Here is a 72,089-nt window from a genome sequence, read left to right on the forward strand (position 1 = left end):
TTATTTATTATATATATTTATGAATACATAATAATAAAAATATTTAAAAATATAGACAAGTAAAATTAAAACAATAAAAATACAACTAGAACGATATATTTAAAAGCAGTAAAATAAATGAAAACATTTAAAATAAATGACTAAATTATAGTAAAAGTAAAATTAAAAACCTAATTCATAATTAATCAAAATTATAGGGATTATTCATGCTATTTCTTTATTTTATTTATTTAGTGACTAAAATAAAACTATATAAAATTCGGATATTAGATTAAAATAAATTAAAAATATAAACTCAGGATTAAAATATTATTTATTAAAATTAAGGGACTAAATATGTTATTTATCCTAAATATTTATAAATACGGTTAAGGGTTAAAATATAAAAAAATAAAATTTAGAGACCAAATTGAAAGGATTATAAATTTGATTTAGTGACTAAAATATAAGAATTACAAGTTAGGATGGCTGCGGAAAGGGTTTAACCTTTACCAAATTACACAGATACCCCTCATCAAAACGGCGTCGTTTTGATGAGGGTATTAATACCCAAACGGCCGGCCTCCCTTGGGCTATTGTTTCATTTGTCTGGTTTTGCTTCTCTCTCTACAGAGAGAGAAGCTCTCATTTTCCTTCATCGAAGAAGAGAATCGGTCTCCGTTTCCGGCGACGATCGCCGCCGTCGGCCCCGTCTCCGGTGGCCGGAGATTACCAAACTACCCCAAATTAAAGATATCAACTCCTAAAGGCCAAATCCAACCTTCTTTTACCCTAAATCCCCTTAGATCGACATAGATCTAAGGTTTTTTTACCTTTGACTCTCGACTTTCCGATGGTACGAGGAGGCTCTGATGACTGCAGTTTCCTCGGTAAGTTTCTCTCTTCCCTTCTCTTTCGATATTTGACTGTTGGGTTGTTCTGTGTTGGCTTGCTGTGGCCCCTCTTTGTTTTTGTCTCTCCGTTTTTCTCCTATTCTTCCTTCCTCTTTTCTTTTTTCAGGTTTGGTGGTGGCTTTTTATAGCCACCACAGTGCTCGGATCGGACCAGTCCCAAGAGGGAAGCTTTGGTGAGTCACCATAGCTATGGTGGTGACTCACCATAGGGCTTCAACGTGTGTGGCTTCATGGCAACGGCGGGCTTAGACATCTGGAAGTGGAGGTGTCGGCAGTGTGACATGGGGCAGAGTGGAGGTTTCTGGCGAGGCGGCTGGAAGCTAGGGTTTGGGCCGGTTTGTAGTTATTATTATTATATTATTATTATTTATTTATTATTATTTTTTAATAATAATAATAATATATATAATAATATATATAATAATTATAATTATAATAATAATAATAATAAACAAATAAATAAAATGGGTAAAAAAATTAGTATCTTCAGCTGCCCCTCTTTGCTCATTCTTGTGTTAACAAGAATAGGGCAAAGATGAAAAGATAATAAAATTTTTTATCCATTTGGTTTCACTTGATTATGCATGGAGATGTTGAATAACTTCTTCTCTTTCTTTCAAATGAGTTCTTCTCATTATGAACTTTCCGTTGGGGATGATGTTGACCTCTTTCTTTCTTTTTTGTGATAGAGTCATTCAAAAGGTTGAATAAGCTCTTGATGAGTTCTTCTCATTATGAACTTCTTCTTCCTTCTTCAGATGAGTTCTTTTCATTATGAACTTTTTCTGGAAAGGCTGATCCATCAATTGATGAATTCAGGTAAAAGGTTGAACAAATTCTCATTATGAACTTCTTCTTCCTTCTTCAGATGAGTTATTCTCATTATGAACTTTCTCTGGCAAAGCTAATCCATCAAGTGATGGATTCAGGCAAAAGGTTGAACAAATTCTTCTCATTATGAATTTCTTCTTCCTTCTTCAGATGAGTTCTTTTCATTATGAACTTTCTCTGGCAAAGCTAATCTATCAAGTGATGGATTCAGGCAAAAGGTTGAACAAATTCTTCTCATTATGAATTTCTTCTTCCTTCTTCAGATGAGTTCTTCTTATTATGAACTTTCTCTGGCAAAGCTAATCCATCAAGTGATGGATTCAGGCAAAAGGTTGAACAAATTCTTCTTATGAACTTCTTCTTCCTTCTTCAGATGAGTTCTTCTCATTATGAACTTTCTCTGGCAAAGCTAATCCATCAAGTGATGGATTCAGGCAAAAGGTTGAACAAATTCTTCTCATTATGAATTTCTTCTTCCTTCTTCAGAGGAGTTCTTCTTATTATGAACTTTCTCTGGCAAAGCTAATCCATCAAGTGATGGATTCAGGCAAAAGGTTGAACAAATTCTTCTTATGAACTTCTTCTTCCTTCTTCAGATGAGTTCTTCTCATTATGAACTTTCTCTGGCAAAGCTAATCCATCAAGTGATGGATTCAGGCAAAAGGTTGAACAAATTTTTCTTATGAACTTCTTCTTCCTTCTTCAGATGAGTTCTTCTTATTATGAACTTTCTCTGGCAAAGCTAATCCATCAAGTGATGGATTCAGGCAAAAGGTTGAACAAATTCTTCTTATGAACTTCTTCTTCCTTCTTCAGATGAGTTCTTCTTATTATGAACTTTCTCTGGCAAAGCTAATCCATCAAGTGATGGATTCAGGCAAAAGGTTGAACAAATTCTTCTTATGAACTTCTTCTTCCTTCTTCAGATGAGTTCTTCTCATTATGAACTTTCTCTGGCAAAGCTAATCCATCAAGTGATGGATTCAGGAAAAAGGTTGAACAAATTCTTCTTATGAACTTCTTCTTCCTTCTTCAGATGAGTTCTTCTCATTATGAACTTTCTCTGGCAAAGCTAATCCATCAAGTGATAGATTTGAACAAAAGGTTGGACAAATTCTTCTCATTATGAATTTTTTCTTCCTTCTTCAGATGAGTTCTTCTCATTATGAACTCGAACTGGTACTGTTGATCCATTGAATGATGGATTTAAGTCTTTTCTAAAATCTTTGAAATTCCTATCAAAATTCAACATGGATAAAATGAATGAAAATGCACATATTTTTGCAAATGCCTAAATATGATGCATGAATGTTGATGCAATCTTCATTTGACTTCAAAATGGTGAACTTGGTTTTCCTCCACTTCATCATTTATTGTCAGGGTCGCCTTTGGATATCAGTGTAGCAATTTATGCTATCAAGCTTGCATTTTTGAAGAACCATCTGATCAACTTGTATCTTTATGTCTTCTTTGCTTCATGAAAGTCTCAGAAGAATTGTTTCATTTGTGGAACTCTTGCCGTAGTCAGAACTATGACTTTGATGCCCCATTTTGTTTTGGATAAAACCAACTTTCTTTGCTTGGAGTTGTGTAGAAATCTGATAAAGCTTTCATCTTTGAAAAGAGAATCTGTCATCTTTAAAAAGGGAATCTATCATCTTTAAAGAGAGAATCTATCATCTTTGAAGAATGTAGATGTAGATATGTTTGACTCAGCAGGGATTAATTAGGAGAGTAGAGTCTGTTCTGATTTGACTCTTGAAACACATCATAAGGAGAATTTATCTCAATTCCTTTCATGTCTCCATATTTAATTGGTTCCCGAACAAAGCAACTTGGACCATATAATATGTCTCCATATTTAACTAGTTTCTTGTGGTTAAAATTTCAGCTCTCCATCTGTGGAAAGAAATCTTCATCATATCTCATCTTATAGTCTTGAAGTTGAAGAAGACAAACTTCATCTTGGATCAAAAAATGGAAAACCATATGATAACAATATTGGTTCAACACCATAATCACTGGTTCGTAAAACATTTGACAACATATTCATCATCTCATGTGGCTTCTGCTTGGATTGCTGGTCAAGAAAATTCTTTGCACAGTGTTTAAAACTTTTGTATGATGTCACAAGACCATTTGAGAACAAAACTCCATGGGGATTCAAGTGTGATGTTGGTATGACCAAAAGTTGGTCAATTTCTCAAGATATGCTAGTGTTGAATTGAATAGGAGACACTAATTGATCTTGATATCATCTCGGGCAAAGACAAATGTGATACTGATCACGTTTTCTTCTATAATGATCTTTGTAGGAAGTAGAAACACTTCAACTATATGATCAATGTACAGAAAGATATTCGTGGAATTATTGCTGCTGGGGATGAAACAATCATGATAAAACCAAAATAGATGAAAACTCAGTTTATCTTGGCTAGCAATGATGATCCCAAATAACAACTGGAATAACAGTAATATAAGTGAGAGTCGAGTCTCCCTTTTTCAATGTCATCAAGCAAGCAAAAATTGATGTGAAAAACAGCTTCATAATCTCAATAGTATGGTTGAAACTATTTGCTAGGAATCTCAAAGAAATATGAAATTATCACCGTCACACAGAAGGCCAAATTCAATGCTGAGATCTTAAGGAACTGAACCCTGGATCGAGTGGTCTGTCTGGGGATCATCTTTATTCATGCAACCGTAATGTAGTTTATCAAAGAACACACTGTCATGTGACACATGGTTAAGAAGATTGGGTATTTGAAAACATACTTGCTGAGTAAACATTTGTTCAATAACATGATCATAATGTAACTGCCTGATGAACGAAGCAATTTTGTATAGTCAGCTCGACTGTCCTTGTTTCATCATTTTCATTCTTCATATCTTTCTGTCTCATTGGAAATATTTTCTTAAATCAATGATCTTTAACACAGGATGATATGGGCCTTCAGCATACCCCAACATGGGCTAATACAAGCGTGCAAAATGCATCGACATTCTTGATTCTGATTGAAATGGGCTTTTATCATGCACCAACATTTGCTTCTTGTTAATCTGAGCCTTCAAAATGCCCCAACATTTGCTGATACAGATGCTAAAAGTAGGCTTAGTCATTACTTCTTGTTGAGATGAGCCTTCAAAATGCCCCACATGGATCTGTCTGAAGGAACCTTTAAAATGCCCCAACATTTGTTGATATAGATGTTAAAAGTGTTCTCAACATTATTTCTCTCTGAGATGAGCCTCCAAGAATGCCCAAATATTCATATTGCTGTGAGCCTTCAAAATGCCCCAAGATTCTATTTCTGATTGGAATGGGCCTTCACGATGTCCCACATGGATCTGTCTGAACTGGGCTTTCGAGATGCCCTATATAAAACATTTCTGTCTGAAATGGGCTTTCGAGATGCCCCAATATTTGCTGATGCAGATTCACTCTCAATGTCTGTTTGACTTGAATATCATGATCCCCACGAGGTCTAATTTTGACAATACACTGTTGTAGGTACTTGTGGCTTTATTCGTGCCTCAAATCTGTTTATCTTGAATGCTCTCATTCTGGTGTCACTAAACAGTAGTGTTGTCAAGTAACTGGAGGAATTCTCTTCTTGTTGTCAAAGAATTAATAAGTGCTCAATCATTCTGAAAGAAACGTCTGAAATATGTGTCTTCTGAATGAGGTGACCATTTTCTGTATCTGGAGGGATTTAGTCAGATAGTGAAGTAAAAATAGCTTGCTAATCCCAGGCTGACACAGTGGCTTATCATCTTTCAGTGAAGGCCATCTTTGAAATATATTTTTCTGTGGGAGAGAAACCAATTTATACAAACAGTAATCTGATGCAATGGCAAGACTACATATACAATGATACAAGTTCATCAAAAATCCGCACACATGCAACATGTTGATCCTGATAACAACTCATCTGATTATGAAGCGATCTTTCAGGATGATTTCACAGATATTGATAGTTCTTCTGATATCGAGGAAATCATGAATTCTGATTCTGATGAGGAGAGTAAACTGTTATACTTGACAAAAATGGGATTCTCAGAGGTTGAGGCTTCAATAACCATGGAGAGATGTGGTTCAGATTCATCAATTACAGAATTGACAGATTTTATATGTGCTGATCAAATGGCTAAGGTTACTGATGCACTTCTTATGGTAGAAGATAGGAAGTCATTATGCAATGATCCCAATTACAAGCAAAGGCGAAACTTGGGCTATGATTTGTGGAAAAGGAAGAAGCAGAGGAAGCTTGAAAAGAAGCTTCTTAATGAAGATGATCATGCAGTTCATCTTTCAATTCCAATGATTGATTTTGGAGTTCATACCGAATCAGATCAGATAACTCAAAGAACACTTCCAGAAGATGTTATGAACACATTCCTCTAAAATTCAATGATTGGTTTTACCAAACCAGATCAGATAACTCAAAGAACACTTCCAGAAGATGTTATGAACACATTCCTCTCAAATTCAATGATTGGTTTTTATCAAACCAGATCAGATAACTCAAAGAACACTTCCAGAAGATGCTATGAGCACATTATTCTTCCAAATTCAATGATTGGTTTTACCAAACCAGATCAGATAACTCAAAGAACACTTCCAGAAGATGCTATGAGCACATTATTCTTCCAAATTCAATGATTGGTTTTACCAAACCAGATCAGATAACTCAAAGAACACTTCCAGAAGATGCTATGAGCACATTGCATTTATTCCAGTTAAGGTTTGGACTGGGATATCACAGTACTTATTAGATGTAAAGCCATAATTTGTAGATTCGAAACATTTTCATGCTACTACACTGACAATGACTATATTCATAATTCTGCCAATTAAGAACAAATTTTCTCTTTATTCTGCTTCTTCCATGTGCTGATGCTTTTCCATTGACAAAGAAATGATGGCCTTCTTTTGAGTGTCCAGAAATATGTTCTTAATGAGTGCTGAAAATGGAATCTAGTATGGGTTGGAAAGAATAAAGTTGCTCCACTTGAACCTGATGAGGTGGAAATGCTTCTAGGTTTCCCTAAAAACCATACACGAGGATTTGTATAGAGACATGTTCCATGGTGGTATCAATGTCCTGTCTTTTTTCTCTGGGATCAATGATGCAGAAGTTGCATTTTACTGTCTTGGCATACTTTTGAAAACAGATGTGCAAGAACTGAATGATGATCGGTTGGAGCAATTGATGAGTAGTTTTGTCGAATTCGACCTTGTTGTAAGTGGCATCCAGCGTAACCTTACTGGAAGAAATAAACATCATCATGATGAACTAGAAGATTTTTGTTAGTGCATTTTCTTGCAATGATTGCTACAACAAACTGTCTCTTCTGCTGCTTCAATATATCCCACTCTTTTCGAATTATGGAACGGTTTAGTTGACAGTAAAATTTGTCATCTTCAACTTTTGGAATCCTGTAACCAATGTTACCCTATATAAAAGGCCTATAAGGGTAGATTCTGTTCCAATGTCTTATTCTGTGCCATAAGTCCTCAAATTCAAATTCAGTAATCTTCTGAAGGACATAATGAATATCATCTTGACAAAGAAAATGATCAGCATAGAGGAAGTAGCAATAATGTATCAAGACTTGAGCCAGCATCACGGTATAACCAGAGTGCAGGTAGTGACTTGTTCATGGCTTTATGATGTAATCTTCTAGAGAACATGAATTGATGGTTGGGGAAAATAATCTTTCTGATGATGCTTATCACCCTCAGCATGAGATAAACGATAATCTTTCTTGATGAGCTGCTAATAATGTCATAGGAGAGTGTCACAAGTTCAATTCTCCAGACTTTCTGGCTTCTTGGACCACTTGCCTTCAAAAATGTGAAGTGCTTCATTATTCTGGCCTCGTTCATTCTTTTTCTACAACAGATGTAGAATAAGCAACAATTGCTTCAAAGACCTTCCTCATTTAAGGCTGTCCTGTTTGAAAATGTTTTTTCTCATTTCTTTAATGAAGAATGAAAGAATTTTGCAAAGTATTACCCCTTTCAAGTTCACAATATAATCAAACCATAAACAATAAGTTTAATGAATATCCAATAAATCAACTACACTTTTAAATCATTCAAAAATCATAGTCCTATGGCAAGTGTCAAAATTATTGACTGATTTGAGGTGTAGGTTGATTTTGGTAAAGTAGGTTCTTTCAAGTTGATTCAGTATGTCGCTTCGGCTTCCACTATCTTGAAGAAAAGGTTGTTATGCTCATCTTGTAAAGATGCTTCTCATTTCCAAAATCTCAGGAACGTCTTTGGGATGTGCGGTGCTTCTTTTAAGAGCTTAAAATTGTCTCTTATGTCGTTGTTGCACCATTCAATATTAGAGCCGCCTTTTCAGGTTTTCAACTCAAATCCTCATTTGGTTCTAAGATGTTATTTAAAAATTTACATCTTGAACCCCCTTTTATCATTTTTCATATCATGTATTAAAGATTTTAAAAACCAATTTTTGCAAATAAAAATCAATCTTGAGAGGCGGAATGAATTCTAAAGATATTCTCTTTTACTTAGAAATCCATGTATGATTAAAATGGACTTTTCAGGTACGTAATGTAGGTCATGGCTTATGGTTACGAAAGAAAGGGATAAAAAAGGCCCAAATAAGTGTTTAAGGGTAATCAAACCAAGGATCAATTCATTCTGATGCCATCAATCTTGCCTTGCTTAACTTGGATCTGCTTTGTTGGAGATTTTTCCATCATCTAGATCCCTCTAGACTGCCAAATTTTGGATTCATTTCCATTTTCTAATATCTTCAGCATTTCTTGCTCTTCTTGTTTGTACTTGATCAACCTTGTAACTTGAGGCTCAATAATTCACCCATCTTGATTTAATTTTTTTCTTTTTCTTTTTTGTTTTTTTTTCTATTTCTTTCCTTTCTTTTTCTTTTTCCTCTTTTTTCTTTTTTCCTTTCTTTGCTGGATTTTTTTTCTTTCTTTGCTGGATGAGTATAATACTTCAATTGCTTTGAGCATCTCCTTTTCCTTTTGCATTTTGGAGGTTTTCCATTATTCTTGATTGGATTGATCTTCAAGCACTCTGTATTTGACATACTTTATAGTTCAAAATTTTCATGACTTCATGGAAACTTGTCTTCGTAATAAAAATGTATTAACAATCTTTATTCTTGTGAGCAAATATCCTTCACCTTGCCCCTAATGTGGAGGGTGATCCTTGGTTAGGGTTGAATCAGAAGAAAAATCATTCAGGCTCAAGTGGGGACAACAAAGGATATATATATATATTAAAGGATAAATGAAACAATGCCGTTCGTCATCTCATACACAGAAACCTTTGTAAAAAGAGGTATCTCCAGGGGGATGAATATTCAAGATTAATTTTACTTACATGAAAAATGTAATTAATGCATGATATATTTATTTCAATCAATCACTTTCCCCTTCTTCTTTGAGTATGCCCTAATCACTCAAAATTATCATCAATGAGTTGGTCCATGATGCCTCATCTCGTCTCTTCTTGCAGTAAAATTCACGGATAATTGAAAGTTTGGTTCTTTTGAGGTCTTTTGGTTTATGATGGTTTTGTGTTTGGAAGGATAAATGTGTGACTCTTAAAGTCATGTATATGGTGGAAGGGATAATATCATAAACCAACCAACTCTATCCGAGAAGGTAAACATCTAGAGTTGATGTCTCAAAAACAAGTAGAGACATTTCTTCAGAATCTCAGATAAATGTAGTGTCAGGATTTGGTTTTGGTAAGGGTCGAGTAATTGACATTGGATGGGATATTGAAGATATAATTTTACCACTTGCCAATAGATCTATAACTCTTGAAAAATTAAAAGAATATTTAATCTACTTGATACTCAATAATCTCAAGATTAAAATTTGACTCCTTGCTCATAACCATAAAAGAAACACATATTTATTTATTGCACAAAAGGCAGAGAAATGAACAAAAAACATATTCAAACAAGATGCTGAAAATATAAAGTACTACAGTGGTAGATAACACTTCCACTTGTTTATGCATCATTACTCCTCTATTATTGGGTGTGTACTTGGCCCAGGATTTTTATCCTTATTTTCCCCCCATTCCTTGATCGTTTCTTATGTCAAGACTCCCTTGTCGACGAGCGTCTCTATTTCCTTTAACAGTGACCAACAATTCCCTGTTGAATGTCCAGATACTCCCAAGTAAAAATTACAGAAGATATTTTGATCATAGCAATGGGCATAAGGCTTTGGTGACACCTTCACCAATCTTGGTGTAATGTATTGACCTTTAACCAAATGAGGGTACAAGTCTGAGATAAATTCTTGAAACACCTTCAGAGTTTTTCTCGCTCGCGAGGCTATCACTTTCTTTGACCGTTCTGAACGAATGAATGCTCTCATGTTATCGAGGGGGTTCTGAATGCTCATTTCAGCTATAACTGGGGTAATATTAACCAGATTTCTTAAGTTTTCCTTTGCCTTACTGGTTTTCGGAAAATCTGATACATGTATCTGAGGTGTCTTCTAGGTTATATTTACCTCATTCTTTCTTAGACCTATAGGCCAATCTCGAATTACATCCATGGGAGCCTTTTGATTTCTTTTCCCATTTTCTTTGCAGGATTTGGTCACATTAGTCTCTGTTGAAGCAACAATTTCTGAACATTGAACCTTCACCCCTTTTTTTACCTTATATTTTTGAATTGTTTGCTCTAAAGGATCTTGGAAATTTCCCTCAAGGTTACCAGGAACCTTAGCTGAACAATTTGAAATTTCAGTCTGATTTTTCCAAGGAACCTCCTTATAGGTCCAATTCTCATTTGGAGGCCACTGTGGTGGAACAAGTCATGGAGTAGTTAATCTGGCTGAGAGCATTTTTGAATGCAGTTTTTCACTCGAACAATGGAAGGGAGGAAATTGAAAACCCTGCACATTCTTTTTCTTCTTGACCACTTTATAAGGTTTGACACCATGTTTAACTGAATAAGACCTCATTATATTAACTTCAGCTTCTTTCTCGACGTTAGTATCGTCAGAGTCGCTTATCTTGCCATTCTTGATAGGTATTTCGATCATTTCTCCAATCATGTCGATGTCAGAGAAATTATTAGTGACAGCCCCTATCATGTGATTAATATAGGGAAATTTTAATGTACTGATGAAAAAAGTAGTGAACTCCCTTTCAGTCAATGGTGGATGCACTTGAAAAGCGACGCCATTCCATCGTTGTGAATACTGTCGAAAACTTTCATTGCACTTTATATTCATGTTTTGCAACATTGTTCGATCAGGGGCCATATCAGCCATATGATTGTATTGACCCAAAAAGGCTTGAGATAAGTCCCTCCAAGAACGTATTTGAGTACGTTTTAGCGGATTATACCTTTTTGATACAGACCCGGATAAACTGTCTTGGAAATAGTGGATCAACAATTTTTCATTCTCTACATAGCCAGTCATACGACGACAATACATAGTGATATGATATGAAGGGCATGTGGTCCCATTATACTTCTCAAAATCTGGAACCTTGAACTTTGGTGGAATAACCAGGCCAGGGACCAAACTTAGTTCTTTGGCATCAAACCCATAAAATGACTCAACTGTCTCTATAGATTTTATCACCTCTTCTATATTTTCCAGTCGTTGAGTGAATTTTTCCTTCTCAACTGATTTGTTTAGGTCAAGGACCTTATTACAAAATTCATCAGGCTCCAACTCAGAAGTAGTAGAACAATTAGTGGGGAATGATGCTCCAGCTTGATATGGTGAGTTCTTAACAGCAAAATAAATTGGTGACTGAATTTCCTGGGGTATAGAGGTGAACTCAGGAATCTGAACAGGTGTAACACCCAAAGAATTTGTGGGGTTTTCAACAAGACTCTTTCCAGCAGTCAAATGCTTATCAATCATTTCTTTCATATTGTTCAGTAGATCGATCTGAGAATTAGCTTTGATTTGTGCCAACTTGCTCCTCAATTCCTCTTGTATTTCTTTCTGCTTTATCTCAAATTTGGCTAGCCTATCTTCAGTTTCTTTAGACATTTTTCTTGTGTCGTGCTGAGCGTTCTTGCTTCAAGGAAAAACCAAGATCACTTCGTTTGGAATCCTTATTTTAATGAATGAATGTTTTAATGTATTATGAAAAAAATGCAAAGATGCCAAATGCAAATGTAAAATTGTAAATGTAAATTATTTAAAATACCAGAATAGGACATCCAGTTATATTAAGACTGCCCTTTTCTTTGATATTGAAAATAAATAAACATTATTATTTAATTAAATATGTTTTAATGCATGATGTAAATTTAAAAATGTAAATGTAAATAAAAACGTAAAAATGTACAAATGCAAAATATAAATGCATGTATGAAAAGGTGTTACTCAAGAGTGATCATCTTAGAACAGATTTCATTGAACGCAAAAGTTTCGGTACATCAAACAAAACTTTACATATAGGGATATATTTCATTCCCAACTTCTCCAAAGCCAAATTAGTCTATCAACTTAAGGGACATATTGCTTGTCTGGACTGCAACCTCTTCCATGACATTCTCTTTCATTTTCTGTCACTTCTCGGAGTTGCTCATTTTCCCTTGTAAGAGATCTTTTCTGTCCAAGAAGTTCTTGAACAAGATCTTCATATATGTTGCAGTTCTTTTTCAGCTTGGTGACCCATGTTATCCATTCTTCTGGGGTACTTCCTAGGCCAGCATTTTGAAAGGTTTGACTGATCTTCTGAAAATCTTCATGCATGGTTTTCATTTATGTGCTCAATTTCTCGTTTTGGTCGTTCAAGTCCTTCAAATAACATGCTTGAGCTTCATAAAAATCTCCACTACTATGAATGTCCCGACTTATACTCTTACCATAGACTGCTTTTGGTATCAATCTGGCAGAATCTTTATGGATTACTTTTGGTATTAATATAACCGGTTCTCTGTGTGCAGAACTTCCCTCGATCCTCGTAGTTTCTTCAGGATGTCTTTCCTTGGTCGTATCATATTTTGTTTGATCATAAAATTTTTTTTTCCATTTACGATTTCTTTCCAATATGATGAACAGTCTTTCAAGCCAACACCTTTTGGTTATGCCATGATCATGTAATGCAAACAAAAGAAATCAATATGAACATATTAGAGCAATGTAATATGCATGAAAAAAAAATAGAATAGTTAGTACCAACTAAAAAAATCTATTTATCAATGTATAAAATCTTAACCTCATGTTTTCTAGTTCCATGATTTGTTTGGAAAATTTAACTTAACCGCACGATTTCTAGTTCGCATGCATTTATTCAGGAAAAGGAAATAAAATAAATTAAAAGCTAGAGTTTATTTCTCCTTTGTGTATACCTACTGACAAAATTTCGGCATGGTTTCAGATTGAGAGAGTTTCTAGGGTTTATTATATGCAGGTTTTCAGTTCTAGGAGTAAAGGTACTCGAACTGTCCTTGTTGATGCCCCCTTGGGCTATCAAACCCTCAATCCTAGTCCATTACAGACTTAAACGGACCGAGTTCAATTCGAGGGGATACATTTCTCTATGACTAACACGGAGAATAAATTCTCACGAAGACATAGAGCATGTGAACCCCGAAAGTTACTTGCTAGGTCTGACACGGAGAATAAATTCTCACGAAGACGTCGCTTTCACTCCCACTTAAAAGGGACAAACTCAATTATAGAGCTTTATGTTATGCAATGCAAGTGTTGTGTGTGAGGAGAAATGTTCAAACCTCTAACAGAACAAATAAATAATGAAATAAAATATTTGCAAATAAAATAAAATATTAATAAGAAAATATATAAATAGTATGAAAATAATAAGTATATATAAAAATTTTGAAAAGAAAGAATTAAAAATTAAATATATGAATTTTTAATTTATAATTAATAGAGACAATTTATAATTGATTTTAAAAGATTGACCGGTCCCCAGCGGAGTCGCCAAGCTGTCGTAACCGGTTTTCGTCCGGGCACGAAATATTATACTTGGCGGGAAAATTGATGTGAATAAATGGTTTTGAAAATAAATAATTTGGGAGTCGCCATCGGCCTTTTGGGTTAGGTAGGTCGAATACCTAAAAATTATCTTTTAACAGAGTTTTTAAGAAAACATCAGTTAAAAGATGAACTGATCTGCGTTTATAACCAAAAATTCGTTCTTTTTAATAATAAAAAGGGATTCGTGGTCGGTTACGTTTAGGGAAGGATTAGCACCCCTACAACGCCCAAAATTGGTACTTTTTAATTATAAATTGTCTCTATTATTATAAATTTAAAAAATTCAAAATATATTTAATTTATAATACTATTATTTCAAAATTATAAAAAAATATTTAAAAATATCTGAAAAGGACTTCTAGGTGCCTTAAGACAGCTCTTTTCTTTGATATTTAAATTAAATAATATTTTTTATATATTTTTTTAATTTTAAAATACCAGAATAGGACATCCAGTTGTATTAAGACTGTCATTTTCTTCGATATTGAAAAATAAATATTAAAATAATTAAAAAATATATTATTTATTATATATATATTTATGAATACATAATAATAAAAATATTTAAAAATATAGACAAGTAAAATTAAAACAATAAAAATACAACTAGAACGATATATTTAAAAGCAGTAAAATAAATGAAAACATTTAAAATAAATGACTAAATTATAGTAAAAGTAAAATTAAAAACCTAATTCATAATTAATCAAAATTATAGGGATTATTCATGCTATTTCTTTATTTTATTTATTTAGTGACTAAAATAAAACTATATAAAATTCGGATATTAGATTAAAATAAATTAAAAATATAAACTCAGGATTAAAATATTATTTATTAAAATTAAGGGACTAAATATGTTATTTATCCTAAATATTTATAAATACGGTTAAGGGTTAAAATATAAAAAAATAAAATTTAGAGACCAAATTGAAAGGATTATAAATTTGATTTAGTGACTAAAATGTAAGAATTACAAGTTAGGATGGCTGCGGAAAGGGTTTAACCTTTACCAAATTACACAGATACCCCTCATCAAAACGGCGTCGTTTTGATGAGGGTATTAATACCCAAACGGCCGGCCTCCCTTGGTCTATTGTTTCATTTGTCTGGTTTTGCTTCTCTCTCTACAGAGAGAGAAGCTCTCATTTTCCTTCATCGGAGAAGAGAATCGGTCTCCGTTTCCGGCGACGATCGCCGCCGTCGGCCCCATCTCCGGTGGCCAGAGATTACCAAACTACCCCAAATTAAAGATATCAACTCCTAAAGGCCAAATCCAACCTCCTTTTACCCTAAATCCCCTTAGATCGACATAGATCTAAGGTTTTTTTACCTTTGACTCTCGACTTTCCGATGGTACGAGGAGGCTCTGATGACTGCAGTTTCCTCGGTAAGTTTCTCTCTTCCCTTCTCTTTCGATATTTGACTGTTGGGTTGTTCTGTGTTGGCTTGCTGTGGCCCCTCTTTGTTTTTGTCTCTCCGTTTTTCTCCTATTCTTCCTTCCTCTTTTCTTTTTTCAGGTTTGGTGGTGGCTTTTTATAGCCACCACAGTGCTCGGATCGGACCAGTCCCAAGAGGGAAGCTTTGGTGAGTCACCATAGCTATGGTGGTGACTCACCATAGGGCTTCAACGTGTGTGGCTTCATGGCAACGGCGGGCTTAGACATCTGGAAGTGGAGGTGTCGGCAGTGTGACATGGGGCAGAGTGGAGGTTTCTGGCGAGGCGGCTGGAAGCTAGGGTTTGGGCCGGTTTGTAGTTATTATTATTATATTATTATTATTTATTTATTATTATTTTTTAATAATAATAATAATATATATAATAATATATATAATAATATATATAATAATTATAATTATAATAATAATAATAATAAACAAATAAATAAAATGGGTAAAAAAATTAGTATCTTCAAGTAGTTCTAATAATTTTGCCTCAGGCTCCTGTACTTTTCGAGGGCATTGGCCATTCTCTAAATCCTGTCAATAGCTTGGTAAGCTGCTTGCATCTGGTTTCAAAGTTTTTTTTTTAAATGATAATTTATTATCGAACTCAACCTCCTCTTTTGGTCACCTTAACATTGGCACTACTTTTAGGTGTTAAAGGTTCTCTCAGCTTCTCCATCTGCCTACTCGGCTAATCCCAATTCCAAGCTGTCAACTCCACCATTATTGATGGGTTTTGCGATCTCCTTAGTTTCAGTTGTACATGTATGTTAGTGACGACTGTTCGTTTCTTCTAAACATTCCTATTATGAACCTCTATGCATTCCATCTTATTTTAAGATGGTTTACATGAAATGCTAGAAGCTCATTTTCCCATGACTCCTCGTATTGCAAGCGCTGTGTTCAAATAAGTTATGAATTTATTATTTCCTTTTGCAGGCAAGGAACAATTCACGTATTTTTATTTCTGGCTCACTGAGTATGTTCAGCAACCGATATGTGGTATATTAACTTTTTTAACTGAGCTTCCATGATGAATTTTTGTTTCCTTCCGATTTTGAAATTTATAACATGTCATTTTTCTTAATGAACTCTTAAAATATTTTTCAGATTGTTTAGATCTGGCGTGCAGAAGGCTGGAAGCCCAACCAAGTGAGCGAATCAGTAACTCTCTAAGCTACCCTTTCAATGTAAGATCTGGGAAATCTTAAACAAGTCCGCATCAATTTATGCTCAATAAATTGAAAGAAACAGCTAACATGCTTTTAGGCTCTAAAACCATCATAAGAAAGTCCATGTCAGACATTTTATGTATCTTCTTATTCTTTGAGATTGAAACCAGATTCATTTCCATGTTCATGAACATTTTACGCCTTTGTACTTTTATCTAAGTATGCAGTAGTTTTTTTTATCTGACTTAACAAGAAATGTTCTTTCTAATGGCAGACATAAGAAATCAGGTAATGAGCAATATTGACCGAACTTAGCAAATGGGTTTTCCATGAATGTGGTCATCTTAAGGTAGGCATATTGATCAACATTGTCAGTGTATAAATATAATTCTTATATTACAACTTAATTTTCTGGCATCTTCTTCCTTTTCTCTTTCATGTGCATGTATGGTGCTGATTTAACTCATGTTTTGATCTTTAGGTTGTTAATGTAAAACACCACAAAGTTGGAGAAACATGTTGGGAAATAAACCGAGTACGAGTAATTTCCCTATAACAAGATTAGTGAGAATGCGAAATAAAAGCGGAAAAATAATATCCGAAATTGATAACGGAGTTCAGCCAATTATGTCTACGTCTCCGGACTGCTGCAGATCTTTTACTAGAGAGAAAATTTACAGGTGTTTACAAAACATTTACTACTCACAAGAAAGCTCTCTAGTATTGGGAGAAAGAAATGATTTTGAAGCTAAATGAGTTAGGGTATTTATAGTTTAAGCTTAGAGACTAAACTTGTAATTAACCCTATTTCTATTTTAATAAAAAATTACCAACTCATTGAATTATGCACCATTCGGTGCCAACCTATTGAAATTAAGACCATTCGGTGCCAACCTTGACTTTCAACAATCTCCCACTTGAAGACTGATTTTAATCTGTCTTCACACCTCGATTAATGCAACAACATTTCTAGTCTTGTTATTCTGGCATGCCAACTGAAGCTGAACATAACTTCAGTTTGTTCGTGGTTACCGTCTTTGTCAACATGTCTGCCGGATTTTGAGCTCCACAAGTTTCAAAATCCCATCTTCCAGAAGAGACCGGATAAAATGATATCGCAATTGTATGTGCTTCGTCCTAGAATGAAAAGATAGATTCTTTGCTAGATGGATAGCACTTTGACTATTGCAATACAAGACATTGTTTTCTTGTTTCTTGCCTAACTCTTCCAAGAAACTTTGGAGCCAAACCATCTCCTTGCTGGCTTTCGTAATATCGACATATTTTGCTTCAGTTGTGGAGAGAGCAACTATCTTCTGTAGTTTAGAAACCCAACTCATTGTGGTTCCTCCTAGAGTATAGATATACCCTGTAGTGCTTCTTCTGATGTCAACATTTCCCGCTAAGTCAGCATCTACATAGCCTGTTAGTATCATATCTCCACCTTTGAAACAAAGTACTTTGTTTGTGGTACCCCATAGATATCTGAGGATCTATTTGACTGCTTTCCAATGTACCTTTCCCAGATTATTCATGTACCTGTTAACAACTCCCATTGCATGAGTAATATCTGGTCTAGTACAAACCATGTCATATATCAGACTTCCAATTGCTGAGGCATACGACACCTTCACCATGTGTGCACATTCTTCCTCTGTCTTTGGTGACTGTTCTTTGGAGAGTCTAAAATGAACACCTAAAGGTGTACTTACTGGTTTAGCATCTTGCATGTTGAACTTGGAGAGTACTTTGTTGATGTACTCAGCCTGTGATAACATCAGAGTCCTCGACTTTGTGTCTCTCTTGATCCTCATTCCAAGAATCTGCTTTGCAGCGCCCAAATCTTTCATTGCAAACTGCTTTGACAATTTTTTCTTCAAATTTATAATCTCTTGCATGTCTGAACCTGCAACAAGCATGTCATCAACATATAACAATAAAATAATGAAGTTGTTGTTGAACTTCTTGATATAGCAACAAATATCTGCTTGGCATCTGGTAAAACCACTGCTACTCATGAAGCTATCAAACTTCTTGTACCACTGTCTAGGAGCTTGTTTTAAACCATACAAGCTATTTTTCAACCTGCATACCAGGTTTTTCTTTCCTGCCTCTATGAAGCCTTCTGGCTGCCTCATATAGATTTCTTCCTCTAAATCACCATGAATGAAAGCTGTCTTTACATCTAACTGCTCAAGATGTAGATTCTCTGCAGCTATAATTTTCAACACCAGTCTGATCGTAGATAGTTTTATGACTGGAGAGAAAATTTCATTGTAGTCAATACATTCTTTTTGCAGAAAACCTTTGACAACCAATCTTGCTTTATAGCGTTTGCTCCCATCGTGCTCTTCTTTGATCCTTTAAATCCACTTGTTATGGAGCGCTTTCTTGCCTGGTGGTAATTCAGCTAATTCCCACGTCTGATTTGACATAAGCGAGTCCATCTCATCTTTCATGAAAGACTCTCACTTGACTGAATCCTCCACTTGCATTGCTTCATCATAGCACTCTGGTTCACCATTGTCAGTCAGCAACAAGTAGTGCAAAGAAGGCGAAAAACGTTAGGTTGGTTTAGGAATTCTGGAGGAGCGTGTTAGTTCCGGTGTGCTTGGTTCTTCTTGAACTGCTTCAGGACTGATTTGAACATCATTTCCAGAAATCTCATCGAACTCAACAAATTCCTTTGTTTCAGCTTCGGTATTGGAGCTACTTGATTCTATGGTTGACCTTTCTTTGTACATCACATTCTCATTGAAAATGACATCTCTTCTTCTGATGATCTTCCGATTTTCATAGTCCCAAAATCGGTAACCTAACTCATCACCACCATAACCAATAAAAACACATTTATTGGACTTGGCGTCAAGTTTACTTGTTCAGCAGAATTTATGTGTACATAAGAAATGCAACCAAACACTCTTAAGTGTGAAAGGTTTATTTCTTTCTTGCTCCAAACTTCCTCTGGTATTCTGCCATCCAAAGGAACTGAGGGCCCACGGTTGATCAGGTAAGCTACAGTGTTGATAGCTTTAGCCCATAGCAATTTGGGCAATCCGACATGTATCCTCATTCTTCTGGCACGTTCATTCAGAGTTTTGTTCATGCACTCTGCTACGCCATTCTGCTACGGTGTCATGGGAATTGTTATCTCCATCTTGATCCCATTGTTTGCACAGAAATCTCTGAATCTGCTATTTCTGTACTCTCCTCCATTATCATATCTCAACCGCTTGACTTTCAGACCACTCTCATTTTCCACCATGACCCTCCATTTTCTGAAGGTATCAAAGACTTCTGATTTCTTCTTCAGAAAATAAACCCATACATTCATTGTAGAATCATCGATGAAGGTGACATAATATAGTGAGCATGCAAAAGATGAATCTGGAGATGGTTCCCATACATCAGTATGAACCAACCCTAACTTTTCAGCTTTGGGTGTCTTGCCAATCTTTGCAAAACTGACTTTCTTTTGTTTGCCAAAAATGTAATCCTCGCATAGTCCGATATATACACTCTTTAGATCCGGCAACTTCCCTTTTGACAAAAGTGTCTTCATCTATTTCTCGCTCATATGGCCAAGCCTTTGGTTCTATATGTTTGATTTTCCATCAGCATCTGCTACTGTAATGATATTCTCTAAATTTGAGGTTACATAGAGAGTATCAGTCTTCTTACCACGAGCAATGACAAGTGCTCATTTGGTAATCTTCCATTCACAACCTGAAAAGGTTTTACTATAACCTTCTCCATCAAGTTATCCAAAAAAAATCAAATTTCTTTTGAGGCCAGAAATATGTCTCACTTCTTTCAGCGTCCAGGTGGTCTAGTTTGACAGCTTTAATCAGATGTCTCATTTTCCGACGATCTTCAAGGTTTCATCATCAGCTAGATGAACCTTCCCAAAATCACCACTGACATAGTTCTCCATGATTTCTTGGCATGGGGTAGAGTGGAGAGATGCCCCTGAATCCAAGATCCATGATTCAATCGGACTGTTGACGCTTAGAATCATGGCATCACATGTCTCCTCTGTCATATTGGCAGATTCCTGTGCATCGGTATCTTTCTTCAGTGCTCGACAGTCTCTTTTAAAGTGACCGTTCTTGCCACAATTATAATAGGTAAAATATTTCTTTCCCGTTCTTGATTTTCCCCTTCTGGATTTCGATCTGTCACGATTTGAATTTCTTTCTGAAGTTCTCCCTCTGGACTCCATGTGCAAGGCTGAAGAGCTTGATGCTTCATCAATTCTCTCCGTAGAATTTCTTCACTCAATATCAAATCCCGAACATCATCAAATTTCAATTTGCTGTTTCCCGACGAGCTGCTGACTGCTGTAACAGTAGCATTCCAACTGTCTGGTAGAGATGATAAGAGAATTAAAGCTCGAACTTCATCATCGAATTCAATTTCCACGAAACTCAATTGGGTTGTGATTGTATTGAGTTCATTTAGGTGTTGAGCCACTGATGCTCCTTCTGCCATCCCTAAATTAAATAATCGCCTCATCAAGTGAACTTTGTTTGAGGCTGATGGCTTCTCATACATACTGGAGAAAGCCGCCATAAGACCCGCTGTGGTATTTTCCTTTGCTATGTTGAAAGCAACATTGCGGGATAACGTCAGTTGGATAACTCCGAGGGCTTGTCTGTCGAGAAGAGCCCAGTCTTCATGCCCTCTGGTTGCTTTCCTGAGAGAGGTTGATATAGATTTTTCTGGTACAGAAAATCTTCAATCTGCATCTTCCAAAAGCCAAATTCCACACCATCGAACTTTTCAATTTATCACATTCCCTTCGTCTGCAGCCATTGCTCTCACTCGAATCTGGCTTCGTTTGGATCGTTTCTGACAATTCTTGCGAACCACCGTGTATTATAACACCTCCATCGACAAATTCGTATCACCGACAAAATTTTTATCATTCACAAAATTCACTATTCATGTAAATAGTAATGAATAGTAATCTCACAAAAAATTGACAAAATTCACAACCAAAAGCTTTGATTACCAGTTGTTGGGAAATAAACCGAGTATGAGTAATTTCCCTATAACCAGATTAGTGAGAATGCGAAATAAAAGTGGAAAAATAATACCCGAAATTGATAACGGATTTCAGCCAATTATGCCTACGTCTCCGGACGTCTACGGAGTTCAAGAACATTTTACGCCTTTGTACTTTTATCTAAGTATGTAGTAGTTTTTTTATCTGACTTAACAAGAAATGCTCTTTCTAATGGCAGACATAAGAAATCAGGTAATGAGCAATATTGACTGAACTTAGCAAATGGGTTTTCCATGAACGTGGTCATCTTAAGGTAGGCATATTGATCAACATTGTCAGTGTATAAATATAATTCTTATATTAAAACTTAATTTTCTGGCATCTTCTTCCTTTTCTCTTTCATGTGCATGTTAAAAGTCAGGAAAGTCATGTTTTTTCGGTGATTAAATGCACCGAATTTGGTGGCTGTGTATTGTTGATTTTTGGCTTGGGATAATTACTTTTTAGTCCTTACACACTTTAGGATATTTACAAGATTAGTCCTCAAGCTTTAACTATAAATACTCTAACCCATTTAGCTTCAAAATCATCCCCAAAATTATTTCTTTCTCCATATACTAGAGAGCTTTCTTGTGAGTAGTGAGTGTTTTGTAAACACCTGTAAATTTTCTCTCTTTAGTAAAAGATCTGCAGTAGTCCGAAGACGTAGGCAAAATTGGCTGAACTCCGTTATCAATTTCGGGTATTATTTTTATGCTTTTATTTCACATTCTCACTAATCTGATTATAGGGAAATTACTCGTTACTCGTTTATTTCCCAACAACTGGTATCATGAGCTTTTGGTTGTAAATTTTGTCATTTTTTTTTGCGAGATTACTATTTATGTGAATAGTGAATTTCGTGAATAGTAAAATTTTGTTGGCGTTACGAGTTTGTCGACGGAGGTATTATAATACACGGTGATTCGCAGAAATTGTCAAAAACGATCCAAACGAAGCTAGATTCGAGTGGGAGCGATGGCTGCAGACGAAGGGAATGTGAAAATTGAGAAGTTGGATGGTGCACTCAAGACCTTCTTGGAAGGACTTAGACTAGGGGCAATGCTCGGGAGAGAGCAGGGTGATGCCTAGAGACTTTCGGAGGCCATAGCTGTAGCCGGAAAGCTGACTGAGCTTGCAGGTGTCTAGCCAACTAGCGATGTGTCATCCAGGCCCATTCCCAGATATAGTGGCAATAATGGGGGAGACCGGGAAAATGTACAGCAGGGAGATGGTAGAGAAAGCTCTTCGAATGGCAAAGGTGAGCCATCGACTGTTCGTAGCCAAGGAATTCCATCGGGAAAGAATGGCAAGGCTAAGTTCAGTGTAAAGAATAAGGGTAGCAAGGAAAAATTGAAGTGTTACTTCTGTGATAGTCCTCATTTGATTAGAGGATGTCCCGAGAAGCGTCGCCTTACAACCATCATGAAGATGATGGGAGAAGGAAAAGTAGCAATAATTGGTGTGGTTGCACGTGTTAAAGCTACCAAGCCAGGGAAAAGACTTGGTCCAATTGAGGGGATCATTGCATCCAAGCAAGGTACAACACGAGGCAAGGCTGTTGAGGCTGTCGAACCCAGAAGGAAGACCGATGCGATTACAAGTGTCCAAGCAATCAATTCAGGAGAAAGACTTGCTGAGACTACATGTTCCAGAGTAGCCGAATCAAGGGGCAGGCATGGTGCGACTACAAGTTCTCAAGTAGTCAGCTCAGGATCAAAACGTGACGAGACTGCAGGTGTCAAAGCAGTCGAGCACAAGAAGGGACCCGATGCAATAGCAAGAGATAAAGCCATCAAGCTGAGGGTGCAAAGTGAGCAAGTCTGCTAATAGTATGCCAGGATGGAGGCGTGGTCCAAGTTAATGCGTCTCAAGCATAAAGAGACACTTAAGGAGTATGTGAGCATATCCAGAAGGCTCATGCTCAAAGTCCCAAGTTTGACAGAAGAAGATGGGTTTTTCACCTTCATGTTCGGATTGAAGCAATGGGCGAAGAAAGTGTTAGAGCGAAGGGAAGTCAAGGAATTGTCTAAAGCCTTGAAAACCGCTGAGTCTATCAAAGAATTTGGAGTCAAGAAGAACAAGAATTCCAAAGCAAAGCCGAAATCCGAGGGTAGCGCCAAAAGAATCCGTGATGAAGGCAAGTCAGAGGATGAGAAATGTTGTTCCTCGAGTGGCAGAGAAAATGCACTCAATGATGAACCAGATGGTAAGTCTGGGGAAAATATGTGTAGTCTTGGCACAAGTTCGAGTGTCAAAGATGCTAAACCGAGGGTAAGATTCGAGAAAACGAGGGGGCGTAGACTTAAGATGCCAGAAGTGTTGCAAAATTACCCGATGGGAGCCTAGTCATCCAAGGTGATAGATGAGCCCAAGATCGAGTTGTCCAGAGAAGAGGACGAACTCAGGACCGAAGAGGCGTTGAGAGTTGGCTCAATAAGTTTCATTTCTGCCAAGGCGAGTAGAAGCCAAGTGCAAGAAGAGTTGTCAATGTCCAAGGAGTTTGCCGAGCATGTTCGTGTAGAGAACATGGCTTCAGAGACCATCTTAAGAGAAGGGTCGAAGCAGGGGCATGCCGAGGATGTTCAAGTGAGGAACAATCCTTCAAAGACTAGTGGACAAGAGTCGAAGGGAGCCAAGACGTTGAGGGACAAGGCAACCACGAAGAAACTGCCCAATAACAAGTGGGTTTACAGGGCGGTGACTACAGACAAACTAAAGTTGTGTTCAGCTTCAGTTGGCATGCTAGAATAACAAGAACATAAATATTACTGCATTGATCGAAGTGTGAAGACAAATTAAAATCAGTCTTCAAGTGGGAGATTGTTAAAAGTCAGGAAAGCCATGCTAAAAGTCAGGAAAGTCATGTTGTTTTTCGGTGATTAAATGCACCGAATTCGGTGGCTGTGTATTGTTGATTTTTGGCTTGGGATAATTGCTTTTTAGTCCTTGCACACTTTAGGATATTTACAAGATTAGTCCTCAAGCTTCAACTATAAATACCCTAACCCGTTTAGCTTCAAAATCATCCCAAAAATCATTTCTTTCTCCCTATACTAGAAAGCTTTCTTGTGAGTAGTGAGTGTTCTGTAAACACCTGTCAATTTTTCCTCTTTAGTAAAAGATCTGCAGCAGTCCGGAGACGTAGACATAATTGGCTGAACTCCGTTATCAATTTCGGGTATTATTTTTCCGCTTTTATTTCACATTCTCACTAATATGGTTATAGGGAAATTACTCGTTACTCGTTTATTTCCTAACAGTGCATGTATGGTGCTGATTTAACTCATGTTTTGATCTTTAGGCTGTTAATGTAAAACACCACAAAGTTGGAGAAACAGATGAACCTGCTTTGTACAGGATTAATGATGACTCGGTAATTCATGCACCTTGTACATTTTTTAATGCAAATACCATTTTGCAGAAATTTAACTGAAAAGAAATGGTTGTTTTTCATGAAGGTGTAGTCTGTTGAGATTTATGAGTGGTCTGGATCAAGCTGGGAGCCATATGTTGCTGATAATGTCCAAGTCCAGTTTTATATGATGAGCCTCTATGCTTTGAAAACTTATGTGAATAATTCGGATTTAAGTGTACAACATGAGTAATTTAAGAAAATGAAAAGAATTGGCAAATGAGTTATTTAAGCAAGATAACATCATCATTGGCAGCACCACCATAATTAATGTAGATTCCTAGAGTGGTGTACTAACTTATGGGTTTTTGATGCAGATGGCAGGATTCTTCATCTTTTCTTTTGTCCATCTATGCAACAAGTAGACTTGTAAGCATCCATCCCTACCATGCTTTTGCCTTGGACTCTTGAATTACAAATTTTGTAGCCGTTCAATCGCTGCCATCGGTGTTTTCGTAGAATGATGTAGACTTTGAGTTTTAGTTTCAGTGATTAAAATCAAATCCTCCAACAATCACAAAAACAAAATGTATTTGATGCAATATGTGTTGAGTGGTTAGTCTTTTAGAGCAAATGCCTTCTCACTCAGTTTGGTAGGGTTTCCTCTATCCTCTCCTTCACTCAGTTATTATCATCTACCAAGATTTTGAATATGAAAAAGGAACAGGCATCGAAGATTGGAACACAATATTGTCTACATCTTGAGTTGGTTATGAAATGCATTTTGTTCTTATGGTTGGAATGCTTAATACGTTTAAACACGTCTGTTTATATATTACAATAGCAATTATACTAACCAAACTAAGATTTATCGCCGATAATTAAAGAATTGACATTTCTATTAATTAGCAGACTATTTCAAATCTATATTAATTTCTTTAGAAAAAAATTAAAATGTAATTATTTATTACATTACTACTTGAACTTGGATCATTTAGTGGAGCAAGTCCCCTTTGATCACTTGAACAATGCATCAATATTTATATAAAACATATTTCTTATTATAACACTTGAATTTAAGAAACTTAGAAAAATAAAACTCAAGAGAGACACCCCAACAGCAAATCACAAACACAAACGGTAACAAAACAAAAGGAATAACCAAATCATCATTCAGCGGGAGAAATCATATTTCCCTTTCCCCCACGCACATCTAGCAAGTGAGATCTTTCCCCAAGTTGCACTTCACGGGAAGTTCCTTAGCTCGATTGAAATCGACTCCGTAATCCGTCATCCACTTGGAATTCTTGAAGAAACAAAGGCATGTGAGGTCGGCACCGTTCAAAGCCATGCAGCACGGGGCCGAAGGCGGCGGAGGGTTCGGATTCACGGCGGTCACGCTCGGCTGGCATGCCTGGAAACCCTCTTTGCTCATACCACAAACTTTCTGACCACTTGCCACTCTGGGTCCCGACCCAAGGGCTAAACCTACTACCACCATTGTCACAACCATAAGCTTAGCATATCCCTCCATATCTTTTGATCCCCAAATAAACACACTTGTTCTAATTGCTTGGGAATGGCTTTGAGACAGAGAAAGGGCTGGACATGACTTTATACACAGAGAGGCTTGAGAGAGTTGGCTTTGGCAAATTAAACAATAGCACACCGTTTTCTAAAGAGACAGCTTCGTATTTCGTGATGAATTAAATATGAACACGGTTAGAATTATACATGTTGATATGTGCGTGGATGATCAGTGTTGTTTTTTCAGTGTTAGAATCAAATTATAATAAATACGAAATCAAACCTAAAATTTAATCATTTCAAATCATCAAGAATATAATATCAAATCCACAGAAGTGTACATGAATCAATTGTTAGAGATCACATAGAAGGTTGAGATATTCTAAGAAGATAAGTTTCTCTTGAGTATAAACTCTCTGACGTAATAAGAGAAAATACAAGTTACACATTTCTTGACTATATACTGAATATTAGGTCATTCTTTTAAATATTTATAAATAGAACTTAATCTATATTTTATTTCTATGACACTTTGATATGTATGACACATATAATATAATTTATCACTTGATTTATGTCATATTTATAATAACATCATACATTATACGTATATATGCCTATAATTACAGATGTTAATTCTACATTGAGCTATATATTCTTGTGGGATAATAAATGATAACTCTTTGGGATTGATTATTCAGGGAAGAGGAAGAACATGGTATAAGGTTGTCGTGACATGTTATCACGGGCAAACATTGGAGGAGAATTTGGACTTTGGCTTCGGAATTTTTAATTAATCAACTTTCATAAGGTAGAGCATTGCATGTGCTTCCAAACACCAACCCTTTAACAATGCTCAAATTTGGCTTTTTGGTGCGTCTACTAAACTCCACTCACGGGACACACTTTGATGTTTGAGTTCATAATTATTTTTTAAGAAAAAACCCAAGGATGATGATAGGTGTTGATACCATGTATCTAAATTGCAGTTACGATTGCATTTTTTGGTTACGTTGCATTCATCGTGATCACGAATATAGCAGATGTTATCGTGGTCATTACAGGTTTTACGATCATACAATAATGATTTCAGGCGGCACTACTACTGCTATATAGTGGTTGCTATTTCGATAGTGGACAGTTACTTAAATCCCTGATTGCTATCACCTTTGGTTTTCGTTAGGGGTGACATAAGATTTTATATTAGAGGGGACAAATTTATAATTTTTTTAGAGAAATAAACTTATAAAATTTAAATAAAAAAATAGATTATTAATAGTAAATACAAAGAAAATTTCAAGATATATGAAAATTTAAAAATTTTAAAAATCGATTATTACAATTCTACCCTTGAGTCAAGATAGATCAAAACCATTTTTTTAAGTAAAGGAGTTGGTGGTGTATGTTAATAAAAGAGGGAAACCATATAGGGCCTTAAATATGATGATGGAAACCAGATAGGGCCTTAAATATGATGTTTATAGCCCTTTTTTATGAGCATGAAAAGCCCTTACAACTTAGGATTTACCCTTGGTCCCTATAGTCTAAATTTGATTTAATACTTTTATTTTAAATTAATTATGTGTTTATTTCTTGATGGAATCATTTAGGTAATGTTTAAGCTTTACATAAGAAGAATTTTTAGTATACATTTTCGGCCTTAAGTTCTAAAGAAATGTTCCACTTTTGACAAAAGTAGTATCTGTTCTAGATATATTTTTAACTATTTAATAATGAACGTTTAATTATCCTTACTGTAGTCGTTGATGCTCGAACTCATGACTTTACAGAGCAATGAAAGCAAATTGGAAATTAGGTACTCATCATTATCTACTAATCTAATCATTAGGGTTTAGGTTAAAACACGTGCAAAAATCGTGTCAGATTACTCATTTAGATGTATTCGTAAATCAAATTTCATTTAGATAAATGTTGAGGAAACTTTTTTAGGCATTAGTATCCTTTAAGATTAGATTTAAACAAAACAAAAGAGTCACGTGTCATGAGATGAAAAGCAAAGCAACAGAAGCCGGGGGAGCGTTACGGAGCACGTGACGACAGTTATCTGTGTCTTCTTTGAGGTGGCGTGGAAACAAATTTGAAATCTCTTAATGGCGGCAACCACTGTACTTGTGCCACCTGTCCCATTCATCCACGTGTCATTTCGAGAACCGGCTTACACAAAATTGTTGGCCGAATCTCACGCACTTCCTCTAACGACATGTACATTTTGTTTATTAAAATTCACGAAACTGACACCCCTTATTTTCTTTTTCTCTTTTTTTTTTCAATTTTTAAAAAGAGCGAGAGAAAATCAATTTGGTATTCTTGGAAAGCAAGTTTGTATTCATATATATATATATATATATACAGGTTGCTATTAACCCATTCGGTTTTGAGTCTTACCAACCAAATTCTCAAGTTTCTTTGATTAGCAAATTTTGCTGCTTTTGCCTACCAAAAGGAACAAATAAGGTAAACATTTTCCATTTTTTTAATGAATTTCATTCGGATCAAACTTTAGATTTAGATTTTAATGCAAGTTGAGTGATAAAATATTTACTGCATTCGAGATACTTATGATTATCGATAAAAACAAGTGTTGTTCTTCTTATAAGTTTCAGGTTTGAGAGACGTTTAGAAAGTATATATGTGTTCATTGTCGATAGACTGATAAAATTTTGAAAATATAGTACCTTGTAATCACTCGTACTAATAAAAATGATTATTTTTTTTAGTCTATGATTTTTTTACCATAATTTTGGTTTTCACAAATCTTGTTTTTCAAATATATACTATGTTGAATCTCAACTGTTTGTTTATTATGCAAGTGTTCCATTCTTATTAACTTGTATAGAAAATAAAATCTAAATTTAAATTTATATAAACTTAAGTGAAAGTTTAAATTAATTTTCAGGAGTAACCATGTAGAATATGTCAATATAAAAGTCAGCCTTCATTTAAGTCATTGATAATGAAAAGCGATTGCCTGAAAATATATATCATTCACTTGAATTCGACTCAATTTGAAAATTATATATCATCTGTCTGATCTGAAAATATATCTTCCATCCAACTTTGATTTGACCCGAATTTTTAGAATATAATTTCGACCAGACCTAATCCAATTCGATATAAAGGACTCGGGTTGAATCGGGTCAGAGTTTTTTCACCCCTTTAAAAATTCGATTTGACGCAAACCATATTTTTTTATAAGAAAATTCTGATTCTATTAAATAAGATAAGATTGAAACCGTCGGATTCGGGTTAAATTTCCATTCCTAACCACGACTAATAATATATTATGAGCTCTATGGCAGTTTCAACCGGATTTTTTTCGTAGGAAATACTATTGCTCGTTGTCGAGCTTTTGCGTGGCGAAAAGTCATCAGAAGTTTTCAATGAAAACAGAGTTATTATAGCCTTTTAACCAAAAATTTGTATGTATTTTCTAAAGAAAAGGACTTGAACTTTCCCTCTTCCCAAACACACCTCAACCTCTTGCTTTGTATTGTGGGCTTTTAGGCAATGCAAAGCTCATCACTTTTCTTTGCTGACAGTTGCTTTGCGCAATGAAACAGTGAAGATAAAGGATGAAGGTTTTTAGAGATAGAAAGAGAAAATGGAAATACATTGCTTCCCGCGTTTTCCATGCCCCTCAGTTCCCATTTCTCATGCGTGCAAGCCATTCTCAAATCTCTTTTAAAGCCAAAAAAAAGAAAAGCAACAACAACTTGCCTAAAGCTTTGATTTTCTTTTAATTTAATTGTCTTGGTTCATTAACGGTTCTAAGTTTGTTTTTAAGCTTCCATTCACCTTTCTAATCGCTTTTTGTTGTATCCTTTCTTTGTTTGAAAGATAACCCATCGAAACTTGTCTCCCTCATTTTCTTCCCATCGTTTCTATTCTGATAAAGAATCGAAATTCTCAATACACTTTTATCAATAGTCTTGTTTTCCATCTTTTTTTCCCGAAAAAAAATTCTCTTTTCTGGGTATATTTTCAGAATCGAAAAGTGTTCATTTTCTTGGTGGGACGGTAAAGTTTGGAAAAGTAAGCCCTTTGTTTCATATTTCACCTCATCTGTTCAAGCTCTGGGATCTGATAATCGTTTGTTCTTTGCTTTGATCTTATCTGATAGACCCATGGGAAATCATGGAAGCAAGAGAACATCAGAAACACCGTCATCGTCATCTATCACTCTTAGCAGCAATTTGCAGTACACAACTGAACTGAGTTCCTATGAAGCTGCTTGCAAGCTAGACAAGGAGTTGCAGACATTCGACACCAATGTCCAAGCTCGAACGAATCATGTCATCAACACACTAGCAATGGGCGTCGAAGCTCGAGCCGTTTCATTCGATTCGCTCAGAGAGGTAACCGGTTGTCTTTTGGAGATGAACCAAGAGGTGGTTAGAGTTATCTTGGAGTGCAAGAAAGATATATGGAAGAACCAAGAATTGTTTGAGCTCGTCGAGGAGTACTTCGAGAACAGCCTGCAAACACTTGATTTTTGCTCTGCATTAGAGAAATGCCTGAAGCGAGCCCGAGACAGCCAATTGCTGATATTAATGGCTCTGCAACAATTCGAGGAAGAAAGCGAGGTCGGCGGGAGCAAATACGTGAGGACGTTGGAAGAACTGAGGAATTTCAAGGCAGGAGGGGACCCTTTCACCGAGGAGTTCTTTCAGATATTTCAATCTGTTTACAGGCAGCAAATAGCAATGCTGGAGAAATTGCAGCAGAGGAAGAACAAGCTAGACAAGAAGCTTAAGTACATTCAGGCATGGCGTAAGGTATCGAGTATGATATTTGTCGCTACATTTGCTGCCGTGCTGATTTGTTCAGCCGTGGCGGCTGCAATGGCGGCACCACCGGTTGCCGCCGCACTCGCTGCTGCAACATCGATCCCCTTAGGTTCTATGGGGAAATGGATTGATTCTCTGTGGAGAAACTATGAAAATGCACTGAAAGGACAAAAGGAAGTGATTACCTCAATGCAAGCAGGCACATATGTGGCTATTAAAGACTTGGATAACATCCGGGTTCTTGTCGATCGTTTGGAGATCGAAATCGAAGCTCTGTTACAGAACGCGGATTTCGCAATAGAGCAAGAAGATGTGAAGATTGGGATAGATGAGATCAAAAAGAAGCTTGGGGTGTTTATGAAGAATGTGGAGGATTTGGGGCAACAAGCCGATATTTGTAGCCGGGATATCAGGAGAGCAAGGACTGTTGTTCTTCAAAGGATCATAAAACATGGCAACAACTGAAATCATTTGATTCCTGGGAATTTGACCTACTTCAAGTTGATGCTGACAATGTTGACAAGAAGAAAAAAAAATGATGATATTTGATTAATTTACAACATCTTGTTTTGGGACACTACATGTTTGCTTCTTAAGGTTATTGTTCTGTTGAAGATTATGGTATTTATTTTATTCCTTTTTCATGTATTTTTTAGGACCACAGATGTTATTTTCTATTTGGCAAATGTTTCATTGATTGTATGTGAATGATTATTGATTAATATTTTCATCACTCTAAATTCTAAATTGAATTTCAGATAGTCAGATCATCAGATCAATGAGCTTGGAAAGAATCTGCCCACTTTCTTTATCTTCTTCAGGCGTACAAGTAGCTTTAGGAGTTTTCTTTGAAGATGCATAGGAACAAAAGGCCTTATTATCTTTATCTTTATCTTCTTCAGGCGTACAAGTAACTTTAGGAGTTTTCTTTGAAGATGCATAGGAACAAAAGGCCTTACCATTTGCCCAACTATGTTGCATTTCATTAAGAGATTATACAGTTAAACCCTAACATTATACTTATAGTACATTGATATCTGAATGTAGCATGTCCCGGAGATTTTAATGGGATAGATTCCCCGTCATGACTCTCTTCTAGTGTAGTATAATCACGGGGCACAGGCCCCAACATTCGGGTGATGTTGCTGCCATAAAGAATGAAGTTTCCCGGCAAGCACTTCTCGTTGCTTCTTATGATGAATAGCTATCAAGTTTGCATGATAAAAGGAATTGGAAGAAACACTAGGCTTGAACGCAGGTTTTGACAAAGCTGAAGATTGGTACCGGTCGGATGTTGAAATAAGTGGCAGAAACCATATAGGAACAAGATAAGGGTACAAAAACCTTGAAACAAATGGTTGAGAAAAAGGTTAAAAATGTGCATCCACTGGTCAAGATGAGCACCAGCATAACGTTTACGAGGAACTTGAATGTAGATAGGTTCGCTTCTGTTCCATGCGGAGGGAAATAACCTTCAGACATGAAATTAGAAAGCAATTGATCTTTAAGTTGGAACGTATTCGTTAACCAAGCAGTTGCTTCTCTTTCAGACATCGGGATGTCATCTAGGGTAATGCGTCTGATGTGAATATGAACTTCGGAAGGGTCAACCCAAAGACATTATCCAGGAAGGATGGACCACGATGCTTATATCCAATGGTCACATCATAAACTGCAAGCAAGCAAACAAATAAATCATAACAGGTCTCTTATGCTAATATTGACTCTATCTCATGACAATAAAACTTATTGGTTACTCGAGGGGGAAAACAGAAAATGTTACATATTTGTCCCCAATGTAAAAGCTTGCTCTGCAACTACCTACCACAATATGAGCTAAAAGGGTCCTATTATAAATATCCTTCCATCAAGGATATATCAATGTATAGAAGGTTAAGAGACAAATCCACAGGAAACCAATAGAAGGGCATAAAGAAGATAAATAACCTGCATCCAGAGTGCTCCTCAAATCTTCCAAGCAAGCATGAAAACCCTTTGATTTAGAAAGCAGCAAATTCTTTGGGATGGGCAAACCATTTTCAGCAGCATATTTTTGGCTTCTTAAGCACTTCTGATCACTGCAAGAAAAAGAATAATTCATGGATTAGTGCACTGCATATGCATCGACAAAGAACTGTTGCGGAAGAAGGTTATCGGATAGAGCAAAATCGCAACTGATAATTTGAGAAAATAAAAATGAAGATAAAAGAGACACAAAATTTACGTGGAAAACCCCTAAAAATTTAGGGTAAAAACCACGGGCAACGGTAGAAGAATTTCACTATGAGAAAATAGGAATTACAACCTCTCTCGATCTAACAAGGAGAAAACAATGATAATTCTCTCTAGATAAAAAGGAGAAAACAACTCTCAAGAAACTCTCTAAAATCTCTCTAGTATTGGAAGAAAGCTAGAATGCTTTGAGATGGTTTTGAAGCTAAATGAGCTAGGGTATTTATAGTTGAAACTTAAAGACTAATCTTATAAATACCCTAAAGTTTAGTGACTAAAGTTTATAATTTACCCATTTAATTTTGACATTGTTGCACCTAATTTTGACATTGCAATATTAGGTGCCTAACTTGAACCAATTTTCCAAGCTTTGACATTTCAACAATCTCCCACTTGAAGATTTGATTGGAACAATCATATCTTCACACCATTCTTTCTACCTTGTACCATCATGTTGCTTACGTCTCTGACAGGCCACAAGAGGATCGACACCAGGTAAATTTATCAGCGTTGATCGCCTTCGTCATGAAATCTGCTATGTTGTCTTTGGTATGGATCTTCTGTATATCTACCGTTTCTTCTTCCACCTTTTCACGAATGAAATGGTACTGAACTCGTATGTGCTTAGTCCTTGAATGAAATGCTGGATTCCTTGCTAGATGCAATGCGCTTTGACTGTCACAAAACAGAGAGACATACTCTTGATTGTGCCCAAGCTCCTCCAATAGCATCTTTAACCAAATTACTTCTTTACTGGCTTGTGTAGCTGCTACATATTCTACCTCTGTTGTGGACGTAGCCACAACTGACTGCAATTTTGAAACCCAGATTACAGCTCCACCAGCAACTTTGAACACATATCCTGTAGTAGATTTGCTTTTATCCAAATCCCCTGCATAGTCAGAATCTACATACCCATTAATTAGTAAGTTTGATCCTCCGTAACATAATGCAACATTTGAGGTCCCTTTGATGTATCTTAGGATCCTCTTTACTGTATTCCAATGCTCTTTGCCTGGATTCGCCATGTACCGACTAACCACTCCCACTGCTTGTGCAATGTCTGGTCTTGTGCATATCATAGCGAACATTAAACATCCCACTGCTGATGCATACAGTACTCGAGACATCTCCATCCTCTCTTCTTCACTGCTAGGACTCATACTGGAGGATAATTTGAAGTTAATAGGAAGAGGGGTAGAAATTGGCTTACAATCTTGCATGTTGAATCGTGACAAGATCTTCTTCAAGTAATTCTTTTGTGAAAGCCAAATCTTCCTATTACTTCTGTCTCGGTGAATTTGCATCCCTAGAATCTTGTTTGTTGATCCCAAGTCCTTCATTTCAAATTCCCTAGCCAGTTGTGCCTTCAATTCTTCAATATGATCTTTGTTGGGTACTGCAACCAACATGTCATCCACTTACAACAACAATATAACAAAATCATTATCACCAGACCTCTTGAAATAAGCACAAGGGTCTGCATTAAGTCTGTTGTATCCAAGGCACATAATGAAGGAATCAAATCTCTTATACCAATACCTCAGCGCCTGTTTTATACCGTACAGAGATTTGTTCAACCTGCAAACCAAGTTCTTCTTTTTGTCTTCTTCAAAACCTTCAGGCTGGAGCATATAAATCTCTTCTTCAAGATTTCCATGAAGAAAAGCTGTTTTAACATCTAGCTGTTCCATATGTAAATTCAATGTAGCACACATTGCCAAGACTACTCGAACTGTTGTTAGTCGAACCATAGGAGAAAATATTTCATTGAAATCAATACCTTCTTTCTGAGCATATCCTTTGACCACCAGTCTTGCACGATACCTCTCCACTTGATCGTCACCATTTCGCTTGATTTTGAAAACCCATTTGTTACCAATTGGCTTCCTTCTTTGTGGTAGTGGCACAAGGTCCCATGTATTATTTTTATGAAGGGCTTCGATTTCTTCTTGCATCGCCATCATCCATAGTGAAGCATCTGAGCTGTTTATTACCTCCTGGTATGTTGATGGATCACCGTCCTCTGTTAAAAGGCAATATGCAATATTACCTTCTATAACATAATCTGAGTGCCAATTGGGACGTCTTCTCACACGATCTGATTGATGAGTTGTTGGATCTTCAAAACTCTCTGGTTCTTGTTCATCATGTGCTGGTTCTGCTTCAGAAGAATCTCCTTCTTCAAACTCTTTTTCCACATGTATCTGAGTAGTCTCTGACTTTTCAGCACTATCATCGTCTTCTTTTCTTTGTAGTTTATCTTCTACAAAGATAACATCCCTGCTAATGATCACTTTGCGGGCAGTGGGATCCCACAAGCGATACCCCTTTACTCCATCAGCATACCCCAAGAATTTGCATTTTCTGGATTTTGGATCCAGCTTTGAAATTTCTTGGGCGTTGTACATCACGTACACAATACTTCCAAATACATGGAGGTTTGAATAATCAATTGGTTTAACAGTCCACATCTCCATTGGTGTCTTCAGCTCTATTGCAGTTGATGGAGCTCAATTCACCAAATAACAGGCGGTATTGACTGCTTCTGCCCAGAATGATTTTTCTAGGCATGCGTCCCTCAACATTGCTCTTGTTCTTTCTAACAAGGTTCTGTTCATCCGCTCTGCCACTCCATTTTGTTGAGGAGTGTTCGCCACTGTGAACTGTCTTTTGATGCCTTCTTTCCTACAAAAGTCATCAAATTCTTCGCTTGTGTATTCTCCTCCATTATCTGTTCTGAAACACTTGATCTTATTTCCAGAATCAAGTTCCACCCGCGCTTTGAAGTTTTTGAAAGTTGAAAACACGTCTGACTTCTTCTTAATAGGGTGCACCCAACATCTCCTGGAGTAGTCATCAATAAATGAGACAAAGTATTTTGCTCCACCTAGGGACGTTACTGGTGCTTGCCATACGTCAGAGTGAACCAATTCTAGAACACTTTTGCCTTTATAATTTGATGTGTTGAATTTCAACCGGTGCTGCTTACTTGTTATGCAATTCTCACACAAAGGAAGTGATACCTTTGTTAAGCCTGGAAGTAGCTTTTGCTCCACAAGGACTTTCATTCCTTGTTCTGACATGTGTCCAAGTTTCTTATGCCATAGCATTGCAGAATCTGAACTACATGAGGCAACAGAGGCTTCTGCTTCTAGCAATGTCTCTCCCTTCAGCATGTACAAGTTTGCAGCTATCTTTTCACCTTTCAGCACCACAAGCGCTCCACTGAACACCTTCATGATTCATTTCCGTGTTTCAATCTTGCTTGCATTATTATCCAACAATCCGTAGGATAATAAATTTTTATTTAGGCCTTTCACGTGCCGCACATCTCGAAAAACTTTAATTGTTCCGTCATACATATTCAATTTGATGGTTCCCACGCCAATGATCTCTAAGGCATGATCATTGCAACTATAAACTAATCCTCCTGAGACAGATTCATAATGATGAAACCATTCTCTTCTTGAGGTCATGTGATATGTTGCTCCCGAATCAATGAGCCATATATCTGCAAATTGTTTTCTTCCTTCCACGGTGGTTGACGCTTCACAGCATAGAGCATCTCCATCATCTGAAGTGTTTGCGGTATTGCCTTGTGGATTGGAGTTTTTATTTAGACTCCAACAATCCTTCTTCAAGTGACCCTTCTTTCCACAGTTGTAACACTTTAAATTCTTCTTGCTTCTCGACTTCGATCTACCATGTTTGTGACTGCTGCTTTGGCCACATTCTGTTGATCTCCCTCTCATCGTTGTCATCGTTGTCAATGCTTCTGCTTGTTGCAGATTTACTTGTCTGTCTTCCTTGTTCTTGCACCGATTTTCTTCTTGTAGAACAGCAGCTGCAACGTCATCGAAGACTAGACTGGTGACATTACTGTTTGTCAAGTTGATGATGAGTTGATCATATGAATCCAGTAGACTTTGAAGTAGAAGTTCAACACGTTCTTGTTCTCCTATTTTACAGCTTAAGGATGTAAGCTGAGAAAATAAAGTGTTCAGTGTATTTAAGTGCTCCGTCACTGAAGTAGATTCTGGCATACGGAGAGTGTACAATTTTCTCTTAAGGAAAATTTTATTGTGCAACGATGTGGCCTCGTACAGTTTGGTGAGATGATCCCATATCTCCTTAGCTATCTTCTTCTCCTCGATACTTGACAATACTTCATCTGCTAATGCTAGATGAAAGTTTGCCATAGCATTTCCGTCCATTTCGATCAATTTGTTGTCGTCTGTGAAATCTACTGGCCTTTCGCTGATAGCTACTAGACAACCGTCTTTTCTCAGGATGGCCTTCATCTTCAATTTCCACAATGAGAAATTTCTCCCATTGAATTTTTCAATATCAAATTTCGTTGCCATAGCTTCTATTATTGATAGCTCCCACTATTTCACTATCGTGAATAGTTCTCTGGAATCTTCAAAGAATGGGTAATAACTTCTTACTTTCTTATGTTGGAGGATCCACCTTTTGGTGGCAACCACAAAGACAATAAGCATATATTACACACTCTAATCTAGCTCGGATACCAATTGTTGCGGAAGACGGCTATCGGATAGAGCAAAATCGCAACTGATAATTTGAGAAAATAAAAATGAAGATAAAAGAGACACAAAATTTACGTGGAAAACCCCTAAAAATTTAGGGTAAAAACCACGGGAAACGGTAGAAGAATTTCACTATGAGAAAATAGGAATTACAACCTCTCTCGATCTACCAAGGAGAAAACAATGATAATTCTCTCTAGATAAAAAGGAGAAAACAACTCTCAAGAAACTCTCTAAAATCTCTCTAGTATTGGAAGAAAGCTAGAATGCTTTGAGATGGTTTTGAAGCTAAATGAGCTAGGGTATTTATAGTTGAAACTTAAGGACTAATCTTATAAATACCCTAAAGTTTAGTGACTAAAGTTTATAATTTACCCATTTAATTTTTAAACATTATTGTACCTAATTTTGACATTACAATATTAGGTGCCTAACTTAAACCAATTTTCCAAGCTTTGACATTTCAACAAGAACCCAAGGGAAACTATCAAACTATAGATAAAAATGATGCACAATGCTGTTCACATAAAACACAACGATATAAAAAATAAAAGAGACAATAGATGGGATACGACAGCTAAAAGAAAAGGAAAATACGTGAAATCTGTTCCTTCAGGAAAGAGAACAAGCCAAAGAGGATCTCGGGGATCTTTGAATCTTGAAAGCATTGGCGCATGACTGCCTCATCAACCTCCCACTTCCTCTCCACAGGGATGAACTCCAAAATATGGAATGCCCAACCAAATACAGGTAATTTCATCAAGTTGCTCTTAAGGATGTACTTTATGTATCCCAGGCAATCTTTCCGCAATGCAACGCCCCACAGATACATCCAGTCAACCTCCGTTCTGTGGTTGCAAATAAGAAAACACGTTCCCTTGAAGGAACATCAACTCCAGAAAAAATTACTTTGGTTTTGTTTATTTTCTCAAATAGAAAAGGCCATAAAGCTAACCAAGAACTAAAGAAGAAAGCTGTTACTTTTCGACTGTAATGCACGTTGAAAAGCCTCAATAGAACAGCACTAAAAAAACCACAATACACTATCATAATAAACGATGTTGAAAGTAACACCAGCAAGCATATCAGACCCCTAAACACCCCAAGTGGGGTCAATTTACGATGCCCCGTTTCATGATTTACATTTTGAACTTCCATTCCTTACAACTTCTAATCAGAACCTTTTCAAACAAAACAAAACTGCACAGACTCTAAGATAATCTACTTAAAAACTAACCAATGGTATGCCTTGCCCCGGGAGATGCTTGTAAAAGAGTACTCAAAGAAACAGAGAAAAACAAAGCTCCGTCTATCCTGCAGAAAACAAGAAGCAAGCAAAATAAAGTTAAACGAAACGAAAGCAGAGTTAAAAATACTAAAAGTTCAACCAGCATTTAAAGGATGAAGACAAAAAGCACAACATAACGTCATTGCTCTTTCTTGAAAAGCAAGATTACTTACTACTAGCACAAAACCTCACATTTCCGAACCACAATAGCAAGCCATTATCACTTCACTTCTAAAGCCAAGACCAAACCAACAAGAACATTTATCAAAGCAGTTAACGTTAAGGTTTTCCTTTTCAAAAACTTAGTTTAGAGTCACTTTCTTCCCCCTCCTCAAGTCAACCATACACGGGGCTTCCATGAGATGATGCAAAAAAAAAAAAAATGATAAAAGAATTTACAAGCACATTAGATTCTACACTCATACAATGCTGAATAAGCTCAGTTAAAAAAAAACTCCAAATCATGTTCAAGTAAATAAATAAACAGATAAAAATAGACAAAATGTCATCATCTACCTAACATAGAATAAATAATAAGTGGAGTGAACAGTTACTAATCTTGTCAAGAAAGGAACGGATCTGAATGCCTGGATAAGATGTTGCTTAAAATCTAAGCACATGAAGCAAATATACTGAAGAATCCTGTTTGGTTGCTCGGAAAAATTAAAGAGGCTTGAAAACATTAAAGTTCATGAGGGTAGAATCGATACCCCTTAAACGGGTATCGATACTGAGGGTTCGATATCGAGATCAAAATGCTTGGTATCGAGACCCATTTTCTAGAATGCCATTTTAGTACCGGTACTCTAAGGAGTATCGATACCCAAGGCCCTAAGTATCGATACTCCCATATGAGTATCGAAGCTTTCCCTTTTTATTTAAGATGTTTTGTGATGGGGTATCGATACCTCGTGTAGGGTATCGATAGGGTATCGATATTGTAAGGCTAGTATCGATACCAAACATATGTTTTGGGCCTTTAAACAAGAGAAATTGTAGAGGAAAATGAAGTTTCCTAAAAAGCTCTAATTACTTTCAAATAAAACTACAAATGGAAACAATAATAAAGTTTAATTACACATAGAAACAAGATAAATTAGGGTGACATAAAACTTGTCTTGTTTGGTACTCGAGGAAACGATTCGAGCACCCGAATTCCTTTCGTAATGTTAAGAGTGTCGATGTATAGATTTAGTTCGGATATCCTTAGGTAGTGCACAAGGAACATTAAAATGACTAGCTAGGGTCCGACACTCGCAAGGGGTGGGCTAGTCGAGGGTGTTATGTCTGATGCAGAGATTCCGAGCTTCATCATTGGTAGACTAGAGGGGTGTGTGAGCTCTGAGATGTAGAAATCCCTCAGCCTCATCATTATGTCTACCATAGATTAAAGAGTGAGTATACGAGTATACTCACTATATTATTTTATCAGTTGGTTTGAGCATGTTAATGAACCCCTATTAGTATGTTTGAGTTGTTAGTGTGGCACTGAGCTAGTTAGCTCAACGTTTGAAATTTGTTTTCTTACATAGATTCATAGATGGAGCAGTTGAAGAGCTTTTGTGAAGAGTAGATCAAAACCTAGATTTCAGAGCAGAGTACGTCTCGATTTCTTCTAAAAGGGCATATATATTCGTAGTCATGTTAATTGAGTCGTAAACTCATTTTAACTTATGGTCTATATATTTTGGAATGTTATTTTTGGTAGCTCCGATTGTAAAATGATTTAAATGTTATTATTATTTATTTTATCATGTCAAGTTCCAAATAAGTGTTTTCAGTAGAGGTGGGTATACGGGCTACCCGTCCGTTTAGCCCGCGGGTTTTGACAGTGCGGGCTTAAACGGAGCGGTTTAAAAAGCCTGCAATCATAAACAGTTTTGAATTCTAAGGCCTGCGGCCCGTCCATTTAACTCACGGGTTAAACGGGCTTACTCACGGCCCGTTAAATAAAAATAATTTTAAATTCTTTAAATGCAATAAAAAATAATGTTCTAACTTGCTACACCTTTAAAAATGATCCAGTAACTTAAAAAGGAAGGTAGCACCGTCAAAAAAATAAATAAAATTTAAATTTTATTTTAAATAGCCGGAAATGATTATAAAATAATATTTTTTTAATTTTTTTAATCATTAATATATATATAACGATATAATTACTTAAGCTCAAATTAAAAAAAAACAATATTCACTTATATCACCAAATTGAAAAACAAATAAAACAATAACCACATTATACTTTTATAAAACACGGTTATTCAATGTTATAATATAAAGACACAGAAGTGTTTGCAAGCAGAAATTCAAAACAGAAAAATTCAACAAAGTCAAACATTATACAAATCTAACAAATTTTCTTTTGTAAAAGCCTTTAAAAGTTGAAAAGTATATTCAATTTTTTCTTTTACTTTTCTTTCTTATTTTTAATCCAAATATTACGTGTCATGTGATATATTATTAGAATATCACGTGACTTTTTATAATTAAAGAACGAAATGGATAACATACTTCATGAAAAAAATAAAGGTCAAAATTAAATAAAAAAATCTTTAAATACCAAAGTGTTAATGATGTAAATTTTATAAGACTAAAATACTATATAAATCTTTTAATTTTTATTTTTTTAAAATGAAGAATAATTTGATACATTGTAAATGAAATACTATATAAATCTTTAAATTTTTAAAATGACGTAAATTTTATAAGACTAAAATATTATATAAATCTTTAAATACCAAAAACAAATGCCCTAATAAATTTAAAAACTACAATGGTTATAAGTAACATCATATTTATAGGTAATTTATTTTTTTCTATAAAATTCTTTAATTTTATTTTCTCTAAAATTTTATAAATTTTAAATTAAGCGGGCTATTACGGGCTTCGCGGGCTACCCGCGATTATACCCATTAAACCCGCGGGTTTAATAGTATGGGCTAAAAAGCCCGCAATTTAAATGAGCTTCAGTTTTTTATATCCAAAACCCGCACGGATCGCGGGTTAAACAGGTAGCTCGCGGGCCTTAGCCCATATACCCACCTCTAGTTTTCAGTGAGCATCTTAAAGAAAATTTTTGGTTAGCCACTGTGGTGGTTCTGTGTTTCTCTCTTTTCGGTCGACTGTGTGCCATACTAGTGTAGGGTGTTATACATTAAGTGTAACATCCAAAAAGTCGGGTTAGTGACCAAAATATAATTTTTGGAAACTTTGAAGCATGAATCCAAAAGATTGAAAAATTTAGGAACTTAATTGGCAATATTTTGTGCAGGATGGTTACGTAAATAATTGATGGATTAAGGGGTATAATGGTCATTTGACAAGAAAGATTTTTATTTCCCCTTATAATAAGAAGTAACCATGTGGATAAGGAAGGAAAAAAAGGTAAGAAAGCTCTGGAGTTATCTTCTTCCTCCCGTGGGTGCTTGGCTAAGATATTGAGCCTAAACAGGTTCCAGAACAATTGGCAAGTAAGATTGGTTGAGAGAAAAGTTCATACAAGTTAACAAGTAATAATCATACGAAGTTTTATGGAAATAAGACTTGCGATGAGTCTATTTCCATATTAAAGTGTATGAATTCATGAATACAAGCATGTGTTTGTTAGGATTTGTATATGTGCATAAGTATGACATAGATTATATGATTAAGATTGATAATGTATTGATATGATTATGGTGTGTGACTTAGTACTTGAATATGATTGTATGTGTTATATGTTATATGATATAAGTGAGTACATGTTAATGTAATTATAAATGAGTATAAATGATACATGTGATAATATAAGAATTTGTTATAAGATCGATGATATGAACATAAGAGATCATATGAATATGAGATATGTGAATTATATGGAAGTGAACTACGTGACTAAGTGATCATATGAAAATGTGATAAAGAACTATGTGAAAGAACTATGTGATATGAATGTGTGAATGTATAATAAGATAAATGATAATGTCCATGTTATGCGTAATGAGAGCTAGAGGTATAGTTGGCATGCCAAGAGTCGAGGGTTCTACGTGGTCCTTCGGGATATATATGTAATTCTGTGGAACATATATGTGGTACTTCGGTACACTTATTTGGTCCATTGTATTATGTATATGGTTCTTAAGGAGTGGTCCTTCGGGACATATATGATATGTGGTCCTTTGGGACAAATTCTAAGTTCCCCTAGTGGGAATTATATGAGTTGTGGTGACAGCATAAGTGCACAACCTCAATGAACTCGCATATCTTTAGTTCTCCAAAATGTACATGGGCTAATAAAGAGATAATATAAATAAACTTAATATGATGTTATATGTGATTGAGTACTTGGATATGAGTGTATGTGTAACACTCCCAACCCGTACCCGACCCGGATACGAGTCTGAGGTGTCACATTGACTTTTCAAAACATTTACTTGTACAAAATAGTGAATAATTTTAAAACTTTCGCCAAATAAGACTGAATAATTTACATAAAATAATTTAGCGCATAGCGGATTTAAATCTTTATTTACATGCCAACTACAATCAGTATTACAAAATACTTACTATTCAATTCTTTTCTGATCTGATCTTTAGAAAGGAGAAACTGACCTGTCTTGTTTAACTTTTATCAATCTTCCTCTTCTCGGAACCTACATGTGAAATAATCACACGCTAAGTCGTTGACTTAGTGAGGCATATAAAGCATATAATAGAAACCATAGAACATTTCATATAACATAATATATACATGCATAAATACCGTCATTATCAACATCAATATCATTATCATGAACCCATTTAAAACATGTCATCTTGTACTTAACCTTTGTAATATATCATATAATACATTTTACCTAGTAATATACACAATATCACATATAAATCTGGTAATGTATTTTTCACATGACAAAGCATATACATCACATACATTGTATTTATGTTATCTCTTTTAATAGTCCATGTACTAGCCCATGTATATTTTGATTCAGTGTAAACAATAATAACATAATATCATATAATAATGCAAGCACTTTTGATATCTTTTATAGCCTATGCACAATACTGATATATTTTATAATCTCATGTATTAATCCATGTATTAACCAATGTATTAGCCCATATATATTATTGAGAACTCAAGGTATGCGAGTACATTGAGGTTGTGAACACATATGCTGTCACCACAGCTCGTATAAATGTCCCGAAGGACCTATCATCCCGAAGGATGTCATCTGTGTCCCGAAGGACCTGTCATCCCGAAGGATGTAATCTGTGTCCCGTAGGACCTATCATATGTCTTATAGGACATATGTAACCCTCGAATCTTGGCATGCCAACTATACCACTAGCTCTCATATCACATAACATGGGCATTATCATTTATTATTGTTCACATCACTTGTATCATTCTTGTATGATCTCATAGATCATTGTATAACATTCTCGTATGATCTCATAGATCCCTTTTCATATAACCCATTTCACATACGTTCATATCATATCACATGTATTATATGTGCATGTAATCATGTAGATCATATCATATAGCTTATATCATTTCTCATGTGTTCATGTAAACACATATGTTATATCTTGCTCACATATGAATGTATTCACATATATTAAATTCACGTATCTCATATTTTATTCTCATATGTTCACATCAATCATGTCACATAAAATAACATGTCAAACATATCACACAACTGATATCATATTCTCATATATTCATGTAATACAATATCACATATTATAACATAAGACACATATGCCCACTTTCATGTACTCATACACACATAATATCCATATCAATCACATGCTTGTGCTTATGGAATTATGCATTCAAACATGGAAATATACTTATAAAAAATACTTCCCAATGATGTATAAAACATCCATATATAATGTTTTGCATGCACCACAAATCAAATCAAATTTTAGGAGTCACTTCTTACCATAGTAACTCTGTCACTGGCTCATCGCAAGCCAATGTTTATTCTATAACATAAGTACAAATTAAATTTGCACTCACCTTGACACTTTATATATCCAAACGATGTTCCTCAATATAATCCACAACAATCCTTTTATACTTGACTTGTCTTAGTCACAAATCAATCACAATCTGTACAAATCACAATTTTATAACGATACATATGTTAGTCTTGTACTAACATAAATACATCCCCAAAACAAAATCCATAATTTACTTGAAACTCATTTTCTATCAAAATACTTAACACTTAATAATTCTTTTTAATATTGGCACTAACTTTTCCAATTTATATAAAATGGTCATTCACCATTTTATCACTTAAATTTTAAATACCATAAATTCCATAAATTCAAGAAATTCCAGTAATGGAATTATTACCAACCAATTACTTTTACAAATGTACAATTACCTTTAAGCCCCACCCCAACTATGTAATTGTTGCATTTAAATCAACAATCCTTTTAAACTTCCAAAATAGTCATTTTTCACATCTAACACTCATTTCAATTCCAAAACAACATTTTCCAGCATAGTACATCAATTATACAACACTTACACAACAACCCATCAATTTTCCATATTCAGACAACTTACACTACCTTTAAAGAATCCGTATTCTGTACTGATATACACACTGGAATTTAATTCCGTTTATTCCGTTGAAAACTAGATCGAATAAGAATCTATCCATATAAATAACTCCTAATTCATTCTGTACAATTTATGGTGAATTTTCAAAGTTGATAAACAAAATCTGCTGTCCGAATTTTCTGACCTTTCCTCGGTTAAAAATTCATATATTTTGTATTCACCTTGAAATTGATCACCGTTTGTTTTAAACAAAACTAGATCGATATATGAACACAAATATATAAAAATAATCTCCAAATTATTTTTATATAATTTCTTGTGAATTTTTGAACCTACTGCCAAATTCAGAATCTAACTGTTTCTTTTAACTTCATCCCTAGGTTCTTCATCAATTTTCCAAAATTTACGAATTGATCTCCAACTTTTCAAAAATTACGAAATAGTCCCCAAATTTTTCTAAGGCTTGTAGAATACTTTCTTCATCATCTCCAACCCATATATAATTTTTCCATAATTTTTCTCATCCGTTAAGATCAAAGCCTAATGATTTAAAGATCAAAAACTAGGTTTTCCATGATTTTTCTCGATTTTGATTCGATTCAAGCATAAAATCAACTTTCAATCAACCTTATAACATATCTATAATCAAATCCCTTATCAATTCTCATCAAAACACAAATTTATTCAACTTATGATTTGACCGAATTTTGAAGAATTAATTCTAGGAAGATTGAACATGTTATAACCATCAATCGAGCTTGAATATGAATCTACAACCTCAAAAACATCAAGATTCATCATCAATTTCATGATCCCTTATATGAACACAAACCCTTAGATTTGGGATCTTTGAAATTCAGCAAGATTAGAAAGCAATATTGGTACCAAATGATAGCGTTTTTCGCTTAGATCACTTTCCTATCTCACGACATAACTCGAATTTCAAAGAAATTAGCTCAAAAATGGAAAATAAAATATTTCCTTACCTTGTAAGAAGTTCACGTTCTTGCTGCTGGAAAATATGAACAATGGCATGATATTTTAGATTGATATCATGCTTATCATCCTTTAATTAATATTTAATTCATTAACTTGGGAAAATACCAAAGTACCTAGACACTTATTCTTATCACCATCCAAATCAGAGAAATATCAGCCTTATCATCTTATAATAGTCAAATATGAACAAATAATATCTTAGTTTACCGATTTACCCTTGCAATTTTCTAAAAATTACAATTCAGCCACTTTAATCCTAAGGTTCAAATTAAACATGAAATAAAACCATTAAATATTATTTTCCAACATTTAAAAAATGTGAAAAATAATATTTTATTTTATTATTTTCGTGACCCATTTGTAACTTTTAAAAATTACACTTTGGTCCTTAAACTTTTCAAAGTTTATACTTTAGTCACCAAACTTTCAAAATCTTATAATTTGATCACTAAACTAAATCCATTTATGGAATAAAATTATTTTTGGTAAAATACCATTTATGTCTTTAAACTTTCCCCAATTTTCTACTTTGATCCTCAAACTTTCAAATTTTGCATTTTGATCACTAGCCCACTTTTTGGGATGTTACAGTAAGTTTCATTTATTGCATATGTTATAGTTTCTATGTGAAATATGTTGGTATGATATATTTGAATATAAGAGAATATAATAAACTTATATGATATGTTATAAGTAATTGCATGAGAAATATAGTGAACTTTATAAGTATATACATAGGTAATGAGGTGGTGGACTATATGACTAATGAGAATAGAGATAAAGTAGATAATATAGTAACTAGGAAACAAGTATATAAATAAGTATAATAGTATATTAAATAAGCTATGTGAGATGGTTTATACGTTTAAATATAACTGTGATCTAACCTTGTTAAATTCTTAAGTGATATGAAATTTAGTATAAGGATCTAAGAAACCATATAAGAACATCAGGGGAATCAAATAACAATAAGTTATGCAAATATATGTTTATGTAACAAAATTATGTGAAAAATGAATTAATAGAATATAAGAAATTAGTATACAAGAAGATGATATAGAGTATGTAACGAGAATTTATGGGTTAAATGTTAAATAGAAACATATGGAAATAAGAGATAAGACATGTGAAATTGTGAGCGAAATTATATGATTAGGAATTATGTAAATAAACGACTTAAATGATGACAGTAGAATGTGCTATAAGCTAAGTGGTGTAAAATTAAATGATTATAAGAATATGAAATAGTAAACACTCATATATGATATGATGATATTTGTGTAAGCATGTATTTATTTTATGAAAATGGATATAAGGTTGTATGATATGATAACATGAAACATGCATTCGTTGTTAGAAGTTATAGCTTATATTATATGTTTTATATGCCTTACTAAGTCATATACTTAGCGTGTGAGAGTTTCACGCGTAGGTTCCGGAAAGCGAGAAGAGAAGCGAAGAGGAGAAAGACAGTCAGATGCTCATTTCCACAGATCAAATTAGAATTGTATTTGAGTATATGTATTTGGTTATATAGAGTGTAGTTGACATGTAGTCTAAAGATTTAATTTGTATGAGCTCTGATATGTTATGTAAAACCAATTGATTTTAAATAAAATAATAATAATAATAATCATTTTCTTGAATTAGGAATTTAAAGTTCAATCATTTTGTAAAGAAAAAAGTTTGAAAAGTCAATGTGACACCTCGGACTCGGATCCGGGTCGGATACAGGTTGGGGTGCTACATTAAGTATCGATATCAGGGCAAAAGTATCGATACTGCCCATAAGGGTATCGATATTGGGGTATTTTTTCAAAACATCGAAACAAAATTTGGTATCGATACTTAGTTAAGTATCGATACCCCAGCACCAGAGTATCGATACTCATACTTGAGTATCGATAATTCTTTAATTAATTGTCTACATCAATCAAGGGGTAACTATACCAATAGGTGGGTATCGATACCGCAGGTTCAATATCGATACTAAAGGGTCAGTATCGATACCCACAAACATTTTTGGATAAATAATCTAAGGAATAAGAGATCAGACCCGAGTACTCCAAATACACTATAATATCAACAAATAAGACTTCAAGTGATAACAAAAATAAATAACATAATAGTAGAAACAATAATAACTAGGTTTACATAAAACTAGCATTATTTATCGCTCAGGAAACAACCATGACACCCAAGTTCCTCACTAGAAGAATACAATAGTCAGTGGATATCCAAGTCAGTGCCAAGGTACTTTAGCAGCCGACTGGGCGCAAATGCCCCAAGACTCGACGAAGTAAGCTGACGGATGTATGTTTTCGTTCAGCACCAGATCTCAACCTAGATACCTGAGGGTATCTTAGAAAGGTTAAAGGGGTGTGTGAGTTTCAAGATGTTGAACCCTCAGCCACACTGTAGACACCCGTTTTTGTCCAAGTTGAAATGTTTTATGTTATTATTATCATTATATTAATATTATTTATTTCAAAGATTACATAGCCCAACAACAAGCCTAACAGCAGGCCCAAATTACATCACCAAATCAGCAAGCCCAATGACCCGAAGCCCAATGGCAAGCCTAAGTGTCAAAAAAATTAGGGTTGGAAACCCTAGTCACCCTTAGCCATCTGCCACCCGTCACTGCCGCCGCTCACACTGCCCACTGTCGAAGAGCCAAGCCGATATTCCAACCGCCACTGATTATCCCACCTATACCAAATCCTAACAAAATCAATAAAAATAAAAAAAGTAAAAAAATATATATAATAAAAAATTAAACAATAGATCTTGGAAAATATGGGATCCCTACTCCCACCCTAACCATATCCACTTATGCCATAAACAAACCCCGTTTAATACATGTAAGCAACCATCAGTTAAAAATGGGGTTTAGTAGGGGATGAGGAAAAAGGAGGAAAAATCGGGGGGGGGGGGACAGAAAACCAAAAGCAAAAAAATAATAATCAAAACCTTACATTCTAGCTTTAAACCGAAGATCCACGTGGTGAGAGGATCCATTCTGTAGCCTATTTTTTAGGTTTTGGGGTTTCGTTTCTTGAGAGGTTGTGAAGGTTTAGGTTAGATTTGGGTGTTAGTTTGTTATGGGATGTAGAGGGGGAGTCTAGGGGAGTTCGCCCGACCATAGTCAACCTTCTATCTTGGCCGTTTGGGAGGCGACCGGAAGGGAGGCTCATCTTCCCTCTCGGTTGAGATAAACAAAATGAGAGAGAGGGGGTAAAAGTACAAAAAAGGTTGAGAGAAAATGTGGGATTAGGTTTTCCCAAAATCTGTAATAGGGTATTTATTTGGGCACCAAAACGATGTCATTTTAGTAGGTTAGGGTTTCTCAGTGCATGGTATTATTACACCAGAAGTCTCTGGATCCTTGTAATATTTTATTTCTATCATCAGTTGAAAGTTTATATTTTCTTATTTCCAGCCTTTAATTTTTCAAAGATTTCCTTTCAGTCCAACGTGTTATTTATGATTTATTTCTATTCGTAGTGCTTGTACTGTATGTTATTTACATTTCCATCCTTTTATTTTATGATTATTTTATTTTTTGTTCTTTAATTTCCCGTACTTGCATTTTAATCATTTAATTTTCACTATTTAAATTTTTGATTATGCACCTTAATTTCTAATTTCTTTCATTTTGAAACTTTGTATATATTTGTATTTGTCTTTATTTTATGCTTACATTATTTATTTATTGTTCCTCACTATGCTATTATTTTTATTCGTTTTGCTCCAATAAATTACACTTTAGTTATTAGATTTAGGTCCTTATTCATTTATGTCATTGTTTTTAATTTAATATGGAGTTGTTATGGTTTATTTATATTTTTAGCCCTTATATTTATTATTCAATCATTTTAGTCCTTATACTTTTTATAAATGTGCTTTTTATATATTTTTAAAGATGTTTTAAAATTTTTAAATATTATATATTAAATATATTGTATAGTGTCGTATAAATATTGATAAGTGCTTAATTTAGTTAATATTTTTCTTTTAAATTACTTCTTAATCATTGGTTTAATTGTTCGTTTTGATTAATTTTCTGTGCAGGACGTAAGATTCTGGAAATTGCATAAAAATGATAGAATTCTGCATTTTGTTTTTATTTTCGGAATCAAAGTTGGCTGAAATTTGGATTTGGATTAAACTCAAGTTTTAGGATAATATTTTAAACATTATATTTTATCTTTGTTTTAGATATTTTAGTTTAAATAGGTTTTAGTATTTTAATTAAGTTTTAGGATATTATTTTTATATTTTATCTTTGTTTTAATTATTTTAGTTTAAATAGGATTTAATATTTTAATTAGGATTTAGATTATCATTTTAAATATTTTTTTAAGTATTTTAGTTTAAATAGTTTTAATTAGGATTTAAGATGTTTTAGCTTGTTTTTAGGAATTTAAAGGCTATAACTACCCTCTTGGTAAGCCTAGAAACATATCTCTCTGAGAATAAAATCTTCTTTTTCTCTCTTTCTCTTTATTTTTCGTATACTTTTCAATTATGCTAAGTATGACTTTAGTCATGTTTAGCTAATTTTCTCTCAAGCTGAAGACTGAAGCGAAGGCTCAATTCCAAACGTGAGAATTGTACGGTACTTAAATCGCTTCAGATTTTTCTCTTTGTTTTCTGAGCTTACTTTTCAAATCAAAATGATTTCGACATTGGTCCGGATATTGTTATGGTTAACATTTGAAGAAGGTTTTGCTTATTGAAGTATAATCAACTTCCCGAGAACACACTTAGCAAAATTGTTTGCTAAGAGGAAACTGAGATTGGAATCAGTTGTTGTTGAAACGACACAATCTGAGTTGACAGCGAAGAATTGTCCTTGTAAGCCGACATGAATCTTGAAGTAAAAATATGTTTCGATGATCTGAGGAATTTGAGGCGAAGCTGAAGTCTGAGGCTGCTTTCACAATAAGTTTTCTTTATCCCAATTCAATTATTTTATTTATTTGTTTATTTAATTTTTATTATCCTTTAAATAATTTAAAACCCCTTTTATCTTTATTACTATTAATATTTATTATTTTATTATTTCCCTTTTTATTTATTATTATCTAATTTATTTTATTAAATCTTTTCAACTTTACCTGAACTCTATCTCTTCCTAAAATCAAGAAGCAGTTTTACTAAATCACAAAAACCATAGTTCTTGTGGATCGACCCTGCTTCTCTATACTACATTTTTCTTTTTATTTCAGAAGCCGAAATTATTTTGATAACAAAACGACGATTATCACATATATTTGTTTATAAAGCTTTTTATATATATGTTTAAAATATATTGATATTATTTTATTAGTGTTCAATTGTTTTAATTATCACATATTATCTATCATATTTCAAAACCTACTATATATTATAATTTTAACTTCCTAAGATGATATATATATATATATATAGAAAGTTTGTTTTATAATATATATAAGTTGTTTTATGTTGGTATTAATATATATATGTATGTACGTACTTTATAATTAACTACAGTATATTAAGTAGTATATTATATTAGGTTATTTATGAATATTATATTGTTATTTTGTCTGTCTAAATATCATGTATATTTGTTTGTACATATAGGCTTAGGTTTTATTTTGATCAATTTGTATGATATCCTCATGAGTGTTACGTGGATTCGAATCAAATAATAGGATTAAAAGTAATACCTTTTCATTTGAAGTTCATTGTAGATGATTGTCTTAACGAATAAGAGGAATCTTCCAATGACTTAAAATAAAAAGGATATCCTATCAAGTGAAATGAATACAATTGATTTCATTTAAAATTTGAGATTGAGAAAAAGATTATGTTCTTTTAATTAAATTCACCGAGAAAAGACTGTTAGATCGGATCTAAGGTTCAGTCTCGATGTCTTTAAATAATTGAATATCCTTATTTTCATTAAAGGTTGGTAAAATAATTAATTAATAGTATTTGTTTGATGTATGCATTTAATTTTTGTCTTATTTTGTATGTGTTTAAATGGGATCTCAAAATAATTATATTCGAACATATAAGTTTTATTGCAACGACAACAAGTTAATTATTTGATACCGATTTAGTGCTTTGTGGGGGTGTTAATAATTCCCCACGCGTAATCGACTCTCGAACTCAATTTTTTGGTAATGCATATCGTAAATTTTTTGTTTTAATTAAAATTAACATTTTATTAAAATGATAAATATATTTTTGGGTGCCCAATCACACCCTAATCAAAGATTGGTGGTGACTCCATGAACCGATTTTATTGTTTTTTTAACTTGAGTCCCAATTTATTCGAGGTGAATATTTTTTAAAAAATCACGATTTTTTTTAATCGACACTCAGATTTTTAAAAGGAACGTCTCGACACGCACTATGGCACCTATTCGGTAGTTAAATCAGTAGCTTTGCATATTCAGACCTATGCCATCAACTATCTCATTTAGTGAATGAATATAGTATAGTACAATTATTAGTGAGACACTGAGCTTGTAAACTCAACGTTCGGAATGTGTTTCCGCTCATAGGTTCTTAGGGGCAGTTTGTGGGGAGTTGTCGTCATCGAAAATTCTAGTTCAATAGTTTCAGACCAGCAGAAATCATCAAAGTACGTCTTGAATTATCTTTAGAAGGCATGTACTATTTATGGACCCTTATGTATATTCAGTCATAACCTTGATTTGTACTTGGTACTGTATTATTTTGGATACATTTTGGGAGCTCCCCTTCATTTGTAAACTCAGATTATTACCACGTTTATTTTTATTACCTTGGATGGATTTGATTCAGTGATTATAAATAGTTTTAAAAGAAAAGTTTTAGGTCACTATTTCGGTAGTCTCGTGTAACAATGTAATACATAGATTTTCGAGTTAAACTGGATTAGGGTACAAAACTACTTTCCCCTAATTATTTCTTAATTAATTTGTGTCACATTAAATTTGAGTCAAACCCTAACATCTATAACATTGATCTATCTTTTTATATTTTTATCATAATTTAAAAATAATTATAGATCCTCAAACCCTAATATATTTTTATAAATGCCAAATTATCTACAATAAAAGAAATTAAAATTTCATACCTTAGACCATTAATTTAGAATTGATATCATATTAGTTTTAGGATTTAGAAGACACTTCCTATAAAAAAATGTCTTTCGAGAATTTATTAATCTCAACTTTGCCACGTTTTAATAAACACTTTCTATAAAAATAATTTTGACTAAAAGGGTGCAATTTTGAGAATTAACAGTAAATTCTTACTGTTTAAGTAATAACTTTTTAAAAATATTTGAGTAAAAAGACCCATGGACATGACTCTTCATATGTGATGTTTAAAATGTTGTTTCTCCCATGAGAGATTTTTTATTTCTTCAAAGTTAAATCTCATATTTCTACATAAAAGAATTCAAGTTATACAATTTAGTATATCATTTTGAGTATTGGTTTAATCAATTATTACGGTTTAGGTCTGACTCGTGTGCCCATACGATTTAGGTTAGATATCTAACTTGTAATCTTCTTCTAAAATAAATTCTCAATTTTTTTATCGAATCAATAAATTAAATATAAAAAGTGATTTTTTAACACGTCTACTAAATAATTACTTCAAATTATAATTTATTTGATTTCGAATAGTTTTGAGATAATTATAAGATAGAATTTGTTTATAATATTTATTAAACATTAATAACACACACTTAACAGACACAATTACTACTCAAATAACGTTTATTTTTATCATTGGGGCACTAAATGAGTTCACCATTTGAATTTATTTTAGGATATACTATATAAATGACCACATAACTATAGATTAGGTCCGAAATGACCACTATTTTTTAATTTGCGTCAATATCACCACTGAAGTAGTTAACAAAATTTATATAATTAGAGCATGAGTCATTGTAAAGTTATGTATTCACGACGCTGGAATCCTTCTTTGTTTTCTTCCATTTTGGTCACTACTTCTGTATGATTTGTTTCCTTGAATTTTCATTTAATGCAATTTGATCCTGATTCTGTTTTCAATTTGTCTAATGCCTTAATTTGAGCATTAACTTTAAAATCTTTTATTCTTGTCATGTATTAAATTTATAGATTAAGTCCCCTAGATTTTAGAATTAATCAATTTGATCACCAATATTAACTTCAATTCTTAATTTTTAATTAGGTCCCAATTTTAATTTAATTTAATAAATTTATTTTTCCAATCAGATTGTGACATGTACATGTCACAATCTGATTAGATGATTTTTTTAATTTAATTAATTTAATAAATTTTCAATCCAATCAAATTTTGAATTGAAGTGAAAATAAATAAAGATGAGTTTTGACACCCAATGGTAACTTGCGCATGCCTTAACTACTGAACTAATTCTCACGCTTGTTATTGAGATAATATATATGTTATATAACTTGTTCAAGTTTAGGCAAAAGAAGAAAAAATTAAAATAACTTAATTGGATTTGAACCCAAAATGAATTAGTAATCAAGCAAGCTTTAACAAATAAGTTAAATCTAATATTTAGGAATCAATTATAATATATATATATATATATATATATATATATATATATATATATTAGTTAATGATAAAAAAATAAAAAACGGATAAGTGAGAACTTACCTCTAGGCCAATTGAGAGTATGACAACACTTAAATCACTAAAATAAACCTAATAATTTATTTATAATTGATTTAAGATTTTAATGTTTTTAAACTAAATTTGTTGTTTTTATATTTATTTTTTAATGTTTATATATATGAAATTATTGAAAAATAATTTAATATTCAAATTATATTCATAAGAAAAAAATATTTTAGATTGGTTACTAACTGATAGTGGGTTCAAATGCAATTAAGTTATTTTAGCTTTATTTTTCTGCCTAAACTTGAACAAGTTATATAACATATATATTATCTTGATAACAAGTGTGACAATTGGCTCAAAGATTAATTCTAAAATTTAGAGGATTTAATCTATAAATTTAATACATGACTAGAATATTAAAGTTAATGCTCAAATTAAGGCATTAGACAAATTAAAAACAGAATCAAGATAACTTTACAAGGACGCATGCCCTAATTATATCAATTTTATTAACTGCCATTTAGACACTTCCATTAAGTGTTAAATGAAAAGAGGCTATATTGAAACTATTTAAATAATTCAGTGGTCATATTGACGTAAATTTGAAAATGATAATCATTTCGCGACTCAACCCATAGTTATGTGGTCATTTATGTAGTTTACCCTTCATTTTATGCAAAGCAGAATTCAGACAGATATATTCAACGGGTCAGCCACTTTTTAAACGGCTAAACAAATGATGATCAACGGTTCACATTCGTTCCAAAAACTTTTCAAATTCCCCCATGCCAACGGTCAAAACCCCAAATCCAAAATCAGAGTTTCCGCTCTAAAGAAACTAGCCGTTACATTCCACTCTTATTTCAAACTCATCAAAAATTTCGAAGATTTTCTTTCCCATTCACAGAGCATCAATCTTACCATTACCATTTTCGCTTCAAAGATTTAAATTCCTGTTTCCAATCCGAAACCCTAAATCCCATTTCCTCCAAATTCCAACCAACAAATAGAGAACGAAAAAAGAATATCAGCAATGGCATCGCCCGCAAAAACTACATCTTCTTCTTCCTCGATCACATGGAGAACGAACTCTATCATGAAGAAATATGAACTCTGCGACCTCACAAGGAGAAGTTTCAGTGGAAACCCTTTTACAAAGCCGGTAGTTATAACAAATCCCAGAGCATTTAACCCCAAAACTGCGGCTAATAGCCCTTCAGGTTCCTTTTTCTTTTACTTTGTATCTTTTAACTTTTAGAACGAGCTCTGGAACTGGGAATTAAGGGTGTGAAACAAATGGAAAGAAACTTTGATGCATTACCCATGGGTTCTAAAGTGAATATAGGAAAGGAAATTTGGGTTCGAAATTTTGTTCCTTTTCCTTTTCGTTTTAGTTATGTTAGAAATTTGGGTTCGAAATTCAATATGAACCTACTCGATTTGATCCTAAAATGATAAAAATTTGAATCGTTCAACTTGAATCTCGAATTTGAATGACCAACCTTGGTGATACACATTTTACACATTTGGTTGTATTCTTTTTCTTGCACAGGGGGGAAATTTCCTAGCAACCAAACAGTAAGATTTTATGGTTCCTGATGTTTGTTTATATTTGAACAATTTTTCCAGATTTTCCTCGAAGGCATTCCACTGGAAGAGGAAGTGTAGATTCTTTGAGTGATCTCGACAAGGAGAACAGCAAAGACCAGATTCCAAAACCCACAAGACTCAGATCACCAGCTCCTTCAAAGGGCACAAAGAATTTCATGGCACCGACAATCTCGGCTGCTTCGAAGATCAATGCGTCACCCAGAAAGAAAGTCTTGGTTGAGAGAAATGAGCCAGCTAGATCTTCTGTTTCATTCTCTGATATAAAAGGTCTAACCATGGAAGACAAGGAATCAACCCCAGAGGTTGCTTTGAAGCAGAAAAAGGTCTAATTTCTGATGTTAGAAGCTTAATCATGGAAGATAATGAACCAACCCCAGAGGTTGATTTGAACCAGAAGGTCTCTTTCGTTGGTGTTAAAAGCATAATCATGGAGCATAATGAGTCAACTCGACAGCCCGGTTTGGTGCAGAACAATGTTGAGATGCCTCATGACTTACAAAGCAACTATCATGAATATAATTTTAAGGAACCTTTCAAAAACAATGCTGGGTGTTAAAAGCATAATTATGGAAGATAACGAGTTGACTCAACAGACTGGGTACAAGCAGAACAATGTTGAGGTTCCTCATGAGCTACAAAGCAACAACCATGAATATATGGAATATTTAGAAGGCAATGTTGATGATTCCTTAATGGAGACTTTTCCAGAGGAGAAGGGTTCTGTTTTGGCACCACGTGATGCAGATCCATTGATGCTTCCTTATGATCCAAAAATGAACTACCTTTCTCCAAGGCCTCAGTTTCTTCACTATAGGCCAAATCATAGAATTGAGCTTTATCGAGAAAGAGACTGCAAGCAACTCGAGGAGTGCTTCACAACCGAAAGCTCTTCTTCCACGGATATTACTGAAGAAACACAGTCTGAGGGTTCACTGAGAGAATCTGAGATATTTTTTCAGGAGAGGCAAACCTCATTGATGCTGCCATGGTTGAAAAGGCTTTTGAGGATAAAAGAATGTGTAAGCCACATTTTGGTACCAGATCAAAGTTCATCGCTTTGCTTCTGGTTTTGGCCTTTGCTTATTTATCAGTTCTAGCAGCTAATTCTTCAGCCTTTACTTCAAATTTGGAAGAATTAAGCCTATTAAACTTCCATGTGCCGCCTGAAGTCACCGGATTTGCAAAAGTTAAATTCGAGCTTTTAGCTAGAAATCTTCAGCACTGGTCCACTAACTTCTCGTCTTATGTTTCCAGTACTGTTTTCAGCTCAAGAGAAGTGGGAGCTAGAAATCTTCAGCACTGGTCCACTAACTTCTCGTCTTATGTTTCCAGTACTGTTTTCAGCTCAAGAGAAGTGGGCTTTGAATATGCTAATTTGAGTCGTGTGTTAGAGCCTGTGAGTGAGAGAGATGATGGAAGCGAACTATTTGAGAACAAGTATTATGGAAAGATAGAAGCAGATAAGGCAGTAGATGAATATGAACAGCTAGAAGACCAAAAGGATGAGTTTTTGAAAAACTTGGAGCTGGTTTCAGAAGAAGAAAGTGATGCAGATGAAGATGAAGAACAAAAGAACGAAGATTTTAAAATATTGGGGCTGATTTCAGAAGAAGAAACTCTTTCAGTGGAACAAGGGATTGGGGCAGAGATGATTGAACTTGATCAGTTAGAGGCAGGGAGCAATGTGAACCCTGAAGACCATCCAAGCATGATAATCCCACAGGCTACTGAAACTATGTTCCCTGAGGAAGATTCCACTCGCAGCTCTCAAAATTCCATAGGTGATTCTACAATTAACAGCCCTGCAGATCGATTTCTAGCAGAGAATACGACAAATTTTGCATTGCTTGTGTTATGTCTAATAGCAGCTTCAGCTTTAATCTACACAAAGAGAGGAAAGCTCTCCACGCCTCTTGCTTCGGTGCCTGTGAAACAAAGGCGATCTTCCATGAATTGGCAGGCAGACACGGACATAGCCAGTGAATCATGCCCTTCATACATGAGTAGCTGCTGTAGTAAAGGACTCAAGGAACCAAATAAATATCAAAGCCAAGAAAGGAAGACCAGGAAAACTATAGGAGAGAATCTCTGGGTTCATCAGATTCCTCTATGGTTTTGTCCTCCTACGGCAGTTTTACCACATAAGATAAGATGCCTAGCAAGCATGTAAGTAACCTTTGATTACACTTGTCATGTTATTTTCAACAACTACCTTGACCGGACCTTGTCTGCTAACACAGTCTGTTTATATTTTTGTCTTGAAGGGAGGAGGAGATGATGTTGTTACTCCAGTCAGGCGTTCGAGCAGAATCCGGAACCAAGTCATTTCTCCATGATGATTGTATCTGTTGGTAGAATTCCAACGTTGCACCACTGTGCAATTCTGACGTTAATGAATCAGTGTTCTTAGGGTGAGGTGTTAACGTAGATTAGAGCTTATTGTGATTTTAACTCATTGTGGTTGTGATTTGAACAATAATTGTTGCCAATCTACTGCCCTACTGTGTCTGTGGATTGGTTTTGGTTGGCAATCAAATATGCTGGTTTTAGGCAGCAACGAGTTTGTATGAATGGTTTAGCCAGAACAATGGAAAGTAACATCAAGTGTTATTTCCCTAATTTAAAAGCTTTTACATATATAAATACCCTAAACAAAAAGCCAGGCTGCTATAACTCTTGACATTAGGGTTTTTCATTAATTGTATTTCCCCTATCTATATAACTAGCCAAGTATTGTTTTAATGTCCCTAGTAGCTAGTATTGTTTTAATTTGCCTGGTAGTCGTAGTAATAACCTTACGAGTGTACAATTTCACAATCACAAATGACCCAACGAGGCTAAATATGTAAAAATGATGCGTTGAGTGCAGAGAAGGATAGATGGCATTGAATCTCAATGTTTGGTTTTAGTGACGAAAGAGTATTTATCTTTACAATCTTAATGGTGAGACAATATCTATTTATAAGATTTTATAGCAGGGATTATCTGAACATCTGTGAATAATACCCGATGTTCCTATAATATCATATCACTTGATTGTTTAATGAGTCCAAGTGATAGTGTCGTATTTCTATATGTAATTGTGATTGAATATTGACATTGTCGATTATTGTTGATGCAATTTCATGACTAGATCCAATGAGCAAGGACTCGAGTAATCATGATATTAAGATCGCTGAATGGTTTCTAATGGATTGATCACAAGTATGATCTATTTAGGATTAATGAAACATGTGTATACTCATTGCTTATATTTCTAGGGTTTTAAAATAGGATACCCGCATTTTTAAATACCTAAAATATTTGGTGTCTGATTTTTCGAGTATTATATTTGTCGACCTGTGTCTTGACCCGTTAAGTTCGAGTATTCATAAAACTCAGGTACTTACATTTTCGGATCACGAGTACTTAGATCATATATATATTATCTTTTTAAACCCAAAGTTTAAAAAGAAATCACATAGAAAAACACATAGAATTTAAAAATTCACTTTACATTATCCATAGACAAAAATTAGGGATTTGAAGTTAGTTTTAAGGATATATATATATATATCCATGTATTTTAATAGATATGCATATTCATAGTACTATTATGTCTATTTGATCTCCAACTCTATCTATATTTTGAATTTATTTTGATTTATAATTTGTATAAGGAAACTCTAATTTTTATAAGAATGTCTTATGAATATTTTTCTTTAAAAAAATACCTTATTATGGATTTAATATTTATAATTTATCAATACTTTTATGCTTTTGACCGAGAAATGAGAATTTTAAGAGTAACGTTCGTTTTGATGACTTATTGTGACACACTAAATTCATCATTAATATATAAACTTAAAACTTTTTAACAATATATTTATGTAACCGAATATATATTATCACTACATCAAAATTAAACTGGCAAAATAATAATAATAATAAAAATAAAGGGTATATTATATTGTTGAACTATACTCTTGCTCCTATTTTGCTTACCGTACTTTCAATTTTTCTATTTTGCCCACTGAACTTTACAGATTGAATAATTTTGCTCACTTTGCTATTAACTATTTAACGGTATTATGATGTGGCACAGGAATCAAAACGAATTCGTTTTGAAAAACTCAAATATACTCTAAAACGATGTCGTTTTGGTGAGTAAAATATGAGAGAGTAAAGTTCAGTGACTCATGGTGAATTTATCATGTTCCCTTCTCTTCTTTATTTTCTCTCCGCCACCACCATGTCATTTTCATTCCGGCCACTGTCGACTTCCGTAGATGGTGGTCATTCGATCCCAAATTTCATGGGTCGGTTCGTCTCAACCTCTTGAGTCTAAATATGGTGGTTGTTTCACCGGAAAATATCCCAAAACCTATGAATATGGAATTAAATGTTTCAGTTTCCTAATTTTCAATCTCAAATTCGTGGACATTGGAGCAAGTTCTGACAAAACGGAAGTCGGATTCAGACTCAAGGTGTCAAGGCGAAGCGACCCATTCCATTTTGGGACCAAACAACCACCATCTATGGAGGTCGACGATGGTCGATGGTGGCATCCGATCACCTTCTATTTTATTTTATTTTTAATTATTTTAATTAAATGATAATAAAAAAATGCCATGTCATCAGCTATTAGAGAGAAAATGGCGATTGAGAAAAATGATTTGATTGTAAAGTTCAATTAGCAAAATAGGAGAGAGAGTAAAGTTCAGTGAGGAACAATGTAATTTACCCTAAAAAAATATGCAGTGGCCGGTGAGTCAAAAGCCAATGTTTGGTATTTGCGGTTACGATGCCACTCTGTCTTTCATCTCTCATATCTGTAATTCTGGAAAACCAGAGAATAATAGTTTTAAATGAATACCATAGTACAAATTTATCTCAAAATATTGAAAATTCGAAAAGAAGTTCAATTTATATCCTTAATCCATCTACGACCCCTAAATCTATAGCTAAATCTCTGTCAATTTTCCATTTTCTCTAAAAAAACTATTTTATACATGCATTAGTACTTGTTAATCTATACCATTATCGTCAGTGTGAATCAATCCAGAAATTCAAAAATAAATCACCGTTTCCTTATAAAGAAACGACAGCTTTATTGAAGTTTGTGCTTATCAATATATACAATTCACATATATAATTATAATTACATACCTTTTTAAGATTAAGCTTTTTCTTATTCAGTATCTGGAATAAAAGGGCACAGTTATAGGTTACCAAATCGAGTGATTTTTTACATTTCTTTAAGAAGATCCATGGAGTTTGGTGTTGATTTTGTCTAAGCAATATTCAATAATCATCTTCAAGTATATAGTCTGTTGAAGTTATATCCAGAGAAGCTTATACATTACTTGCCATGGAACTGGAAACTGGCAAGCCTACCATTGCTTCTTATGATGATGACGATGTAAGATCAAAAAGAACAGGCAAGCCATTTTCGAATCTGGGTTTTCTCTGGAACTTTTGTTTTGATCGGTTTTGAAGTTAAAAATCTCATCTTTTGATTGTTTTTCTGCAGGAACTTGGGTGAGTGCAAGTGCACATATAATAACAGCAGTTATAGGTTCAGGAGTGTTGTCTCTTTCATGGAGGATTGCTCAGTTAGGGTGGATTGCTGGCCCCATTGCTCTTGTTGTCTTCTCTGTCATCACCTGGTTCACATCGAATCTGCTAGCTGATTGTTGCAGGGACCCTGTTTCTGGAACAAGATTTAACTGTTACATGGATGCTGTCAAATCTAACTTAGGTGACTGTAAAAATCTTACATTTTCAAATACATGGAATCCCAATGGTAATGTTTTCTAGGTTTTTTTAACAGGAGGAATCAATAACAAGTTTTGTGGAATAGCACAATATGTGAATCTTGTGGGGGTAACAATTGGATATTCAATCACTTCAGCTATTAGTATGGCGTAAGGCTTTTTTTTTTCTCTCTCTTCTTCTGGTGTTTTGATTTATATGGTAGGAATATGTTCTTGTGTGCGTTTGGTTAACCAGGGCGATAAAAAGATCAGGTTGCTTTCACAAAGAGGGCCATGCTGTAGGCTGCCATGTCAAGAACAATATGTTCATTATTATCTTCGGCATCATAGAGATCACATTGAGCCAAATTCCAAACTTCCATGAGCTCTCGTGGCTCTCCGTGGTCGCTGTCGTTATGTCGTTTGCCTACTCTTGCATCGGCGTCGGTCTATCAATAGCCAGAGTTGTAGGAGGATCTCGTTCTAGGACGAGCTTGACAGGGACGACGATCAGGGTCGATGTGACGGACTGGGAGAAGGTTTGGAACGCCTTCGAGGCCCTCGGTGACATCGCATTCGCCTATGGTTTCTCCAATGTCCTCGTTGAAATACAGGCGAGTCTCCTGGTTTCTATGATCCTTTTTCCTTTCCAAGGAAAAAAGACTAATACTATTCATGGAATTGCAGGATACTCTTGTTGTGGAATTCGGGTTAATTTCTACCAATGATAACAAATTCACCTTGAAAACTATTATCTAGGTGACTAGTGTGAAAACGATTGTACTAAAAATCACCCCAAGGTAGATTCCCAGGAAAGAGGAGGGATCCCAATGGTCCCTCTTAAAATCCACTTTCCTTAGACATAACTACCAAGACAAGTAATTTTAATAGGACAATAATTAACAACAACTATACCCGACAATAACTATTAAATAGACATAAAGAGAACACCAAAATTTAACGAGGTTATGCCAAAATTATGCCTACCTCCTCGAACACTACTAAAATAATATTTCACTAATAGAGGAAATATTACAAAGAGAGAAAGAGTACAAATAGCCTTTAATAGTGAAGAATGCTTATATTTGTGGGATGCTAAACTAAGGAGGAGGAGGGCTCTATTTATAACAAAAGAATTTCCCCTCCTCCTTATATACAACCAATGTGGGATTTTGCCCAAAAACCAACAAATCTCCACCTTGGCAAATTCCACACACATCTCTCAAAAATCCAATCTTTAGTAGTGTCTGCAAATTCATCTTTCAATTTGTAACAATATTGATCAAGCCTAAACAATGTTTAAACTTGACCGCAGTTACCACTTTTGTCAACATATCAGCAGGATTCTCAGTGGTCCGAATCTTCTAGATTATGACTCCACATTCTTCTAGAATCTCTCGTACAAAGTGATATCGAGCATCGATGTGCTTCGTCCTTGCATGGTAAACATGGTTCTTTGCTAAATGAATAGCACTCTGACTGTCACAATGCACTTTGATGTGCTTCTGTTCCATTCCCAATTCATCAAGCAACCCATGAAGCCAAATTGCCTCCTTCACAGCCTCTGTAACTGCCATATACTCTGCCTCTATAGTAGACAAAGCCACTGTTGACTGTAAGGTGGACTTCCAACTGACTGGTGCCTTTGCAAATATAAACACATAACCAATAGTTGATCGACGCTTGTCCAAATCACCTGCATAGCCTGAATTACAATACACAACTACACACTTACCATCATGTTTGTCCTGCTGAAAGACCAAACCAACATCTACGGTGTTCAGAATATACCGCATAACCCATTTCACATCTTGCCAATGCTCTTTTCCAGGATCATACAAATATCTGCTCACAACCCCAACTGCCTGTGAAATATCGAGTCTTGTACACACCATTGCATACATCAAGCTACCAACAACACTTGCATACGGAACCTTTGACATGTATTCCCGTTCTGCATCATCCTTAGGTGACATGGATGCACCGAGCTTGAAATGTGGAGCAAGAGGTGTACTAACTGGTTTTGACTTCTCATTCATGCCAAAACGTTTTAGTACCTTCCTCAGATATTCTTTCTGAGACAAACAAAGCCTCCCCAATTTCTTATCCCTTGATATCTCCATGCCAAGAATCTTCTTCGCTTCACCAAGATCCTTCATCTCAAACTCCCTGTTCAATTAAGTCTTTAGTTTCGCAATTTCTGTCTGACACCTGGAAGCTATCAGTATATCATCGACATAAAGAAGAAGATATATATAGGATCCGTCTTGTAGCTTGCGTAAATACACACAATGATCATATTTGCTTCTTGTGTACTTCTGCCCTATCATAAACTTGTCAAATCTCTTGTACCACTTCCTTGGAGATTGCTTCAATCCATACAACGATTTTTCTAATTTGCACACCATCTATTCTTTTTCAGCAACTTTGAATCCATCTGGCTGTCATGTAGATTTCCTCATCCAAGTCTCCATGTAAAAATGCAGTTTTTACATCCATCTGAACTAGTTCCAAATCCAACTGTGCTACCAAAGCCAACAAAATTCTGATGGAGGAATGTTTTACAACTGGAGAAAATACTTCATTATAATCAACTCCCTTCATTTGAGTGTAGCCTTTAACCACCAATCTTGCTTTGTAGCGGATGTTATTCTTGTCAGGAAATCCATCTTTCTTTGCATATACCCACTTGCACCCAATTGCATTCTTTCCCTTCGGAAGACTAGCTAGTTTCCACGTCTGATTCTTTTGAAGGGATTGCATTTCTTCATTCATGGTGATCCTCCACTTTTTATGTTCTAAACTTTGGACTGCTTCATTAAAAGTGGCAGGAACGTCATCAATTGCAATTGGTGATGTAAAAGAGACCATATCAGCATAACGAGCATGTTGTCTAATGGTTCTCTTTCCCTTTCTGAGTACAATTGATTCATGTTGCTGTGGAGGTTCTTGGGTTTGAACCTCTTCTTCATCTGACTCTTCTTCTACCATAGGAGAGTCAACATCACTTTTTTTACTGGCTGGGTTAATTCTGCTTTCTTCAAACAACACTTGTTTGTGAGTTCCATCTGTTTGCTCCAATTTTTCTGAAGTCACCTTTCTCAACATGGTAGATTCATCAAAGGTAACATCCCTGCTGAAGATTATTTTCTTTGTTTCTGGACACCAAAGATGATAGCCTTTCACATCAGAGGTGATCCCCATAAAGATCGCCTTCTTTGCTCTTGGATCCAACTTTGACTCCTTAACATGGTAGTATGCAGTGGAACCAAACACATGTAAGGAATCGTAATCTGTAGCAGGTTCTCCAAACCATTTCTCTAATGGTGTTTTACCACCAATAGCAGTCGATGGTAAGCGGTTGACAAGGTGACAAGCATAGACCAAAGCCTCAGCCCAAAATTCTTTGCCTAACCCAACATTAGACAACATACACCAAACCTTCTCCACTAATGTCCGATTCATACGCTCTGTCACCCCATTCTGTTGTGGTGTAGATCTGATAGTGAAATGCCTGATAATACCTTCTTCTTCACAGACTTTCAGAAATGGATCATTTTTGTACTCTCCACCATTGTCTGTACGGAGACGTTTGATTTTTCTGCCTGTTTGAGTCTCCACCATCTTTTTCCATTTAAGGAAATATCCTAGCACCTCATCCATTGTCTTCATTGTATACACCCAAAATCTCCGGGAAAAATCATCAACAAAGGTGACATAATAGTGTGTTCCTCCCAATAAAGTTGTCTTGGAAGGCCCCCATACATCTGAATGAACATAATCCAAAATACCTTTAGTATCATTGATTGTTGTTCCAAATTTCACCCTCGTCTTCTTCCCTTTGATGCAATGCTCACAAAAAGCTAATTTGCAAGCCCGAGAACCCTTCAATAATCCTTGATCTATCGGCAATTTCAAGGATTTTTCACCAACATGCCCCAAGCGCATATGCCATAACCTGGTTGCTTCTGACTCATGTTCATCAGTAGAAGCTGCCACTGCTGCTGTCCCAATAATTGTACTACCCAGAAAGTAATACACATTGTTTCTTTTCCGGATTCCCTTCATTATCACTAGTGCACCAGAGATAATCCTCATAATCTCATCTTTTGCCCTCACTTCTAAACCTTTTGACTCTAAGGTTCCCACAGAGATGAGATTTCTCATTAAATCTGGTACATAATGGACACCTGTTAAGGTTCTAATTGATCCATCCTGATTCCTCAAGCGAATTAAACCAATCCCAAGTGTGTCAAGAGGGGAATTATTTGCTGTGTAGACAATTCCACCTTTTAGTTCTTTAAAATCAAAGAACCATTCTCTATTAGGGGTCATATAGTGGCTACAAGCTGAATCTAACAACCATGAACTGGAACAGCTGGTTGATGGCGTAGCAGCGAATGCGAAATCTGAATCTGTATCATCATACTCGACCACATTTGGTCCTTTAAAATCAAAGAACCATTCTCTATTGGGGGTCATATAGTGGCTACAAGCTAAATCTAATAACCATGAACTGGAACAACTGGTTGATGGCGTAGCAGCGAATGCGAAATCTGAATCTATATCATCATACTCGACCACATTTGGTTCTGAGACAACCTTTCCCCTTTCAGGTTTGCCTTTATTCTTTAGCCTGGGACATTCTTTCTTCCTGTGCCCTTTTTCTCGACAAAAGGCACATTCATCTTTGCTCAATCTGGACTTTGACTTCGATCTCCCTCTCCTTCCTTTATTCTGACTCTTCGAATGGCCTCTAACAACAAGAGCTTCTACTTCGATACTTGTATTTTCTTGTTTGTCTTTCTTTCTCAATTCATAACTATACAAGGCAGTAGTTACTTCACTGAGAGACACATCAATCTTCCCATGAAGTAGAGTAGTTTCAAGATACTCAAACTCATCAGGAAGTGATCCCATCAATATCAGAGCCAGATATTCGTCTTCAAAAGTCACGTCCATATTCATCAGATCAGTCACCAGCTGATTAAAGCTAGTAATATGATCATTCATAGTGGTATTTGATACATAGTTGAAGCGGAACAATCTCTTTTTCATGTAAAGCTTGTTCTGACCGCTTTTCTTCAAAAATTTCTCCTCTAGTGCCTTCCACAATTTACTTGTAAAAGTTTCCTTAGAAAATGCATACTTCTGCTCTCTAGAAAGACACGATCGAATAGTACCACATGTCAATCTATTGATCATATTCCATTCTTTCTCCTCAACATCATCTGGTTTCTCTCCTTCAATAGCAATGTTTAGATCCTGCTAAAATAGGACATCTAGAACCTCACTTTGCCACATGCCGAAATGATCGGTGCCTTAAAAAATCTCCACTGCAAATCTAACATTTGTCACAACATTTCATGCGGATGTTTTTGTGTCGTCTACCATTTCTGCTACAAATTCTATTTAATAGCCATCAATGCAGAATGTCAATTACCCCAAGGAAATTTTTTCTGATGTAGAAGATCAACCTAAGCCGCAACCACAGAGCATACTAAAATTAACCAAGAGCACTGATACCAATTGTTGTGGAATTCGGGTTAATTTCCACCAATAATAACAAATTCACATTGAAAATTATATCTAGGTGACTAGTGTGAAAACGATTGTACTAAAAATCACCCCAAGGTAGATTCCTAAGAAAGAGGAGAGGTCACAATGGTCCCTCTTAAAATCCACTTTCCTTAGACAAAACTACCAAGACAAATAATTTTAATAGGACAATAATTAACAACAACTATACCTAACAATAGCTATTAAATAGACATAAAGAGAACACCAAAATTTAACGAGGTTAGGCCAAAATTATGCCTACCTCCTCGAAACACTACTAAAATAATATTTCACTAATAGAAGAAATATTACAAAGAAAGAAAGAGTACAAATAGCCTTTAATAGCGAAGAATACTTATATTTGTAGGATGCTAAACTAAGGAGGAAAAGAGCTCTATTTATAGCAAAAGAATTTCCCTTCCTCCTTATACACAACCAATGTGGGATTTTGTCAAAAAACCAACGACTCTGGAATCAAGTCCACCAGAATATGAATCAATGAAAAAGGCAACCTCGATCGGTATCTCGGTCACCACCATGTTCTACGTTTCGTGTGGAGTTCTGGGTTATGCAGCATTCGGGAACACCGCTCCAGGCAATTTCCTAACAGGGTTTGGGTTTTACGAACCTTACTGGCTTATCGACATTGCTAATCTGTGCATTATTATTCATCTTGTGGGAGCTTATCAGGTAATTTCATTCCAATTTAGACTATAACATTGATATCATAGACAAACTCAAATAAAATGATGATGCTTTTGTTTGTTTCTCCCCTCCAGGTATTCTGCCAACCAATATTCAAACAGGTTGAAGACTGGTGCTTAAACCGATTGCCAAACAACAATTTCATAAAAGGAAGTCGACCAATTAAGCTTCCGTTGTTTGGGGACTATACTTTCAGTACCTTCAGGCTTGTATGGCGAACGGCTTACGTGATCACGACAACCGTGGTGGCGATGCTTATCCCGTTCTTCAACGGCATTCTCGGTCTGCTCGGCGCCGCTTCATTTTGGCTGCTGACCGTGTATTTCCCGATCCAAATGCACATATCGAGAGAAAACATTCGACCCTTTTACTGGAAATGGATATGGCTAAACGTCCTGGTCATGGCCTGCTTGATTATATCGGTTCTAGCAGCGGCTGGCTCCATTGCTGTAATCGCTAAGGATCTCCAAACATACAAGCCTCTCACCTCAGTTTCTTAATGACTGTCATCTTTTATTAATACAGTTTCAGATAAAATTTTATTCTGAAATTTTATTAATGACTTATAGTACGAGCTAATTGAATTGATGCACATACTCCTGAACTAATCCATCATGTTTGCCTTGATCGAACTTCATATTCAACATATTCCTGGGAAAAGAAACTATTATTTAAACTTCGCTTGGAATTCTCTTCATGTTCCAATGAAAGTAACCCCAAGTCCATCACAGTATTGACCATTACCTGTGAGGTGCAAGCTAGTATATTAGGCTCCTTGACTTGTAATTTAGCATCAAATCGAGATTTCACAATAAGCACACCTTCATTCTCGGCTGGTATTCCATTTTTCTCTCCTAATTTATCCACATTTATCTTTTGTTGCCTTCTTTCTCGACCCTCCACAAGAATCCCATGAACCAAAATTCTCCTCTAACTTTCTGAAGAACCTCATATATTGATGACCTGAAGGACAAATTTCTTTAATATGGCCATCTTTTCGCAGTTGAACCACCCTGGTGGAACTGTTCTAGATCAATGCAAATGGCCATCCTTGTAAACCGGTCCCTTGTCCCATTATCTGTGTAATAATCGATTTTTATGACCTGGCGATTCCGAATAATAACATTCTTGAAACATAGAGAATCTAGATGTCCGAGCACTACTCATGGGAAAGAACTTGTGTAATTCTAGATTTCTAATTGATCTGACTGTTTTTGTTGATTTTCTTGTGACTCACGTAAGTTCATCTTTGAAGGATATCTGATTATTATTGTTGTTGTTGTTGTTGATAACCATGACTTCGTCCTCCGGCGGATCCTCCTCCCTCTGCCTGAACTTTTCCAAGGCTCTTCCGATACCGGAGTTTGAAGAAGCTTGTTTATTACCCTTGTTAGAAATATTTTATATTATGTATTACAAGTTCTTGTTAATCTAGTTTGGAAGATTGCCATACTATCACCTATTTGGAATTTAATAACAGACTAGCTTCAGGGTTAAGTTTCACGAATATCCACGGATTTTGTGCTTAATTTTTTCCAAGCAAGCAATCTTCAATAATCTCTCAAACCCCAAAACACAAATCTGACCTCCTTCAAGTACATATCTATTGACATTACGTGCCATGGAATTGGAAACTGATAATATCATTGCTCATCATGTTGATGATGATAGCCCAAAAAGAACAGGTGAGCCATATTCGACTCGGGGGTTTTTCTGCAACTTATGATTTCATCGGTTTGAAAGAAAAAAAATCTTATCCTTTTTTTTTTTTTGCAGGAACTTGGGTGAGTGCAAGTGCACATATAATAACAGCAGTTATAGGTTCAGGAGTGCTATCTCTTTCATGGGCCTTTGCTCAGTTAGGGTGGATCGCCGGTCTCGTTTCTCTCGTACTCTTCTCCGCCATCAATTGGTACACATCAATTCTGCTAGCCGATTGTTGCAGGGACCCTGCTTCAGGAACAAGATGCAGCTGTTACATGGATGCTGTCAAATATAACTTAGGTGACAAGGAATTGAAATTGGGCTTCTTTCAAGTACATGGAACCCCAATTCTAATAAATTTCTGGGTTTATTTCTAACAGGAGGAATCAATACCAAGTTTTGTGGGATAGCACAGTACGTGAATCTTGTAGGGACAACAATTGGATATTCAATCACATCAGCCATTAGTATGGCGTATGCTTTTTTCTTGATATCTGGTTTTGATTGATAGGTTAAAGATGATATTTTGTTGTAATATAATTGTAATCTCCTTGTTTAATTGTTGATTAACCAGGGCGATAAAACGATCGGGTTGCTTTCACGAAGAGGGCCATGCTGCAGGCTGCCATGTTAAGAACAACATGTTCATTATTATCTTCGGGGTAACGGAGATCATATTAAGCCAAATTCCGAACTTCAATGAGCTCTCGTGGCTCTCCGTGGTTGCTGCCGTTATGTCGTTCGCGTACTCTTGCATCGGCCTCGGTCTCTCGATAGCCAAAGTTGCAGGAGGGTCTCACCCTAAGACAAGCATGACAGGGACGACAATTGAAGTCGATGTGACCAAATGGCAGAAGATTTGGAGCTGCTTTGAAGCCCTCGGCGACATTGCGTTCGCCTATGCTTTCTCCACTGTCCTCGTTGAAATACAGGCAAGTCTCCTAGTTTCTATGACCCTTTTACCTTCCAAGTAAGAAAAAAGGACTTATATTCATTGAATTGCAGGATACACTTAAATCAAATCCACCGGAAAACGAAGCCATGAAAAAGGCTACTGTGGTCGGTGTCTCGATTACAACCTTCTTCTACATTTTGTGTGGGGCTCTGGGTTATGCAGCATTCGGTAACGCTGCGCCAGGCAATTTTCTAACAGGGTTCGGTCTTTACGAACCTTATTGGCTTATCGACTTTGCTAATATGTGCATTATTGTACATCTTGTGGGAGCATACCAGGTATTTTGCCAACCGGTATTTAATAAGGTCGAGGACTGGTGCTTAAACCAATGGCCCAACAACAATTTCATAAAAGAAAGTCGACCAATTAAGCTCCCACTTGTTGGGGAATGTACTTTCAGTACCTTCAGGCTTGCATGGCGAACAGCTTACGTGATCATGACGACCGTGGTGGCGATGGCTCTCCCATTCTTCAACGGCATTCTCGGTCTG

General features: G+C 35.2%; 5 protein-coding genes, 1 long non-coding RNA gene and 1 pseudogene across 7 annotated transcripts in view; 5 read left to right on the forward strand and 2 right to left on the reverse strand.

Annotated features, from left to right (window-relative positions):
• Positions 1 to 16,646: 16,646 nt before the first annotated feature.
• LOC120178544 lies at positions 16,647 to 24,884 on the forward strand. 2 transcript variants are annotated; one of them, XR_005521525.1, is made up of 3 exons: positions 16,647 to 16,694; positions 24,697 to 24,768; positions 24,854 to 24,884. It is a non-coding gene; the product is annotated as an uncharacterized LOC120178544 (long non-coding RNA). The 2 variants fall into 2 exon arrangements; XR_005521524.1 differs by lacking the exon at positions 16,647 to 16,694 and adding an exon at positions 21,621 to 21,666 and having other exon boundaries at positions 24,854 to 24,864.
• A 1,076-nt stretch (positions 24,885 to 25,960) lies between these two features.
• LOC120178336 (putative lipid-transfer protein DIR1) lies at positions 25,961 to 26,281 on the reverse strand. Its single transcript, XM_039184208.1, has one exon. It carries the CDS (start codon positions 26,279 to 26,281, stop codon positions 25,961 to 25,963), a length of 321 nt encoding a protein of 106 aa, XP_039040139.1.
• Positions 26,282 to 30,129: 3,848 nt separating this feature from the next.
• On the forward strand, positions 30,130 to 31,715 carry LOC120178911 (UPF0496 protein At4g34320-like). The gene is made up of 2 exons (XM_039184679.1): positions 30,130 to 30,327; positions 30,416 to 31,715. Exon 2 carries the CDS (start codon positions 30,420 to 30,422, stop codon positions 31,545 to 31,547), a length of 1,128 nt encoding a protein of 375 aa, XP_039040610.1. The 5' UTR covers positions 30,130 to 30,327; positions 30,416 to 30,419; the 3' UTR covers positions 31,548 to 31,715.
• Positions 31,716 to 31,844: 129 nt separating this feature from the next.
• Positions 31,845 to 39,088, reverse strand: LOC120178347 (annotated as a pseudogene).
• A 17,274-nt stretch (positions 39,089 to 56,362) lies between these two features.
• On the forward strand, positions 56,363 to 57,284 carry LOC120178356. The gene is made up of 2 exons (XM_039184220.1): positions 56,363 to 56,549; positions 56,959 to 57,284. Exons 1-2 carry the CDS (start codon positions 56,363 to 56,365, stop codon positions 57,267 to 57,269), a joined length of 498 nt encoding a protein of 165 aa, XP_039040151.1. The 3' UTR covers positions 57,270 to 57,284.
• A 5,006-nt stretch (positions 57,285 to 62,290) lies between these two features.
• LOC120178366 (amino acid permease 6-like) lies at positions 62,291 to 69,439 on the forward strand. Its single transcript, XM_039184226.1, has 6 exons — positions 62,291 to 62,360; positions 62,453 to 62,680; positions 62,753 to 62,846; positions 62,932 to 63,301; positions 68,616 to 68,924; positions 69,014 to 69,439. The coding sequence occupies exons 1-6, from the start codon at positions 62,291 to 62,293 to the stop codon at positions 69,437 to 69,439; spliced, it is 1,497 nt and encodes a 498-aa protein (XP_039040157.1).
• A 1,104-nt stretch (positions 69,440 to 70,543) lies between these two features.
• LOC120178921 (amino acid permease 1-like) overlaps positions 70,544 to 72,089 on the forward strand; it is a 1,926-nt gene continuing 380 nt past the window's right edge. Inside the window, exons 1-5 of the mRNA XM_039184686.1 lie at positions 70,544 to 70,624; positions 70,716 to 70,943; positions 71,024 to 71,117; positions 71,218 to 71,575; positions 71,649 to 72,089. The exon at positions 71,649 to 72,089 is cut by the window's right edge and continues 380 nt beyond it. Coding sequence (XP_039040617.1) covers positions 70,561 to 70,624; positions 70,716 to 70,943; positions 71,024 to 71,117; positions 71,218 to 71,575; positions 71,649 to 72,089 — 1,185 coding nt within the window. The 5' untranslated portion in view covers positions 70,544 to 70,560. The remainder of the gene's footprint in view (positions 70,625 to 70,715; positions 70,944 to 71,023; positions 71,118 to 71,217; positions 71,576 to 71,648) is intronic.

This window comes from Hibiscus syriacus, unplaced genomic scaffold (assembly GCF_006381635.1).
Source record: "Hibiscus syriacus cultivar Baekdansim isolate YM2019G1 unplaced genomic scaffold, ASM638163v2 tig00003507_pilon, whole genome shotgun sequence".
In the NCBI taxonomy this organism is placed as follows: domain Eukaryota; kingdom Viridiplantae; phylum Streptophyta; class Magnoliopsida; order Malvales; family Malvaceae; genus Hibiscus; species Hibiscus syriacus.

Excerpts from the sequence above, each read along its gene's own strand:
- LOC120178356 (XM_039184220.1), top strand. The coding sequence starts at position 56,363 with ATGGCATCGCCCGCAAAAACTACATCTTCTTCTTCCTCGATCACATGG. Across the intron at positions 56,550-56,958 it reads TGCGGCTAATAGCCCTTCAG|ATTTTCCTCGAAGGCATTCC; the intron begins GTTCCTTTTTCT and ends CAATTTTTCCAG.
- LOC120178366 (XM_039184226.1), top strand. The coding sequence starts at position 62,291 with ATGGAACTGGAAACTGGCAAGCCTACCATTGCTTCTTATGATGATGAC. Across the intron at positions 63,302-68,615 it reads AAATACAGGCGAGTCTCCTG|GAGGAAAAGAGCTCTATTTA; the intron begins GTTTCTATGATC and ends TGCTAAACTAAG. Across the intron at positions 68,925-69,013 it reads ATCTTGTGGGAGCTTATCAG|GTATTCTGCCAACCAATATT; the intron begins GTAATTTCATTC and ends TCTCCCCTCCAG.
- LOC120178336 (XM_039184208.1), bottom strand. The coding sequence starts at position 26,281 with ATGGAGGGATATGCTAAGCTTATGGTTGTGACAATGGTGGTAGTAGGT.
- LOC120178911 (XM_039184679.1), top strand. The coding sequence starts at position 30,420 with ATGGGAAATCATGGAAGCAAGAGAACATCAGAAACACCGTCATCGTCA.